Source organism: Phragmites australis, chromosome 22 (genome assembly GCF_958298935.1).
Source record: "Phragmites australis chromosome 22, lpPhrAust1.1, whole genome shotgun sequence".
NCBI classification, from domain to species: domain Eukaryota; kingdom Viridiplantae; phylum Streptophyta; class Magnoliopsida; order Poales; family Poaceae; genus Phragmites; species Phragmites australis.
Genome location: NC_084942.1, coordinates 21,855,340 through 21,925,533, shown reverse-complemented (window position 1 = coordinate 21,925,533; position 70,194 = coordinate 21,855,340). Strand labels below are relative to the sequence as shown.

The 70,194-nt window shown below is 42.4% G+C and overlaps 5 protein-coding genes and 1 long non-coding RNA gene across 8 annotated transcripts in view; 2 read left to right on the top strand and 4 right to left on the bottom strand.

Annotated features, from left to right (window-relative positions):
* Window positions 1–11,081: 11,081 nt before the first annotated feature.
* LOC133905478 (auxin-responsive protein IAA30-like) lies at window positions 11,082–15,457 on the top strand. Its single transcript, XM_062347283.1, has 5 exons — window positions 11,082–11,611; window positions 13,531–13,775; window positions 14,550–14,682; window positions 14,780–14,841; window positions 14,961–15,457. Exons 1-5 carry the CDS (start codon window positions 11,283–11,285, stop codon window positions 14,996–14,998), a joined length of 807 nt encoding a protein of 268 aa, XP_062203267.1. The 5' UTR covers window positions 11,082–11,282; the 3' UTR covers window positions 14,999–15,457.
* Window positions 15,458–16,962: 1,505 nt separating this feature from the next.
* LOC133904612 (ATP-dependent kinase-like protein notR') lies at window positions 16,963–22,061 on the bottom strand. The gene is made up of 7 exons (XM_062346086.1): window positions 21,986–22,061; window positions 20,908–21,008; window positions 20,745–20,818; window positions 20,174–20,262; window positions 19,947–20,006; window positions 19,405–19,433; window positions 16,963–17,055 (listed from the first exon to the last, which is right to left on the bottom strand). Exons 1-7 carry the CDS (start codon window positions 22,059–22,061, stop codon window positions 16,963–16,965), a joined length of 522 nt encoding a protein of 173 aa, XP_062202070.1.
* Window positions 22,062–23,938: 1,877 nt separating this feature from the next.
* Window positions 23,939–28,513, bottom strand: LOC133904350 (F-box/LRR-repeat protein 17-like). The gene is made up of 11 exons (XM_062345818.1): window positions 27,707–28,513; window positions 26,503–26,604; window positions 26,002–26,146; window positions 25,732–25,916; window positions 25,484–25,588; window positions 25,272–25,369; window positions 24,924–25,162; window positions 24,761–24,827; window positions 24,568–24,653; window positions 24,328–24,426; window positions 23,939–24,219 (listed from the first exon to the last, which is right to left on the bottom strand). Exons 1-11 carry the CDS (start codon window positions 28,333–28,335, stop codon window positions 24,157–24,159), a joined length of 1,818 nt encoding a protein of 605 aa, XP_062201802.1. The 5' UTR covers window positions 28,336–28,513; the 3' UTR covers window positions 23,939–24,156.
* Window positions 28,514–34,121: 5,608 nt separating this feature from the next.
* Window positions 34,122–39,055, bottom strand: LOC133905310 (uncharacterized). The gene is made up of 2 exons (XR_009907601.1): window positions 38,802–39,055; window positions 34,122–34,778 (listed from the first exon to the last, which is right to left on the bottom strand). It is a non-coding gene; the product is annotated as an uncharacterized LOC133905310 (long non-coding RNA).
* Window positions 39,056–56,729: 17,674 nt separating this feature from the next.
* LOC133904880 (uncharacterized) lies at window positions 56,730–58,851 on the top strand. Its single transcript, XM_062346508.1, has 3 exons — window positions 56,730–56,912; window positions 57,453–57,698; window positions 57,789–58,851. The coding sequence occupies exons 2-3, from the start codon at window positions 57,513–57,515 to the stop codon at window positions 58,128–58,130; spliced, it is 528 nt and encodes a 175-aa protein (XP_062202492.1). The 5' UTR covers window positions 56,730–56,912; window positions 57,453–57,512; the 3' UTR covers window positions 58,131–58,851.
* Window positions 58,852–62,622: 3,771 nt separating this feature from the next.
* The window catches only part of LOC133904734 (pyridoxal kinase), an 8,618-nt gene continuing 1,046 nt past the window's right edge, over window positions 62,623–70,194 (bottom strand). For all 3 annotated transcript variants that reach the window (XM_062346247.1, XM_062346249.1, XM_062346248.1), the window contains exons 3-13: window positions 69,985–70,078; window positions 69,794–69,898; window positions 69,542–69,625; window positions 69,332–69,405; window positions 68,812–68,876; window positions 68,630–68,693; window positions 68,384–68,449; window positions 67,204–67,260; window positions 63,761–63,805; window positions 63,610–63,663; window positions 62,623–63,104 (exon numbers count right to left, since the gene is read on the bottom strand). In XM_062346247.1, the coding sequence (XP_062202231.1) occupies window positions 62,964–63,104; window positions 63,610–63,663; window positions 63,761–63,805; window positions 67,204–67,260; window positions 68,384–68,449; window positions 68,630–68,693; window positions 68,812–68,876; window positions 69,332–69,405; window positions 69,542–69,625; window positions 69,794–69,898; window positions 69,985–70,078 (849 nt within the window). In that variant the 3' untranslated portion in view covers window positions 62,623–62,963. The remainder of the gene's footprint in view (window positions 63,105–63,609; window positions 63,664–63,760; window positions 63,806–67,203; window positions 67,261–68,383; window positions 68,450–68,629; window positions 68,694–68,811; window positions 68,877–69,331; window positions 69,406–69,541; window positions 69,626–69,793; window positions 69,899–69,984; window positions 70,079–70,194) is intronic.

Below are 70,194 nucleotides of genomic sequence, written 5' to 3'. Positions count from 1 at the left end.
AAAACAAGTGTTGTGCTTGATATGTTTAAAATACATGTAGGTAGCTCAGCTTGGTTTGAGTTTGATCAGCCTGCCTCTCGAATTAAACCAAAAATATTCGATAAAGTACTGTCTATGTCGCCCACTGATCGATCATGAAGTTTCTTGGATTCCGGAAGGAACTAGGAAGCAGAGAGCATGAAAAGATGCACATTGATTAGCAGTGGTTAAGTACAATGAATTGGGGTTTTAAATTGGCTTTGGTGGCCAGAATCTTTTTGATCGAATTTTGAGCCGGGGAATTAGGGCGGTGCAGCATATTTGACTGTTTGTTGCTGCGTGCATGCTTGCTTGACCTGATGCACAGATTTGCATGCATGATCGACTGCACCGACTAAATGCCGCATGTTCAGCGATGTTGGTGCAGCAGGTACATCGAAATGATGTGTTGCTAGATATAGATTAGTTCCTGTAGGCCTAGTGATCAATTATTTTGTTGCCGGGTTTGCTCTATTTTGGAGATGCTTTGTGTTGTAACAACCCCCTACATCAGGAGCTAGCATTTTGATTATTAGTATTTCACTAGCTTGCTCATATGTAAGTTATATAGCTAGCAAATTACTAGTTTGTTCTTGAAACAGATTCCGTACTAATTTACGGTGAGACCATATCATTAGCATTGAACATGCATAGTGGAACCTGTTATATTGTTCATCCCAGCTGCCCCCTGTTTTCTTTATATCCAGTTGGCTAGACATACATATATTAGACACATGCATGCACATATTTTTCAACGTAGGGGTACTGAAGCTTCTTCCATGTTATATATGTTCATGTACTAATTAACCTCTAGCTATATATAGCTAACTGCTGATTTACCAAACTAAATAAGGCTAAAGAGCAAGCTTGTTCTTATTCTCTTTTTGTTTTGCGAAGAAAAAGAGCAAGCTTGTTCATACTTCAAACTTTTTTCTATGCAAAACTTATTATTGGTTAATTTGTGAGTGTGTTTATATATCAAGGAAGCATCCCCAGACTAATTGGTAAAGCAATAATACCACTGCTCAGACAGACTTTGGACCGGTGGGCATGTTGAGCAGTGGCTTGAAAGATACAGATCGATGAACCCATAGTTACATTGCATTGCATGCCCACTCCATTGACGAACAGGTGAAGATGGGCGTGCGCCATGGATAAGTACGTGCAACAACGATGCATGCGATCGTGTGATCCATACGTGGATAGTGACACTGGTGAATTCAGCGACAAGCTGCAAGCGAGACGTCGCAAGAATGTAGGGTTAGCTAGCTGCAACGATGCATGGGTTGCAGCTACCTTTTGCATGCGTCTATGTCGTGTAATTAAGCTTCAGTACCGGCCGGTCGATATGGACGGAGTGCTGGACTGCTAGCTAGGTAAGCTCGGTACACGTGTCAGCGTCAATGGCGCACGATTGCACGTAAGCATCGCATGCAATTACTGGTAATTAGAAGCAGCGGCTAAGATAGAGACGTTATATTGATCGAGCGTGTGCATGCATGCATGTCCACACCGTAGCTGTCGGTGGACAGAAACTTTGATCACGTCCCAGCACGAATTGGCCTGGAACCAACCATACAGAGAAGATTAGTAGTAGTAATTAGCCTGGCCCGTGCAAGGATGGCAAGCACGAATAATCGAGGAATATAAGGCGGATTTTTTTTTTCAGACGCCTGAAATCACGCTTTGTTTCAGTCGACAAGCCTCAGCCGCATGTTTCTGATCGAACGGACGATAGATCATCTTCTTCCTCTGGACACCTCCCAAAGCCAGCTCATCCCGATACATCCCGACGTTCCCGCTCCCCCACCTCCCGTCAACCTCTGCCCATCTTCGGCTACGGCCCCACCACTAGATCAGTGACTGCCGCTCTCCCTCACTAATTTCTCGTTTTCACACTCCCTCACCCCACTCTAGCCCACTGGCCGTCCTTCGTCGCCCCGCCCTCACGCCCACATCTTTTGCCAGGCCGGCCTGCCTCCCTCGAAATCTCTTCTAAAACTGGTGACGAAGACCCCCAAATCAAACTCTATTAGGAATTTCATCGGCACCCGCTGTTCACGGCATGTTTACACGGACGCTGAAATCTACGAGGAAGCTGGGAATACAATGGTCCATGCATGTTTTATCATGCCATTCAGTCCAAAGATTAACGGAGGACACGTGGCCCTCTCACTACGTAGTAGAAACGCCAAGGCTGCTGCAGGCTAGATTATTAACAATGCACACGCGTGCGTGCAGGGAGGAGACGTGCGCGTGCATTAGCTTTTTTCCATTATGACATAACGGAATCCTTAGTGGCGTGCATTAGCTTTTTGGCGCACATTTATATATGTGGTTGCAGTCTCCAGAGACGGATCACTACTAGTAGATCGAGATATATATATATATATATATATATATATATATATATATATATATATATATATATATAGAGAGAGAGAGAGAGAGAGAGAGAGAGAGAGAGAGAGAGAGAGAGAGAGAGAGAGAAACTAGATGCAGTGTACCTCTCGTTGCATTGCATGCATGCGTATGAATCGATCGCTAGCGGCTTCTTGCCGTGTCGCAGGGTAACAGATTCAAACACCATCTAAACAAATTGAAGGCCGAATTAATAATCATCACTGTGTACTCCTACCTAGCTCGTGCCACGCATCGATCGACGATGGTTCATCGCACTTGGCCAGGCCCGTTCACGCATCCACCGCTAAAAAATGGTAAACCCAGTCGGATTCAAAACTGTCGTCAGAGTTGGTTTTGAAAAATTAACCGTAGAAAGAGTTATCACAATCGATTCTAGTGATAAAGATTTTCAGTGTTGGTTGCAAAATCGATTATGATAATAGCTGATTTTTACAGTCGATCGACTGCCATTGGCTTCTGTGTGGTAGTGATCGATCGACGTGCACGTACGCGCGTGTGTGAACGAGAGTGTAAGCAGGAGTACAGTCAGCATGCTCAATGCATAAGGCCGGACCGGCACTGGTAGCTGCTAGTACGTGTCTGAGTTCTTGGACCTGTTATTAGGATGCTTATGAGTTATGATCCCTTTCTTTAGCAGTAATTGCGAGGGGTAGCTTTTGATCAATTTCAAAAGGCAAAAAAATCTCTACTATATAATCTTGTCACAGGCGGCCATCCAGATAATATTCAAAGCTGTGTAGAACAACTGCATGCTAATTATATGCAAGTAAACAACGGAATAATGTACAGGTTCTAGGAGGAAGGAATGGATCTATTTGGTTCCGGCAGCGAGTAAACCTATGCATGCAATTCCTAGTATTATTTTCGTTGAAAATATTTCCGGTTGCGATAATTATGAAAAGTTATGGATGGTTTCAGTAAATCTTTTTCTCTTGTGGTTATTGCTCCATCATAGTTCATTCACGAGATTCATCAACTTCTTCTTATATATTTATATAGATAGATAGATAAGTAACCTTTTCCAAATCTTATCCGAACCAGAGAGATATGGGACGCAACAATGCAAGTGGCATCAGAGCTTACCAGATTCTAGAAGGATGGGCATTTCATGGGCTAGCATGCATGCACGGATCGACAGGTCGTTCTCATTCCGTGACAAGGTCAGCGGCGGACACTGGCGCTTCACTGACATGGATGCATGGCCGTATACGTGCTTGGTAGATGCATGCATGCATTCACTTGGGCCCGCTTGGATATGATGTATTTCTTATTAGCTAAGAAAGTGACTATAACTATTAAATTTTGTTTATTAATTTTTATAATAAATCTTTAGCTTCTCAGCACACTTAAAAGTTAAAAAAGACATTCAAAATCTACTCTTATTTTTTAATTCATTTCAGTCACAATCATTTCCTCAGTCAATCAAAAGCCACCGAAAAATCAAGAGAAAAAACTAGCCGTTTGAATAAGTTCTAACTTTTTTAGAAAAAAATAAAAAAACTAATCAAATGGGGAAAGACGTACACAGCTTCGAGGCCATTTTCATGCATGGTCACCTAGCTGGCTGCTCTGAGCTTCTGGTCACTGCTCAAATGTTGAACCTAGCATGCATACATCCATTACTTGAAAAAAAAACCTCTTCAAATACGGTCTATAAAGTGTTTTACGGCCGATTTTAGAGCCGACAGTGGGTAACAGGCAGTGATAGTTTCTGACTATTGCTGCTGATTCAGGGATTACTGGCAGTGAAGGGGTTATCACTGCCGGCTGAGACCTTCAACCGGCAGTGATAGTCGAGCGCCAAATCGACCTTTTGGGGTTGGAAAAATTGAAATATATATATATATATATATGGCAGAGAAATGGTGCGGAGGTCCTTGTCATGATCCGTGCGACAAACCTATGGCAGAGGGTGGTTAGACTTTGGTCACCGGCACTCTTTTCTCTTGGCGGTGAGGAGCTCGATAAGGTGGTGGCCGGACTCTGGGAAGACATAGTTGGGATGAGAATGGGAATCGAGATCCCCTTTCGTAAATGAGCTAATCCAGACCCATCTATCAACCGTAGGCCAGCGCCTAGTCCCAGAGTGATAAGGACAATTTAGTCATTTTGGAAAAAAAAATTAACGGTTCATATTGACGGTGGTAACGACCATGACATAAAAGATACCAAATTCGCAACCCAGTTACATATAACAGATTAAAGGTTTTGTGATAAAAAATAACAGAACCGAGCAAATTACAATAGCATACAAAGAATTATCCCTTTGTTAAAACCGCGATCCATATGAACTTGCCACCATACAAGACTACAAGAGTAGCTAGCTGTGCTTCAGTCCTCAGTCGTCGTAACACACAGGTCGCTAGCTTAGCTTGCCAGCTCAGGTCGCAACGTTAACAGACAAACAGTTCAGTATATGTGACGCATAACGACATATTATATATATACGACGAGACTACTACAAGCATATTTTGTTACGATTCGAAAAATTATAAGTTACAACTTATTAGATAGACTAGTTATAACTACGTGTCTATAAGTATATAATTACAATCTTAGATAAGCATGCGCACTATACATTTAGGAAATTTTTTATTGATTCTAATAGTTAAAATGTAATCTTTTTAGAATCACATATCTGATTTTGTATCCGTTTTAAGTATGTTACTGTTTAACAAAATAAGATCTATAAAGACTATATTTTGATAAAATTTTAGGATTATAATATAGTTATATCCATGTAAATCACCTAGTTGTATTTTATGCTATATTATAGTTATAACTTAGGTTATTAGTTGTAATTCAGAAACAGTCGAGTTATAATATGCTAAATAATATAGTTATAATATAATAGACACTCTAGTTATGATAATATAGTTATAATATGATAGACACTCTAGTTACGATAATGTATTATTGAGTGAGCACTAATTATAATATAATACACTCTAGTTACAATATGGTAGACAATCTAATTATGACATGTATTATTGAGTGTGGATTAATTACAATATGATAGATATTTTAGTTACAATATGCCGAATAATATAGTTACAACATTACCGATTGTAACATGATCGCAATTAGTTACAACTAATTAACCTAGATAGGTAAGTTACAATCTCGCTATATATATAGTTATAACATATAGATGTAATTACTCTATGTTTATAGTTGTAATTTCTCTATATAACATAATTATAACTGGTTACAATCGTTGTTTATAAGATAGGAACGAGCTCAGTCATCCAGTAGACCCATGAGATAGTAGGATGGTGGGATTTCTTTAACCATACATGGGTTGTAGGAGTTGGCTCAGCGGGTACCGTTGGTTAACAGAGGCATATACGCAGCTTACACAACCAATATGCCTACCGGCAAAATAGGTATACGATGTGCATGCATATATATATAGTCATAGAAAATTAAAAAAATGTTTTGAACGGGAAAAGAATTCAGATGCATAGTTAAATAGGGTTGTAGTTGGGTAGCTCGCTCGACAGGCGGTCGTGGAGTATGGCGCAAGACCGGGAAACGCCACTGTAGTGCATTGAGTAAGAGCAGCCAAGCTTAGCTGGCAGCTTGCCAAGCTTATGTATTTAGTACCGTACGAGTAAATTTTGTAAAACTAAATATGTTTTAATAAAATTATTACAAAATTACAGATTATAAAGTAATAATTTTACAAAACTACAGATTTAGTGTTAATTTTATCGTAAAACTACGTATAATTTGTTAAAATTATCGCAAAACTACAGATTTAGGCAAAAATTTTATAAACTATAAATTTAGTGTTGATTTTATCGTAAAATTATAGATACTTTGATAAAATTATCGTAAAACTATAGATTTAGCGTCAATTTTATTGCAAAACTACAGATTCTAGAGGAGTTATTCCCAGTCCCGTTACCATGATGATCGGGTCCTGCTTGCAGTCTCACAGCAGCTGTCAGCTCATGAAACGGACCGTCCAGAAAACTAATACTTTAGCAAAATTATCGCAAATCGCAAAATTACAGATTTAAGTAGTAGTTTCATAAAACTACAAATTTAACGCCAATTTTATCGTAAAACTATAGATTCTATCGTAAACCTGTTAACCTGACGAACAGGTTTTGCTTGCAGTCATATGAACTCCCGAACGATCCATTTCATAATTTGCTATTTCTCTTTTCCTTCATTGATGGTATGCTTTGGATCTTGCATATTCCTCCATTGTGTTGAAGAGTTCCAGTATACTTCCCTGCCTCTTGCATGCTAGCTTCATCGCTAGCAACCCTCCTCTGATGTCTTGGATAGCGGCATCGATGATTGTGTCCTCACTCACGCCCTTCGCTTGAAAGCGCACATATACAAAACGATGCATATAGTCTTTGAGTGGCTCTGTCGGCTGCTGCTTGAGTGCAAAGAGGTCACCGATCGTGACTTTTTCTACACGACTACCTTGGAAATGATGGAAAATGGCATTGCACAATTGCTTCTAGGAATATATCAAGATCTTTCTATTCCTTTTACTGCCAACACGAAAGCCTTCTATAGTGTCGTGTCATCTCCACTAGCAGATTTAATTGCTGCCTCGAAGCTCATGACAAATTCTCTTGTATCTGATTCTCCATCAAACATCACCACTCTCGACATTTTAAAACCCAAAGGCCAAGACTGGTTCTACAAGCCAGAGGAGAATAGGGAGTCTGGGTCACCTGCATGTTCCTTAGACGCAGTCCATGCTGCAAACACTGACGAAGGGGTGATGGTGTGCCGTGCCTCCTCACCATCGTGCTGCAGCACATTGATTTGGCCTTGCAACTATTCTAGCATTCTTCTGGCTTCGTCAGCTTGACGATGGTATTTAGCCCTCTTCCGACTCACTATAAAGCTTCCTAGCATATGCTTCTTTTCTGCTATCAGCCATTCTAGGCCTTCAGCTTCTAGCCATGCAGTTCTTTCTGCTTCTGTTTCTTCTTCGTCGTCTTCATAGTCTTGAAAATGATCGAATTCATCATGCTCTTCGAGACGAGGGGCCTTTTCCTTCACTATTGCTGAAGCTTCGAAATGAGCACTAAGGCTAGCCTTTACCCTTCGCATTGAAGCATTTGCATCTTCCTAATGAGTTGGCTCTTCATGAACTCAAGCACCCTCAATGGCCAGCATGGCCATATCATCTTGTTCTTGTTGGTCCTCTTTGACTGCCTCAATCGAAGCGGTGATCAGTTTTGCCACGGCCAGAGGGGTAGTCGTAATTCCCCCTGCAAAAGCTGTTATCTCTGTTTTATTGCTAATGTATCAACAGCCTTCAGCTTCTTTTTGGGTGGCATGACTTCAAAATGTTGGTGAACTAGCATCGCCAATAGAGTGATAGGCCTTCTGACCCCAGAGTGAACCGAATACTATAGGGAATAGTGTACAAAGTGGGGAAGCCATTTTACTGTATCAATGTCACATGTTATGTTAATTATAGTGACACCTTATTTATAGACCATACTCAACCACTCCATGTCACAGTTTATAAGATTACCCCTCCAACTGCCACATGCTCATATATTCGAGAATATTACGCTACTTTTCTAAGTACATCCAAATTATTAACAATCTTGCCCTTCATGGTCTTCGGTCGCTACCAACGGCCTCCCCTTCGACCATGCCTTCGCCATCTACTCCATCTTTGCGTAAGACTTGGGTCACCCTTCGCGCAGGACTTCCGAAAGTCCTTGCTCAGCCGCACCTTCGGCGTCCCTTCAGGCAAATCCCTCGCAGCATCGGGCAAAGCCATTCAGCTAAGCTTCGAAGGCCCAACGAAGGCTTCGCTCGTCCTTGCTATCGGAGCCGTTCCTTTGGCGCAGAGGGTTTGAAGGGTTCCTTCGACTATCTAAAGGGTTCCTGCAGCACAATAGATCCACGGTAACTGTAAGTTGTTAGTTTGCGGTATCCTCAGAGGTCTTCGACCTGAAGTCCGAAGGGGCCTGTGAGACCCATTCCTCAACACCCCTCTTTTTTTTTTGCAAGAGAAAGAAGAGGGAAATGAAGTGGAGGAGAAGGGAAAAAAGAGTAGCCCTCTAACTGCCTCCACCACTGTACATACACTGATGAATTTCAAAGATCATTTTACAAAGTAAGCGCGTTGAGAACCATGACACCAATATATATATATATGATCAATTTGGAATATGAGATCCCTTCCATTATGCTAGTGAGGGACACCCCGCTTTTCCGTTATTCCATGACGTCGTCTCCTCTGCTCTCGTCGCGCCGCCCTGCGCCCTCCGGCTCCATCCCTCCACCTACAGTGATAGGCGATGTACACGTCGACAGGGAGACGTATGCGGTGACTTCATTAATCTTCAAATTTCACATCTTTAATTTTTAGTAGACGTTATGTGAGTACATGCGTATAACAATGATGCATATGTCTACTAGTTTTACACGTGTTTCTGAAAATAATTGAAATACAAGAATTACTAAAAAAAGCTGGCTCGAAATTACCGTGTTGGGAGGTATAATGTCATTTGGGACCGACAGGGAAAAAATGGACCCACCCCCGGTACGTATGGCCCCACCGCAAGGTCATTTTCGCACGTGTGCGGTCGCCAAGTTCTCTTCACTTCCAGCTGCACTGGAATGGACTGCACACACCCTTTTCATGTCTTCTCGCGGCTATGGACCAAAACTACACACGTCCCTCTCACGACTGAATAGCCAATTGTTTGGTGCAAAAATAAAACTGTGGACTGATTGAGCAAAAAAAATCGCCCTTGAATTATATATGGTTGCATAAATCATCATTGTTTGGTTACTTGGTAGTTGGTACCTGCACTAAGAAAGTGCTTTCCGTGAAATTGCCAATGTGTTTTAGTGACTAAATGCTAGCGTTCAAATTTGATGTAGCACAAATTTTGTAAAATTTTGGCTACGAGTGGATCAAGCATATATAGAAGAATAAATAGGTTGGTGTTGAAAACTCAAAAGTGTTGTATGCCTATAAAGAAATGGATTGCCAAATGTGGATGCATGTTCTCTCTAGCTCTAGAAACAAATTTAGTTTCTCTTTGTGTGTATGTTGGCACTAAGAAAAGGAAATAGATTCAAATTGAAACTTTTGTCGACATGACTATATTAGCAGCTTAATACGTTCGAGAAAAGTCAAGACAAATTAACAAATATATCGGTAAGTTAAGGATATACAAAAGAAAAGGTAAGTAGAATTGTTTGGTCCGAATTGGCAGCCATCATGTTTTTTTCTTAAAAGAGAGAACAACTAAAAAATGTTTGGAAAATTGTAAAGGGCAACCGCTACTGCTCTTGTTTTACAAAGTGGTCCAATGCTCAAAAGCTAAACAGATGCATGCGGTAATCTAAACAAGCCACCCCAGCAAACCACTCTCGATAGAGTGCCAAGTGGTAGTCATTAGAGTATGACTCTTCCTATTAAGATTTAAATCCTAATGTCCACCTTCAACACTAAAGCGCATCATGCTTGTGCTGCATGAGGTTCTACTTACCTTTTCTCTTGGCCACACCCAGTGGTGTGGATGTGATTTCCTTATGCGTGTACAGTGGTCTACACGGGTACGTGTCTTCTTGTAACTACAAGCAGGAGCGGTCCTAAATTTTTGGCGTGGCTCCGAGTAAAACTAAAACAGGGGCCTCTACTGAATATAAACATCAAAATGTTTATATATCAATTACAAATATAATATTCTAGGTAAAGTCTCCTTCCTGTGACTCTATCAACTTGTTTCTTTTTTCTTTCCTTTTTTCGCTGCTAGATATATGCTTTCTAGATACCATATTATCACACAATGATAATTAGAAATTAAAATAAAAAAGTCATCAACTATTGACAACTAGTGCAAAGCTATAAAAGAATTAAATCAAATAAACAAAATCACCCGGTTGAGGATTAGCCCTTGATTCAATTGAGCATGGGGGCTATGCTTGCTCACGAGCAGATGAAAAGAAGGGAAGGGAATGGGCGAACAATAGTTTATCGCGATCGAGGTTAGGGATTAGGCCCTAGTTAATTTTGGACGATCGATCTTAAGCTTCGGGTGGAGGAGGATCAGGTGAGTTGATGCAGACACGTCGATTTGGACGGAGGCACGGAGAGGTCAAGAGGAGGGGAGGGGAACGAGCGAAGATCGTGATCGCTGCTGCTGCTGGAAATTGGGATCGGTTTGACTGGGGTCAATGATGGCATGACTACACTACCGTACAATAGGCTTGCACACGATGCTTCGTTAATTTGGAAACGATCCATCATCTATGGTTTGGCTAGATTAGTTTACTAGGTAACGTAACAATGAGCCTTAAGCTATTTGTAGATTTGAAGACTCATTTGAGCTTGGTTGCTACTTGTTATCATGCTGTGCAACGTACAAGCTTAGACTAGATTGGTAGGTAGCAAGACAAACTAATACATATGCATACCTGATTGGAGTCCCCTAGATTTCGAGGGCCAGGGCGGTAGCCTCGCCCGCCCTGTCCGAGGGCCGGCCCTGACCGCAAGAAGGAAAAAGAAAAAGACGAGCCACCCTAAGTATATGAAAAAAAATGTTTTTTGCGGGGTGGCATGCGCATAATTGGCCGGCCATGCATTATCATGGCCCTATTATTCTACACGCCCACACCCTGCATGCTGGCATTATTACTCCTGGCCCCTTGCTTTTCTTTATCTATTCCCCTTCCATTGCATTGCAAGGCCAAGCCAAGCCTCCCTAAGTCTCAAAGCAACCAAGCCAGCAGAACCAAACAAGAAGCCAACCAAGAAGAAGAGCAGAGGAAAGCAAGCGAGCAAGGAGGAGGAGGTAGCTTGGCGAGAGGTGATCGAAGAGGTGGCTGCAGCAATGGCGGCTGACCTGGGGTTCGAGGAGACCGAGCTCCGGCTGGGCCTGCCCGGCGGCGGCGGCAGCGGCGGCGGAGAGGGAGAGGCGAGGAGCTCCTCCGGGAAGAGGGGCTTCGCCGAGACCATCGACCTCAAGCTGAAGCTGGAGCCGGCGGCCGCGGCCGTCGACGTGAAGGACGAGGAGGCGGCGGCCGAGGAGGGCTCGGTCGTGGCCGCAGCGACGGAGGAGTCGCCGGCCGGGAAGATGAAGAGGTCGCCGAGCCAGAGCAGCGTCGTCACCGCCGCCGCAGCGCAGCAGCCCGACCCCGCCGAGAAGCCGCGCGCGCCCAAGTACGTGTCCACTCGCTCCTCGAGCACTCGGTTTAATTCTAGCTTCCTTCCCCCAATCGTTCTCCGTACGTGCATACCTCCATGAATGCAATTAACCAGCTTAATCTCTTTGTTCATATAGGATTAATTCTGTTGCAAACTCCGAATCTAACCTACCATGATGTAGAGAAAAGTAACCCTCATTAGTCATTAACCAATATTGTAATAATAACAGTGGCTGGACGCTGTCATGCTGAAGACTGAGATAATCTATTCTATTATCTGAAAAATTAACCAACGTCTCTCATGCATCACAACAAGCTCTCTACGTCGTCTTAATCACTGCATTATCTCACGATTATTTTGTCTATACCATCATTGTCATGTCCATGCTATATCGTAAACATAAGTACTAGTTTACATGCCTATTTTTCATATCGAGTTGCAAGAAATTGCCACAGCCCTTACAAGAAAAAGATAATATCGTCTTCTTAAAAAGAAGACTGTGCCGGTTGCCCCTACAGTCTGCTATTCCCACTTGCCTAAACTTTTTTATTAGCTTTTAATAAAAACAAGTTAATCTCTTTTTTTTTTTAAAAAAAAGAAGATTGTTGTGTCGTGCAATCAAACTTCAGAAACAGATATACATAGACATATATAACTTCTAGAGATCTACAAATAACTTGCAAATAACCTAATGATGCTTAACCATCAAGAGCAAAGATGCAAAGTAAAAACACACACTTTTCATGGCATGCAAATTCATAAGCAAAAATTGCTGGATCTAGGCCAGATTTACTATTCATCGAGCGACGCACCGATCGAACATGTACAAGAAGGGGAGGGACAGCAGCATGTTACGTGTGGGGCACCGGGAGACAGCGCCTAGTGCCGACACGATAAAAGAAAGCCACACCTGCCTTTTCTTTTCTTTCTCTCTCTCTCTTTTCTGGCACAGTGTCATTTTTTGTCCACATCGACATCATTTTCCATATCACTTGCCTGTTGATCTTGATCGATCGATCGATGCTAGAATGGATGGCATGGTAGAAATAACAAATGTTATTGCCCATACTGTCCCTGCCTGTTCTTCTGAGTTAGGCCTAGCTCAATTATTTAAGTGGTGGATGTACGTTTAGACCATTTAAGTTTAAATTTTTTTAGACATAAATCTGAATATCTATTTTTTTTAAATAATTGTGTGCATCATAAACGTCTGGTTGATATGGACATCGGAAGTTATACTTCCATTATATAAAAACTACTGCCCTAGGACTAACACACATTCATGAGCCCCCCCCCCCCCCGTTTTTTTTTCCTATTACCAGTTTGCAAATGGGTATGCAGTGGCGGAGCCAGCGGAGGCTCGAGGGGGGTGCTGATCTCCTTCATCCAAAAAAAGTTTCAAACAAGGGGTGCTGATCCTCTCCTTCTTCTTCCATCTTCTCTTACATCATCTTCTCTCTAAAGAAGCTATATGAGAAGTTGTAAGCTGGCAGGGGGTGCTGCAGCACTCCCAGCACCCCTCCTGGATCCGCCCCTGTGGGTATGGATGGATGAGAAAGAAATGTTGTGAGAAGTGTTGTGAAATATAGATGTAGAATACAAATTTTACATGAATGATACAAATTTTACATGAATGCGTGAAAGATGAAAGGATAAAAGGTAGAAAATTAGAAGCTAGAATAGTTCATGTGTGCCACCACAAAAGGTTCCTCCATTTCCATGAAAAAATGTATACCTCTCCTCCCGACCCAAAGTAGGAGTAGAAAACAAATGGTGTAAAAAAACAAAAGGGATAATATTTAAGTTGCATAAAATTCACACTAAAATAATTAGAAATCTAGTGCATGTCAGTGTGTGTTTTAATCTGCAAAATAATGTTGTTCAGTGTCGTTTTGACGACAGAAAATAAATGTTTGCAATAAATTTATCTGCAGGGCGCAGGTGGTTGGATGGCCGCCGGTGCGGTCGTTCCGGAAGAACATCATGTCCGTGCAGGCCGAGAAGGGCGCCGGCGGCAAGGACGTCGACAAGTCCTCGTCGGCCGCAGGAGCCGGCGCCGCGTTTGTGAAGGTGAGCATGGACGGCGCGCCGTACCTGCGCAAGGTGGACCTGAAGATGCACAAGAGCTACCAGGAGCTGTCAAAGGCGCTTGAGAAGATGTTCAGCTCCTTCACCATTGGTACAGATTACACCATATATTCATATATATCGTGTGCATACGTTTTAGAACTCACCAAAACTCTCAAACTAAAGTAGTGCTTTAATTTTTAACTTTAGTTTTCATGCAAAGTGTTGAAGCATATATATTGTCCGTCTTTTCTCAACGACTTGTTTCTGGTGAACTAGTTGGTGCATGAAACTCGAAACAGAGTAGACTTACTAGCTGGTTAATCTGTAGCTAGTTGGTACATGCATGCACTGGATTGGAACTTGGACATATGCATTGCCATTTGCATGTGTGGTGGTGGTCACCATGTGGTTTTGCCAATAGTGCACTCCATGATTTGCATCCTTGGTAGATGTCTGTCCTGGCTAGCATAATGCCGTTGTCCCTCCAACACACAGATCGAGCATCTCGATCCTCTGCCTGTAGATGTAGCTCATGATCATGTATGCACGCTTCAGTTAGCTCAGCTGGTTCATCGATCATTGCCATGTTCTGGTCCTCTACCTCAATGTCTAAACTAATCCACGTGTTGATCGGCGTGCATCTTAGGAAAATGGTATTGTATTCGTACCATTGTTCATTAACAACCATGGATACTTTTATTTACCATGATTAGAAACCATTGGATATGTGTTTAGTGGATTTGGTATTGAGCTTTGACACTTTCTTTCAGTTCATACCGAACCTGAAATGCAAAGACATTTTCAGAATACTCATCAGTTAATTGCACTTGCAGAGTACCTTTACTTGGTTAGCTTTCCGATAATTTTTCTGATAATGATTCAGGAAGCTGTGGGTCTCAAGGGATGAACGGCATGAACGAGAGCAAGCTGGTGGATCTGCTGAACGGCTCCGAGTACGTGCCGACCTACGAGGACAAGGACGGCGACTGGATGCTCGTCGGCGACGTCCCATGGGAGTGAGCACTTCTCCATGCATTCTCTACTCTGAAATATATGATGTGTTCGTCTCGTTTAACTTCCTTATTCATTTTGGATATGGAAATTTCATTTCAGGATGTTCGTCGAGTCGTGCAAGCGCCTTCGTATCATGAAAGGATCAGAAGCCATTGGCCTCGGTAAGTCCATATATAATCTCAAAAGTTTCAGATGAGCAGAAGGAATATTTTCTAGTAAATCTGGAAGCAGACATAACACATAACAGTGAAACTCATTTGGTCTCAAATTTTTTTTTCAGCACCAAGGACCATGGAGAAATGCAAGAACAAAAGCTGAGGAGAAGATGGACACATGCATCTGAACACATGGGTTTCATCAGATGCAAGAACCAGTCCAGTCTCTATAGCTTTGCAGCTTTGCTCGTTTCTGTATCATACTCCCTGTTCTCCAAGCCTGTACCTCCTGATCAGCGAAGTCATTTTGGTGTGTCAACTGTCCTATCTGTTCCATTGAGTCAGTCAGTCAGCCAGTCAGTGTTCAAGTCTCATCTTGTCATGTACAAAAGAGAGAAGCCATGAACATGTGTACTACCTGTCCCATAACAATGTCCTTTTGCTCTACCTCTACCTCTTCTTTTTCCCCCTCTTCTTGGCACAAAATGCAAAGGCATCCTGCTCCTAATCAAGGGGCCTTGTTGCATCTTGTGCATCAAAAGTTGTTTTATTATTATTATCACCATGGTGTGTCAATGGAACAAATAATTATAATTATTGCAAGGTGTTAAATTGTGTTGTATGAGCCTATCTTTTTCTTCTTATTTCATCCTGGTGTTAACTGTTCTATGGAATGGAATCACAAGAGGATCATTTCCATGATGAGAATAGATAGGTGCTTTGTTTTGTGGCGCATAGACATTGCACTACTGTGTCTACCTGGTTGTGTGTGTTTTTATATGCGGAGCCAACTTGGAGACAGAAGCATGCCATGTGCATAGTGATGGGGCACTGGCGTTTTATATCCGTCAACCATTGCAATTTCCTCAGCTTCTCACTAGTATTATGATGCATCACACTTTGCTGCATCTTTTGCTGTCTGCTGCTGCTATTCTATTCTATGCATGCCAGTGTTTGGTACATTGTGCCCCATGCCATGAATGATAAAGGATGCAAGGTTGTCTGCTGCCCAAAGTTGAGGTGTTCTTTTCTTTGTTTTCTAGAGAGAGAGAGAGGAGGCAGAAAAACCTTGAAATGCTGGAAGTTGTTGCCATGATTTTTGGGAACTTTCAGCTGCACCTTCCTTCCTAGCAATTGAGTATCTCCTCCCGACTAAAGGAGCTTTTGCATGCGTTAAAATAAGCAAAACATATTTTGCCTTTGGAGATCATGTCGCTTTACAATGATGGCAGCTTTGAGTCTTTTCAAGTGCCCTTTGTCCAGCTTTGAAGACAATCTGTGCTGCTTCTATCAAGAAATTGTCCACTAAACACATGTTTGCTGTGGATAATTTTTTCTTCTTTTCCCAACGACGCAGCATCTTTTTGATGAACTACTGGGTAACTTGTCTCTGGCTGTGTTAACTGGATATCTGTGTCCAAAAAAATTTTGCCGAGTCAAACACTAGTGCACCTGTGTCGGATTCCGACACCCGTGTCAGATTTCAAGTAGTATTTGGCGTGTCCCAAATTTTTCTACCGAATCGGATGCCCTGACACGAGTCAGACTCCGACACCGGCACCCGTGTCCGTGTAACACAGGTCTCTGGAGGTCACAAAATGTTTGATCCATGAAGCATCTACAATGTAAGACTGAAAGAACTTAACTTCAGACTCATGACCATTTGTAAACCAAATTTTTGAGGAATATTTTTGCCGCATTTTCAAGGGAACACAGATCTTTACAAGTATTTTTGTTTGTTGGTGAAATATAAGAACTGTACAAACAGGAATGTTGAAATAGCAGAACGAGTGACTGACTTGGGCCTTCAGTGCAGAAGAAGAGCCACTACTAATTTCTTTGTATAAAAAAATGGCATTGGACACATACATGAATAGTAGTATTTTTATTAGAAGAATGCCAATAATTATTGAATAATACTTCGACTGTACATCAGGAACAAATTGATGAAGGAATATCTTATTACATGCACATAATCACCATGGAAATAAGCTAGAAACAAGCATCTAGCTTATTATATGTACAAGGATCTCCATGGAAACAACCATTATTAGTGTTTCAAACCATTATTAGTGTATCAACATTATTAGGGCCAAAATCTCTTTTTTTTCATCAAAGAAATGGATTCTAGCTTGAGAACTCCACCGATCTGATTACAAGATCAGCATTCTTTCTTGATTCCATGATGAGCTCCGCATTTGGCCGGTCATTGTACCAGATCTGGTTCACAAAGACAATAAGAACTTGCAATATTCAGAAACTGTGCGATGTGGAAAATGGCAGTGTATCAGTGTCTACAGCTGAACATGATTAGCCAGCAAAAATCCACAGGAAAAGCTATCCATGCAGGTTTTTTCATGGAAAAGGAAAATTAATATGATCGGACAATCCTATAAGGCCAAGGGGAGGGGGGGCACCATTTTGGTGCAAATGGTTTGTAACACCCTACTTTATAACTAAGCATATTTATTTGAAAATATAAAATTTTGGCAGCACTTCCTCTATAGGGCGGTATAACTGACCACGATAGAAAGAAACCACAGGCAGACAATATATGATATAACCAACATATATAGAAATTTTCACAACGCTACCAGCGTCTTACCACAACATATACAAAACAAACGACAGACCAACAAAAACACAACTTCTAAACACCGGTTGAGTTATCAACATTGTGATGAGGTAGTGTGTGCAACTACCAAGATCCATCCCTAAAATGCACGTCAACATTCTAAACATACCTGTAAAAGATTTAACAGAGGGTGAGACGAGCTCAGCAAGTAACAGCTATGAATATAAACACATCTCACTCCATTCAAAAGTATTTGGGAATTGAACATTCTTCTCACAACATAGAAAAAAATATATATGGTTTTAAAGAGAATATCTTTTTAGAGTATTTGTCGAGAAAGTAACGACAGACTCCAACCCGGTCTCCCACAAAATATGGTATTTAACTCCAAGGATTTTGTATTCTTCAGATATCATAAAAATATATGAATGCCATGATGCAACTCCATTTGAGAGCTGGACGATGCCAACTTCTCATGCAACTCCATGTACCGGTACGAATCATGCACGATGGCAGTGATCGGCCTTTATCACCATATGAAGTGCATAAATGCATATGTATGCATGTGAATTGACGTCAATTCTTAATTTCTTCTTGATGACTCGTGATAAAAAAAACACCAAACTGATTCATGATGACAGAGGTACAATCCAAATCAATAAGAAAAATATGGATTTAAATAATCAAATGCAATATCATCCATGATTTGAATGAATTAGAAAAAGCCATATACTTCAATTTTATTTGCAAAAGAAGTAAGACATGAATATAAACATAGCACTGAATCACACCCCCACGTTACTTGACTTTTACCAAAAGCGACGAAGAAATTTTGATCAAGAACGTCCGGAAGTAGTACCACCTATACAGGTATATTATTAGCACTAAAACACATTTAAAACACATAAAATATGAAGCGTCAATCCTACACCTGAAAACGTCGCATATACGCCTATATTTCAGAAAACTGTATCACATGAAATGATACATTATTTCCAATTCAAAGTCGAATCAAAGTTCCCACTAATGAGACTTTGCTCCGTTGAAGGAAATGAATGTTTCGACTCGGATGTCGTATCTTCGAATTAATAACGATTATCGAAACGAATCGAACTATTGATCACATGAAATGATACGATAGGAATTGATTAATTTGATCTAATCATAAACGTCTAAAAATTACTGAAGAATCACCTTCGAAGGATTGACGACGAATCCGACAAAATTACGAAATTTTCAACTTTTCCCTTTTTCTTCTTTTTTTTCTCTCTTTCTTTTTTTTCTTCTCCTCTTCTTTTCTCTTCTCCTGTTTTTCTTCTTCCTGGCTTTTCTCCTGCGCTGGTTTGCTTGCTTCTTCTCTGTCTCTCGGTCAGTACACAGGGAGAGAGGGAGACCACGGCGGCCGGCGTGCACGGCGGCGGCGCGCAACACGCGGCGCGGCGGTACAAGCAGGACGGCCGGCGAGCAGCAGATGGACGGCGGCGAGCAGACGGTGGCGCCAACGACACGCGGCAGCAGCGACTGCGCACGACGGCGGCGCGATGCTCAGGCGCGCAGCGCACAGGAGCTCGGTGCGACGGAGAGAGAGAACGCGGGCGTATGCGAGAAGAGTCTGGATGGATCGGGATTTATCTTTTTTTTTTTAACACCAGTCTAAATTTATTGGACTTGCTACGAGTCACAAAGTGCCCGGAACGGATATATGAATAGCAAAATGGGTTCGTCTCGACGAGATAAACACAACCACGATCTCCAATCGTCCATACGAGCAACGGATCAAAAGGTCAATTTTTAGTCAAAATCTTCTCTTTTTTCCTCTCAAAAAAATTCGGTATTACATGGTTACATTCAATTTGGAATTCAAAAAAAACAAGGAGTAGGGTTATTGTTAACGTAAGACGGCCTTCTTCAAACAAAACATTAGTGATGTTTTATCTAAATGCAAGTGTTCACTTGTCCGCTTGGAATGAAGAGGATAGGTGGAAGATAATTACCCGCCATGCTGCTACATCTGGCTCTTTTCCTGGCAAGTGAAAAAGAAAATGTACTTGGAGCGGCAGTCTTGTGCTGGTCGATATGGCAGAACGACTTTATTTTTAATAACAAAGAACCTTCTTTTTTTTTCATGTTATTTTTACATGTATGTATTAGCTCTGTACCTAGTATGTATTGCTTCAACTAGAATCTCGACATATAGCTACTACGACATGCTGTCAACTGGAGCAAACGGTCAGATTCTTCGCCAGCCTTGGTTGGGGATCTAAGACTTCGCATCCAGAATGCTTAAATTCAGGGATGACAAACACAGCTGCCTGCTATAATCCCGGTGTTTAGTGTCATTTTTTTTCTTTCCGATTTTGTGCATCTTTGATATGCAGAGGTCAGAAGCATGTTCTATTAGTTGTAATTTCTGTTATAACAATATGAGTCAATAAAGCTTCCCTTCTCGGAAAAAAGTGAAAAAGAAAAGAAAATGGATAAGATACATAAACAATAATGCAATCCTAAAGGGGGAACCATGAACAATAGGGCAAACCTGTGGCAATATGTCTCTTGAGCACTCTTTGCATGGAGACATCAATGTCAATGTACCAGACAGAGTAATTTTTTTTCCATTAGAAACCCTTCTTCTCCCATTCAAGATTAATAAGCAACTAAATTTTACTGCTCCAAAGTCAAAACAATGGTTTATTTTTTCATATGACATAGGAGCTCCACAAGACTTGTATTACTATGAATTATGATTGCAAAGCCTGTATACTCACCATTTCTCATCGAGCAATGCTCTAACTTCTCTCCAAACGTCTTCTTCCAGTAATCGATAATTTCCTTCAACGATCACTATTTTGTGCCTGCAAAAATCATGGTAATTAGCAACCAGCGTGTGTCACACCTGTACTTATGGTAAACTGGTGCATTTAAGAAATACTGTTTATGAAGGCATGCAGCCACTACACAAGAAAAAAGTTACAAGGCGGGAAGGGTAGAATCTGATACGAAGATAGAAAAAAATCAAAACAAGACATATTCTCATGAGGATGTCTGTTTGCTGCCACTTCCATACCGGAACAGGGGGAGAAAATTACAAGTAACTCGGAATTGACAAAACTATTCATGAGAAAAACTGGTTAAGCAGCATAGCTCTTGCATAAAACTCCAGTGTTGAGAGATGCTAAAATTGAGTTGATCCAAAAGATTTTATGAAGACCAGTGTGTTCAGCACCTTTGGCTAACTCTATGACCAACTCAGGCATGGTGCACCCCTGCATCTAGTATAACTAAAAAACTGCTCCTAGCATCTAAGTATTTTCTGCAATCTGCAAAGTTAACTTACTGTGGCTTTACAAATATGTCATTCTCAATTGGGTCGCCAACACCATGATCAAATGATGGAGCATAAACTGAACCAAACAAACCAAGATGTTTAAAGCATCAGACCAAATGCAATTCACAACTCAAGAACTCACATTGCAGAACGTTGGTAAATACCTTCGTGGCTCTGTTCTTAGGGTCTGTAGACATTTCAGAAGAAGTGATGGATTGAATGTACACGTGAAGATTGCCAATTGAAACAGATCAAGCGGAGAACAGATGGGAGCTTCTCAGCGCGGTCGGCCTACAATGTTCTCCACCAAGGCACCGAAAGGATTTGGAACACATGGGTGCCTCTGAAGGTTAAGTTCTTCATCTGGCTTGTGTCTCGATAGCGCATTTGGACGGCGGACAGGCATCTAAAATACAGTCTCAATGCACATTCCTCTTGCTGGCTTTGACCAGAACCTTGAGAGTGCAGATCACATCTTGGTCAAGTGCTCCTTCGTCAGGTCCATCCGGTGGGAGTGTCTCTCATGGGCTCGGCGTTCATGCACTTTCCTCCAAGGATCATTGTTGCAAGATTGGTGGACTCACGTCACCTCCCTGTAGCCGGCGGCGATGCAATAAGGCACCAACTCCATCATCATGCTTGTTGCTTGGCACCTATGGAAGGAGCGCAACGCCAGACTCTTCAATCGTCGATCGTCAACGATGGCACAGGTTATCAAGCAGATCAAGGTGGACGCGGGCCTTTAGATCGTGGCAGGCGCACGTCAATTAGGTCATTTACTTTGAGAGTAATTTTTTTTTTTTGCGGCTTCTATTGCCGCAAAGCAGGTCTGTCCCCTCGCGTCGTGTCTGTATTCGAACTATTTCTTTCTCTTAATACAATGATACGTAGTCCTCCTATGTATTCGTGAAAAAAAAATTATAATACGTATAAATGTCCTGATCCTAGGTTGCATTCCCAACTTACTTGCAAAATCATCTTTCTTCTTTCTATTTGGCAGACCAGAGGGTGATATAAGGCATTGGTCCAAGTTCCCATCATGTACTCCTCTTCTGGTAATTGGTTACCTAACTTGGTGTTGTCAATCATCATGAATCTTTTGAAGATTATGTTCTCATTGCACTCTTCCTGCAAAGTCAGATTGAGACAGATGGTGGCAAGTCTTTGGACCTTAGCAATTATCCTCATATATTTATGGTATTGCACTACTCGATATGTTCATTTGTTCATGTGTAGACATTATTAATTACCATTTCTCTGATTGTACATGCAGAGATGGAAATAGCTGTACTTTGTCAGTGTTGGAGTTGATTGTGGGTTAACCATCGTTGGTTTCTACTATGTCTGTTTTTCTTCTAGCGGTGGCTCTATTACTGGTTTTTATTACGATCCAAATAGCAGGTAATAAATATTTTTTCTGCCATTTGTTTCTTGCATTACAGTGGGATGGGATGGAATTCATTAATGTAGAAGTTGTGCTGATGTAAACATTTTGTTCTCTTTTTGTGCAGTCCATTTCAGAAGCTTGAACTGAAGTGTACCAATGAGAAACATTCCGGATTCACATTTTCTTCATATGAGCTACACTGACAGGCACAATGCATTCTATGCGCCAACTTTCTGCATGTCCAATGTTAACAAATACAGTGTGTGCACTGAACTCATAGTTCCTAATGTTGTCCCATCACAGAGATGAGATGACGTGTATGTAGCATTAGTTTCCAGTAAAACTAAGCAACTACTATGCAATTTGCCCCTTTGTAATCTGAAAAGACGCAGTTGACTTTTCTTGTGTAAAATGTACATTTGTGGATTCTGTTTGTGTTGATAATGATACGTTGTGCCCGAACTCAAGTTTGACATGCATATGAGGGACAAATGCCGCCCAGGTGCACGCCGTCGCCGTGCCCTCCATGCCCTTGTAAGACGTAAATTTAGAGATGATTTCCTTGTTTATGAATTTTAGACCTGGGAACACTGAAATAGTGATGTGGTTTCATATTCATAGTGCTCGGTCACTACCACACAACTCTTATCCTTTTTTGAGGAAATGCATAGCTCTTGTAACAATTGAAATTTTGTATTCAGGCTGGTATTTCTTTCTGCTCATATAATTGCAGGCAAAGTCAATATGACCATAAACTTCATATTTCTGATTGATTGAATATGGAGGAAAAAATGTTGAAAAAATTAGACATTTGGCAGGGAGGGCTGATGTCTATTGGAGGGAGACTTACCCTTATTAATGCCTGCCTTTCCAGTGTCCCAATATACCATGTCTATATGTACCTAATGCCTAAAATAGTGATAAAAAGAATTGATCAGGTTAGAAGAAGATTCTTTTGGCAGAGGGTGGTGCAAAAAAGAAATATCGCCTAGTCTAGTGGACTAAGATCTGCAAACCAAAGAAAAAAGGGGTTTAGGTATTAAGGATCTTTGGAATATGATTATTGCCCTCTTTCGTAAATAGTGGTGGAGACTTGAAAGGGGTGAGGGTATGTGGCAAGAAATTGTCAAAAAGAAATACCTCCACAATTCTTCTATTACCTGTGTTCAGCATAAATTTAATGATTCTCCATATTGGTCTGATTTGCTTAAGGTCAAATCTATGTACCTCCAGGGAAGAAAACTTATAGTGGGTAATGGCTAGGAACAGAGCCTGTTTTGATATAAAGAGAGAGAGAGAGAGAGAGAGAGAGAGAGAGAGAGAGAGAGAGAGAGAGAGAGAGAGAGAGAGAGAGAGAGAGAGAGAAGCTGATTCATGATCCTAGTACCATTATTTTTCATGCTTGCTCCTTTCTAAACTTCTGGGCAGATCTGCTTAAACATGAGTAAAGAGGATTGTTGGGTCATTGGAAAGCTAGGAACATAGCCTGTTTTGATAAAAAGTTGATTCGTGATCCTAGTATCTTTATTTTTCATGCTTGTTCCTTTCTAAGCTTCTGGACAGATTTGCTTAAATAGGATTTGTTGTGCGGTGCTTAAGGTTTGTTGCATTCAGTGACCCATTTGATGATCTTGTTATTTTGGCTTCTTCGGTATTATGTCGTTTGGGTGTTCAAACCTTTGTCAAGTTAGTTTCGCAGGTGATCTATCTCATCTTTCAGTTCTGCTTCCTGAACTCCATTCTATGCTAGTGTAAGATTTGGATGTAAAAACTATATTTTGTTACTTTGTAATAAAAATGGGGTATCCCCGTGTTAAAAAAACAATTATTATCCTGAATGAATTGGCAATGGTTTCAGATCATACAATTATTGTTCTACAGACTCCATAGGTTAGAAATACAAGGAAGTAGATATCATGAATGACGGTACAACACACCCAATGGCACATACAGAAAGCCTTGCGTTATGCAGCTTCTTGACGACGACGACGACGACCGCCACTTCGCCGGCCAGCTCAACGCCGCTAGCCTAGCCTAGTTGAGGTGAACGTTGCACTGGCTCCGCCGCGACCCGCCCCATTTCTCCGCCTCCTCCAACTGCTCAGTGGCATAACCGATCACGCAGGTGAGAAGACAGTGATGACGAAACTTCTAGCTGCAGGTTCGATCAGATCAGGAGTTCTCGCAAGTGGTGGTGATTCTTACCTGTTCCAGCATGAAGTGTGGGACTTGCACCCGCTTCGATCCGTCCGCGAGCCGCTTGCAGGGCAGCCGGGGCTCCACTGCCGCGAACTCGTTCAGAACCTGGCAGATAGAAGACCAACCAAAGACAATGGCTCCGGCTCAGAGATGTATTACAGACTACAGAGGTCCCTTGCTGATTTGTAGCAAAGGCCAAGGAAATTCGTCATTGCGTCTCCAACAGGTTCGAGGAAGTGGCAGTACCTGGTTCCTGATCGCTCCGATCAGCATGTCGCGGCAACCAGAGACATGTACATCTTTCAGATTCGGACACTGAAGGAGCAACCGTTCTGAAACAAAGTTTCTTAAGCTGTTACTACTTGGTGGTACTGATAAGAGCTTATCAACAACCTGCATTTCATAAAACTGCAAGAATGAAGGGGGCGTTGCATCGCACCTGGATGAAGGTTCGTGCAAGAGTTGAGGTTCAGATCAACCAGCTCCGGACAATTTACATACAGGGCCTGTCACGCACGACAGCAGCAATGAGTACACAGCTTTACTATTTCGGTGAACCAGAACACCGATTGACTAAACGATCATGAATTTGGGACACTTACATCGATTGCTGAACAGCCCCAAAGGCTGAGTTTCTTCAGATTATTGTGCTTTATGATCATCTTTTGGTAAGTGGGCTGCTGCTTTTTCTGGGTTGCTAGTTTAGAGCAGAATCTGATCCCTCCAGTGATGTCACCGAGGTATGATCTCCCAGCTTCAGGCCGCAGGTTAGCACATAAGCTCTTGCCACAGTCCATGAGTCGAAGGAGTGGCAACTGTGATGTAGCCGCCTGAACCCCGCCTTGAAATCGCATGAATAGAACACGTTTAGCATATTTTGCAGGTATGGACAATGATATCTTTTCGAATAAGTGGAACAAAGGGGCACCACTGTGAATGCTGAGGCTTACATGAGGTGATATTTGGGCACAAAGCAAGGAGGAAACGAGTTAGAGTATGTGGGAATGCCTTGCAGATCATCCCAAGCCCATTGTCAGTAATACTCGATCTGGAGATGTAAGCATGTGAAAATCAGATACTATTTCGAATTAACTGTCCAATGGAACAAAACTAGCAAGTTTGGTCATATCCAAATATTTAGACCTCATAATATGGCACTTACCCGCTTAGATCAAGCAACTCCAAGCTCGCATAAGAACGAACAATAGATGCAACAGCTGCATCTGTTATTTTTGAACCTAGAATCAAGGATAGCATGCACAGGCCCCTGGTGAAAAAAAATACAAAAGATAAAATAAGTGGTTGAAATCAAAATAAATTAGAGTCATAGCAAGATTCATCCAGCATAGTTCCAGAAAACTGAGTAACATTCCATAAGGGTCATGGCAAGATGTGAAGAACTGAATATACCTGAGATTAGCACTCTCTAGAGCAAACACGGCTTCATTGCATAAGTGAATTGATGAGATGTGCATGTTTCTCAAGTTTGGGCAGGTACGGCCCAGACCATCCATTAGAGCAACCAGATCAGTAGAATCATTATCTTGTTTGGGAAAGTCCAGTGAGAGCTCATTCAAATTGGGGCAGTTTATGACCTAAAAGAAGTGAATAGCCCAATCAATTCATGCAAAATACCAGATCAATGTCACAGCAAATAATTGCAAGAGTGTGTCAACTTACCACTTTTGTAAGGGAACAAAGACCTGATAGCCAAAGGGTTGAAAGGCTTGAACAGCTAATATTGAGAAAACCAAGACTACTACAGCCATCTAGTTTAAGAACTGAGAGATATCGCTTCTCTGAAACAAACCTATTTATCTCATCCCTGTGTAGAAGACAACATGTCAGTTAAAAGATTCACCTAAATTTAAACTGCTAATTTAAATCTATTTATAATACTGAGATGCAGGGTTTTTTAGATGACATGTATGGTGACAATAAACTGCAAAGACACTTAAATCAGCATGAAACAACACTCTGAATGAAATACATCTTCAGGCAATAGCACTAACAGTTTGGGACTGCACATTTGCAAAAGGGTGTGTACTAGATATTGATCATAAACTCATGTGGTCCAATTCAACATTTAGCAGCACAAATCATACAGAATTAGGTGTGGGGACAAAATGTATGGAAAGACGAATCTCATAATAGATTTAGCATTAGGAGTTTTCAGCATACCCAGTTATCCGGTTGACTGCACTATTAGCCATGCTGATATCCAGGGATTGTAAATTAGGACAGGAAAATGCAATGCATGCAAGCATTGTGGCATCAACATCACTGCATCAAATGTAGAAAGAAATCTGGTTAGAACGTCCCTCTCACAATCAAGAGACTGAAACATATAATTTCTAAAGATGTGAATTAAGCACCAGGAGAACTATATATAGATTATCCAGTGCAAGGCCCAAGCAGATTTTACTTTTGCTTGAATTATAATCAAGAAAACAGGCAGACAAGATCTGCATTTCGTTGTCCTTCAGAACAGTAGCACAACCTCATTTCTTTCTATAATTTTAATCCTAACAGAAACAACACTAGATCTGCAAAATGATGCTCCTACTTTGCATAAAGAAACCACAATATCCCCTTAAATCACCAGGTCATGAAAATTGTTCTCCGGAAAGCTAACATAAATTCTGCTTCTGCTGCACAAATTGCAGGGCAACATGAGCCTGACAGGCCATACTATCAGAGATTTATGCCCCTTTTATCATTACTGATTTTTCAGCCTGATCCCCGAGTTGCTCAAAAGGCCAAGTAGCATATCACTCTCTAACATCAAGCACGCACTGATTCTGCATCGAATCTACACGGGATACCAGATCTATGCTTCCTACTGTCGGATCCAACCAGGCACCGATCAAAGATCCACACACTGATCTCATGGCACCACGACTAGAACTTCCCTACCAAGAATCCAAATCCATATAGGCAGACCAATCAGATCAACACTCAGATTTCAACCTGCAAGCGTTGATCATTCTCCATATAAACTTTTTCTTTCCTTTGACGACGTGTTGGTGCTGCACAATGTGTATTAAGAATCCAACCAAGCACCGCTCAAAGATCCACAAGAAGAGAGATCTCACAGTACCAGATCAGATCACACATCTGCACTAAGAAGCCACACCACAAGAACAGTCATATAATCGCACTAGTTCAGCCAGGTTAAGATTAATTCAACGAGAATTCTGATGTTCGTTTGTTAGTCCCCTCCCATTTCGATCGAGCAAGGTTAAAGCATCGAGCTCCATGTCGTCTCACATGCCGATCCATGAACGCGAGCACCGCGCAGAGATCGACTCATCGATCTCGCGGCGCCGCTGGACGGATCCGTCGTATCAGGTTGTGTATGGTAGTTCTTGTTTCGTGTCCTCACCTGTCCATGCGGAGCACGAGCCTTGCCAGCGCGGGGCACCGCGTCAGCAGCGCGCCGACGGGGCGAACGCCGGAGGTGCGGAGGCGGACCTCCTCTGCCGCCCGCCACACCCGGCGCGCGCACTCGCGCCACCCGCGGCTGACCCCCGCCGACGCCGCCACGGCCCTCGGCGCCAGCCGCCGCAACACCTCCACCACCACCTCCCCGGGCACCCGCCGCCCCGCGCCCACCTCGACCCACCCCTCACTCACCTCCTCCCCCTCGTCGTCGTCCACCACCACCTCCACCCTCGCCTTCGTCTTCCCCGGCGGCCGCGGCGCCGTCTCCTCCACGTCCACCACCTCTACCCTGGCCTTCTTCTCCGGCGGCCGGTGCGGCGCCGCCACCGACAGCGGCACCGCCGCCTCCGCCAGACCCTCCGACACCACATCATCAAAGTGCAGCGCGCGCCGGGGCTTGAGCTCCCCCGGCGCCGCGCCGCCAGCCCCACCCTCGCCCCCGCCTTTGGCGGCGGGGCCGGGGATGGAGCAGACGTGGCCCTTCTTGGGGAGCCCGCACCGGCCGCAGTTGTAGCTGCCGCGTTTCTTGGGCACGGGCAGCGCGGCGGGGACGGAGCCTGAGGAGGCCATGGGAGATCTACCGACCTGGGGCTGGGGCTGGGGCTTGGGGACAGAGAGGTAGCTGAGCTAGGGTCGGATGGATGGAGATGGAGTGGAGGACGGGGTGGGGAAATAGAGGGAGAAGAGGCGGGAGCTTGGCGCGAGCTTGGCGCCATTTTCCGTGCGCGCGAGTTTCTTTCCTTTTTTTTTCTTTTGGGGTTTTTCGGGTTCGCGCCGGCGCCGCGGACGCGGGCTTCGTTTCGTTTCGTTTGCATGACGGACGACGAGTCAATGGGATCTCGGGCAGCTGCACGGGCTGCCCGTGGACTCGGTCCTTCGTTGCATGCTGTGCTCAGGGGAGGGCAGCACGAAAATCCTCTGCCGTTGTTAGTGTAATGGCACAGGCTTGCCGTTCGTAATCACAGCCAATTCTTTGCATCAGGACGGCTAGGATCTATGGTCCTTCAAGCAAGAAGTGAGCTCGTGAACAAGTGCAGACTTGGACAAGGTTGTGCCATCGTTGTTGGGATGCAAAAGATCTCATCATCCATTCCCCATTCTCCCAATCTCTAATTTCCCAATTTCATCCTCGATTCCCCAACCAAGTGACCAACCAGCTCAGCTGCGCAACGCAAGCACACGCAGGTGGACGAATCACGAGTGGGCAGACAACGCATTCAGGCGAGTGGGTGGTGCGACGCGCACCACGTAGGAAGATGGGCAGGAGCGCAGCTGCGTAGCCACTTATAAGGTATAAAAATACTCACACCGATAACCCTCGCAAGCTGTAACACCCTGGGGACCAAAACAAGTTCGAAAGGTCACTTAGATCAACCTACAAATCTGTCGAAAGCTAAGAGAAAAATTTCAGCAGTATCTCCCCTGAAAGTGGAGGTATAACAGGCAACAACAAACTAGACAGAATAGATATAGAATATCACACTAGCAAAAAATAAGATCCTAGCAAACGAGATACGAGCCTCGACCAAACCACTGAACCACCATCAAACTCACTGTATATACATTACAGGGCAAAAGACAATATCTGACAGGGCATCAATTTTAGCCCAAAAAAAGGGGAACGTTCAGGCGACGTGTAACTACCCATCCCGCAAGCGTTTGACACCTCAAAAGGAACCTGGAAAGAAAGCACGGGTGAGATTTGAAAATCTCAGCAAGTGAAAGGTACTTTAACAAAAAAGCTATTTAGCCACAGTTGAATGTGCTAACAATTCTAAATAGAAACTAGTAATGAGACAGACCGCCAACACTAGGAGAAACAATTATGACTAAGCAAGTCCAACGATAATATTAAATATTTTAACATTCGGTTGGTATAAGCCTTCAGAGCCGCATATATATCTATATACAAGCTAACTAAAGGAAATAAGATTTGATGCGAATGATTCATTGAATTTCATAAGAAGACATAACCATGCACATGACATGCTCTCCTCACCCTTACCCCTTCTCGGGTAACGTAAGGGTGTGCACCGTAACCCTCCTCGGGTGACATACGGTATTGTACCTGTCGGTGTATTAGGAACCAGGGGTCCCTGAGTCCCGAGATCGGACCGGGCATCCACCACATGTCACCATCCCGCGGGGTCCACCCTGCCGGGTAAGAAGAAACTAAGTCCCGGGGGAAGGTGCTCTGGGCCGTAGCCTCTAAGATTCCCGAGCACCCCAGTTCCCCGATGATCCGCAGAGTCCAAGTACCGGGAAGGAAGTGCTCGGAAGGGTTCTCACTTACCCCCGAGTACTGTAGTCCCCCGATGATCCAAACACCGAAGTGCTCGGGAGAGAGTGCTCGGGGCTGCACGTGGCAACCCCCGAGGACTCGGTTCCCCGAAGGTCTCACCCAAGTACTCGGGAGAGAGTGCTCGGGGCTGCACGTGGCAGCCCCCGAGGACTCGGTTCCCCGAAGGTCTCACCCAAGTACTCGGGAGAGAGTGCTCGGGGCTGCACGTGGCAGCCCCCGAGGACTCGGTTCCCCGAAGGTCTCACCCAAGTACTCGGGAGAGAGTGCTCGGGGCTGCACGTGGCAGCTCCCGAGGACTCGGTTCCCCGAAAGTCTCACCCAAGTACTCGGAAAAGAGTGCTCGGGGCTGCACGTGGCAGCCCCCGAGGACTCAGTTCCCCGAAGGTTCGCGCAAGATCGTCCAACGACTCGAAGGGTCCCATCGTCGGGGTGTCAGCCAGTCAAAGGCCCAATGCCGCATTTAATAGGCACGCGCGGCCTGACATCCTGACATCCTGACATTCTCAGCTGCCCACGCCCCAGTGTCAGACCCTGCCATGCACAGGCAGGGGGGCGTGGGTCCATTAAATGCACGGGTCCCGTCCCGTTTCATCCGGGTGCCTCGGGATAACATTGCCAGAATCGAAGCGCTCCGCCTGCCACCCTACCCTGGCAGGAGAACAAGACAGGGTGGGCGCACCGGGCACCTCTGAGGCTGCCCGGTGGGCCCCCTTTATGGCGCCCGAGGGCTTCCACAGTGGCGGGTGGTCGGATGCGTGCCGCATTTCTCCACCGCCCCTGTCACTTCGCCAAGACGAAATGATGACGCCTTTCTCCATGGCACCTTGGCACTCGCACCCCCTCTTTCCCATTCAGGATATGTCGAGGTCGGCGCGCCTATAAAAGGAAAGGATGAAGAACACGTAAGAAGAAAGAGAGAAGAAGCTCTCGGGAGACAGACCGAAAGTGTGTGGAAAAAGAAAGAGGACGCAGACGCTCGAACCCATTCAAGCCAAGCTAGAACACGAGAGCCTCAAACTCTCTGTAAGCAGCTCTCTCTTGTAACCAGATACATCCTTGAAGAATTCCCTTCGAGGATAGATTTAGCACTCACACGGGAGTAGGGTGTTACGCCCCCGTGCGGTCCGAACCTGTCTAAACCCCGGTGCACCCATCTTTCTCGCACTAGGACGATCATCTCCCACCAGCCACCGCATTTATTTCCGTTTCCCGCTTATTTCCCAAACAAGCTCGCTCAGGATCATCCCCCCGGCCGAATCTCTAAAAAGGGGGTCTCTCGGGATCCCTGCGACAGGAGTTCATCCTCCGACAGTACCGGTACGGTCGTGGCCAGAAGACGACGACAAACTTCCAATGCATGAGATGTATATGTATGACGTGCTTCAAGCATAACCAACATAACTCCCGAAAAATGCTTGAGACTAAAAAAACATTGCATAAAACAATAATGAACAACTGCAGAATGGCATATCGTACTTACTGCACTTCATAAATCAATCATCGAGTAAACTTCTGGAAAAGTAAATAACATAGTAACCAGCTCATAATCAGTTATTCAGATTAGATGAATGCATTGTAATTAAAGAATGTAGGCAACTCAATAATAGGTTAAAGCGTAGTTATATAATACATTCACTTGCCTTTACCAACGATGAAGCCGGGCGCTAGTCGTGACGTGAGGTCACACCACCTGAACAAACACACCATTAGCACAACGACGCCGCAACGACGAAATAAAAGAGGATGCACGCTAATACGCCAAAACCCAGCGTTCGACAACCGAAGGCTTCAAAGATATTTACCAACTAGCTTGCTAGACGCCGAGTAAGACCCCCCTCTAGCTTAGACAAAGAGCGAAGAATAAGCCACAACGACGGCTAAACCTCGGCGGACACCGATTCCAAATAGCCAAAAGCACATAACCCAATTACCGAAAAAGAATAACGTCCACACCATCGGTACACCTATATTTCGGAAAACTAAATAGAAAACTATATCACATGAAATGATACACTATTTCTAATTCAGAGTCGAACTAGAATTCTCATTAATTAGACTTTACTCCGATGAACGAAAAGAATACTTCGACTCAGATGTCGTATCTTCGAATCAATAACGATTATCGAAACAAAACAGACCATTGATCACATAAAATAATATGACAGGAATTGATTGATTTGATTTAATCAAACCACAATCGTCCAGAAATTACCGAGAAATCGCCTTCGAAAGATTGACGACGAATCCGACGAAATTCCAAAATTTCCAACTTTTCCCTTTCTCTTCTTCTTCCCTTTTTTTTCTCTTTTCTTCTCTTTTTCCTTTTTTTCTCTCTTTTCTTTTCTTTTCTCTTTCCTCCTTTTCTTTTCTTCCTTCTTCTTCCTGGCTTCCTTCTCCCGGCGCTGTTGCTTCAGCCTGCTGGGCTCTGGATAGCGCGGCGGAACACCGAGAGAGAGAGAGAGGTGGCTGGCAGCGGCGGCCGGTGGCGGCATGCGGCGCAGCGGCGGCGCGGCAGGCACAGGCGCGCGGCTCAGCGGCGGCGTGTGCATGGCGGCGGTGCCCGGCGCAGAGCGGCGCACGGCGGGTGCTGCGGCGGCGCCCGGCAGCAGCACACGGCGGCGCCCGGCGCTCGTCGAGCAGGGGCGGTGCGGCAACGGCGGCGGCGCAACGCAGGAGAGAGACGCGAGAGAGAGAAACGCGTGCGAGAGAGAGAGAGAAACGCGCGCGAGAGAGAACGCAGTAGAGACGTCTGGATGGTCCAGTACTTATCTCTTCTTCTTCTTCTTTTTTTTCTTTTTTTTTTAAAAAAAATGAACGGTCTAAATTTATTGGGCTCGCTACGGATCTCAAAGTGCCCAGAACGGACGTATGAATAGCAAAATGGGTTCGTCTCGACGAGATGAACGCAACCATGGTCTCCGATCGTCGATACGAGCCACGGATCAAAAAGTCAAAATTTGGTCAACATCTTCTCTCTTTTCTTTTTCTTAAAATTCAGTATTACACAAGCCCTCCTACTTAGCTTGCGTATGGTCAGAACTCCGATGAGGAATAGAGGACCAAATGAAGAACACCGAGTAAGACGAAGCTGTGCTGGTTGGGGAAGAGATCGTCTCGGCCAACTATCTTGCTTTCTCTTTCCTAAATCCTAACCAACAAGCCTAGCCCATTTCACATGATGTTTGAATTCTTATCCTTTATTCCCTAATCTCTCGATCCCTAGTTTTCCAATTTCATCCCTGATTTCCCAAACAAGTGACCAACAAGCGAAGGCACACGCACGCAAGCGAGCCACGAGTGGGTAGCCAGGTTGGTTCCACAAGGCACAACGCTACACATACAGAAGCTTGATCTACAAGTGCAATCTCCTGGACTCGAGGCCGAAGTGGCGCATTGTGAATGATGTCGGCGACCGGACACTGTTCGTGTCGAAGCATTTCATTGACAGCTTCAGTGGAAAAAGCGTCTCCAAATACAAGAGGAACAAAATCTACTTCTCAGAGCCTTTGTATGAGGATGAATATGACTTGTCCTATCATTTGGAGACCGTTGATATTGCCATAGTCACATCTGAAGTGACACCTTTACATAGAAGTTGCAAGGTTCCCAGACTCAAGGTTGGTTTCTACTAAATCTCTGGCGGCGCGGTGCCACGAAGGTTGAAGCTCTTTCGTCGGCAACTTTTGTGACCATATGAAACTCGTCACCGCCATTGAACCACCAAACTATCTTTTGAATCTAGCATTTCATTGTTTTTTTTTTCTTTCAAGTGTGTTAGTTTTATTTGGTACTAAGTGTATTACTCTGGTCACCAAATTTTCTTTACAAATTTGTGATGTCATATTTGAACCTGTACTTAATCTAGCATTACTTTCTTTATCGTTCCTTGTTTTATCCTTGATGTCATAAAAAAGATCTCAGAATATGTTATCATTTTCATTTTTTGCCCTTGAATAACTACACATGCACAGCTACTAGTGTTGGCTAATTTCTGAGTTACTTTTTACATGTATCGAAAATGCTTGTCATAATCAGAGAACTTGCTTGGATGGAATATATAAAAATGCATGGTTATCATATATTATCGAACTATTTGTAGTCAGTTTAACATTGGTAGACTTTGAGTTGCTTTTTACAGGTACCAGAAATGCTTGTCATATTCAGAGAACTTGCTTGGATGGAATATATAAAAATGCCTAGTTATCAAGAAAAAGAAAATGTAGCAGACCTAGTCCAAATTGAGCTTGGACTTCCAGCTTGCATCATTGTCCTTAAGAGTAAGCCATTTGTAAGTGAGTAGCTTGTGAATGTTTGGCACGTGTTCTTCATTGAATAAAGGTAGCACACGCCCATTCCAGTGCTCAAAGTACATCAGCATATGAAATCCACAATCCTTGTTGTATACACATAAAAAATGTGAGGATATATGTAGCTTAGTTCGCAGGAGAAAAAATGGAGAAAACTAACAAAGGTACATCTATTTGCTTACCTGTTACTCTACAATAGAACTATCTTCTTGCTTGTGTCAGGATAATAAGCATCCTATAATTCCTTGATTGCAGTTATCTTTACATTGCAGCAATTCATGAGGCCTCATTGAGTCCAAGACTTTGAAACATCCAGCACGCAAGTTTAGAAGCAACAGAAAATAGTGACCTACTTTTTCGTCTAGACCTTGAACTTTTCGTGTTTGAAGTACAGAGAACATAACCTGTTTTGTTTGACGTTGTATAAAAATGATAAGTACAAAAGCATATATTACATGATATGAGTAAAAAACTGACCCACTCATGTTGCTATCAAAATTGACAAATACGATATGATTAAAACTACATAGTTGATATCAAATTTGATGTAAAAAATGCTTGACATCTGTACATTAAAATGCTTAAGAAAAGGGAAGGCACTGAAAACTTAAAGCATTTTCCATTTGGGCATATGAAATGCACAAGTTTATGCATTGTAAAACTAAAAAAGTGCTACAGCTACAAAAATGTATGTTTTATATGCCCGTAGTTTGTACATGATCAAATGAATTCAGTCCTACTGCCACTACCGGATTTCGTTACTGGGCACACGGCAAAGGCTTAAAAACACTCGGCAAAGGGTTTGCCGAGTGTAACACTCGGCAAACAGCGGTCGGCATACACAGTGCCGGCAAACAGCTGTTTGCCGAGTGTTTTCTATCGCGCACTCGGCAAACTCTTTGCCGAGAGTCAAATCCGACACTCGGCAAAAAAAAAAAGCGACTAAACGGCAGCAGGACGTATCGGAGGTTTGCCGAGTGTCGAAGGAATACACTCGGCAAAACAGGATGGTTTGCCGAGTGTATTTGTCAGGCACTCGGCAAACTTGCGCAGTTATATTAAAAAAAAACACTACGCACGAGATTTTGGCGGCCCGCGTTTTGGTGCGTTTTGGCGGGCGCGCTTCGTTTTGGCGTTTTGGCGGGGCGGCAAAATTCCGCCGCCTTGCCCTCCACCCACCGCCGTCGATGACCTAGCCTGGATCGACATCTGGGAGATGGAGAGATGCGCACGGGGGCTTCCCGGAGGGCTAAGCGCCTCCCCCGCCACGAGCCGCCCTCACGGAAGCTGCGGCGCTGCCGCGCGCCGACTCGGCGGCGCCGGCGAGCTCCCTCCCGCCGTACCCGAGCCTCCAGCGGTAGGTCCGAGCCGGACTGGTGACGACGCGCGCACCACCCCTCTGGCGCTGACGAACAACCCGAAGGCTCGCAGGCCACCACCGCACAACAGCCCGGCAGCTCGCAGGTCACCACCCACGCACAAATACGCCACGGCCGCCACCACACTGCCCGGCATCCACCCTCCGCCACTCGCCTCACTTCACCGCCGGCGGTTCGGCATCTCCTCGGCTTGGATCTGCGGCGGCGCCCTCCGGCGCCCTTCGGTCGACATGGCCGCAGCGCCCTCCGGCGTCCTCCAGCGACTCGGCACACGGCGGCTCGGCTCCTCGGTTTGGCGCAGCAGCGCACTCCGGCGCCCTGCGGCACACGGCGCCGCAGCACCCGCGGCCATAGCAAAGGGCGGCGGCGGCTGCAAAAGCAAGGGGCGGTTAGGGTTTGCAGCGGGCCATCCTCTTTATATGGCAAGGGGATGATGGGGAGCCCGATGTGGGCTTGGGCCAAAAGGCCAATAAGGCTCAAGCCCAGGTTGTTTCGGCCCGCTGGCCGAAAATAGCTATTATAATTGGCTATTTCCATAAAACCCCTCAGGTTTTATATTAATCCTGTATTTATTATTTGCAGTACTGTACAATTGGCTATTATAGTTGGTGGTCGTGTGTTGCCACCCAGATGTTACAAATTTCTTTTCATTTCTTGGGAAAGGCCTAAAAGTAGACTCAACAATATGAATATGATTTTTCTACCCATTTTTTTCCATTATTTCATGCACTTGCAGTACAAATTTGACTTATATCCATTAAAAGCCTAAAAATGCACTTAATGAATTAAAAATAGCAAATGGACCCCGAAAAATACCAAATTTTAACATGGAATATGCTATGTTGTATGTTGAGTGTAGAAAAAGTTTAAAGGTCAAACGATAATTCAACCGTCACTTCGGCTTCAAATCTGATCTGTTCCGTCTCGAAACCACGATTCTTCCTCGGAGATGCTTCGGTTTCTAAGCATCGTACGTGACAACTTTTGCGAAACCTTCTCAAATTTTTACCACAGCCTCTACGTATCATATCATGACACCATGGCAAGTCTCATATTTTTCAGACTTCGTTTGCTTTTTTTAGAATTAAAAATCCAATAAACTACATGTTGGTGGTCGTGTGTTGCCACCCAGATGTTTCAAAAATGTTCCATTTCTTGGGAAAGGCCTAAAAGTAGACTCAACAATATGAATATGATTTTTCTACCCATTTTTTTCCATTATTTCATGCACTTGCAGTACAAATTTGACCTATATCCATTAAAAGCCTAAAAATACACTTAATGAATTAAAAATAGCAAACGGACCCCAAAAATACCAAATTTTAACATGGAATATGCTATGTTGTATGTTGAGTGTAGAAAAAGTTTAAAGGTCAAAAGATAATTCAACCGTCATTTCGGTTTCAAACCTGATACGTTCCGTCTCGAAACCACAATTCTTTCTCGGAGATGCTTCGGTTTCTAAGCATCGTGCGTGACAACTTTTGCGAAACCTTCTCAAATTTTTACCACAGCATCTACGTATCATATCATGACACCATGGCAAGTCTCATGTTTTTCAGACTTCGTTTGCTTTTTTTAGAATTAAAAATCCAATAAGCTACATGTTGGTGGTCGTGTGTTGCCACCCAGATGTTTCAAAAATGTTCCATTTCTTGGGAAAGGCCTAAAAGTAGACTCAACAATATGAATATGATTTTTCTACCCATTTTTTCCATTATTTCATGCACTTGCAGTACAAATTTGACTTATATCCATTAAAAGCCTAAAAATGCACTTAATGAATTAAAAATAGCAAACAGACCCAAAAAATACCAAATTTCAACATGGAATATGCTATATTGTATGTTGAGTGTAGAAAAAGTTTCAAGATCAAACGATGATTCAATCGTCACTTCGGCTTCAAACCTGATCCGCTCCGTCTCGAAACCACAATTCTTCCTCGGAGATGCTTCGGTTTCTAAGCATCGTACGTGACAACTTTTGCGAAACCTTCTCAAATTTTTACCACAACCTCTACGTATCATATCATGACACCATGGCAAGTCTCATGTTTTTCAGACTTCGTTTGCTTTTTTTAGAATTAAAAATCCAATAAGCTACATGTTGGTGGTCGTGTGTTGCCACCCAGATGTTACAAATTTCTTTTCATTTCTTGGGGAATGCCTAAAAGTAGACTCAAAAATATGAATATGATTTTTCTACCCATTTTTTCCCATTATTTCATGCACTTGCAGTACAAATTTGACTTATATCCATTAAAAACCTAGAAATGCACTTAATGAATTAAAAATAGCAAACGGATCCAGAAAAATACCAAATTTTAACATGGAAAGAGAGGGGGAAAGAAAAGAAAAGAAAAAGAAAATAAAAGAGAAAAACAAAATAAAAATATTTGCCGAGTGTCCGTTAGACGACACTCGGCAAAGGACGGACGTGCCGTCAGAGTCCGTGAGGAGGGACATGTGGCGCGGTTTTCGCCGAGTGCCTGACTTTGCCGAGTTTATTTTCTCGAGTTTGCCGAGTGCCTGACTTTGCCGAGTGTATTTTCCGGGTTTGCCGAGTGTCTACTTGTTTGCCGAGTGCTTTATTTCAGCACTCGGCATATGGGGTGGTTTGCCGAGTGCGCGATAAAATGCACTCGGCAAAGTCAGGCACACTCGGCAAACATGGGGATTCCGGTAGTGTGCTGTGAACATAATCTCAAGTGGCCTATTAAAAATATTTCTCCTTACCAACAAATGAGTTCCCAATTGCAACTATATTTACTACCTCAGTTCCAAATACTCTAGACCGTGCAAAATCCGCAATCAGCATGCTAATTTCATATACTCTACACTGTGCAAATTTGTTTTAGTTTATAAATCAAATCATATGATCTCAGATATCAAAATCCACATAGTTTTTTTCAGGCAAAATCCACTGATTTGGGAAAAGCAAATTGTATCATATATGTGAGCAAAGTCCTAACAATTTGAAGAAGAAAAAAGTATGAAATCAAATCACATAAGTAAAAAATGGCAGCGACAATGAAAACTCTCTCCATACCATCTCCTTTATCCGCCTCTCCTCGTGAAAACACCACTCCGGGAAGCTAGCAGTCGTCTCCACGGTGGAGCTCGACATCTGTAAGCCCCGACGGCCATAGATCTGAATGTCCACAGTGGAGCTCGACGTCGTCCTTCTTCGACCATCTCGATGATTGCTTCTCCCCTTCCTCCTCTTCGTCCTTCTGCTCCGTGTCGGGTGGAGGGGTGAAATACATGAGGTGGACGAGCACATACCCAAGCCGTCGATAACACGCGCCACACTAGCGCCGCTCTGGGAAGCACCCTCGCCCGCAGAGCCGCCCTCCCTTCCCCAGATGTGGTGTGAGCTCGAGCTTCACTGCACCAACACATGTGTCGTGACACCATATTCTCCTATGGAGGAGAGGGCACAAGGAAGCGGCACAGGGATGGGGAGCACGACACCAGGAGGGAGAGCGTGGGAGTATGGAGGCGACGCAGAAGTGGCAGGGCACGGAGGAGAAAGGTGTGACTGGATCTAGCAGCGGCGGCAGAGTGAGAGAGAAAAACGGGAGGGGAGGAAAGTTTTGGAGATTTGAGTTATGAGAATGATGACAACCTTATCCCCATATCGCCATCACATTCATTCGTTTTGCATCCTACGGTTATAGACCGCATGCATGCCAAAGCGCAAGAGCATGCACGCTCGGAATTTAGATTTTACCAATAAAAAATGGATGCACATGTTTTTCAAAAATTGAAAATAAAAATATATAAATAAAAAAATTGAGGAATTTGTACCGTCCAATAGAAGTAAAAAATGGGCACACTTGTTTTTTTTTCAAAATTCGGAAATAAAAATATATAAATAAAATATTTCAAAGACTAAAGGAGTAAATCCCTCCTCGTTTCGGGAGAAGGGAATGGGCCCATCTAGTTTAACGAGCCTTCACATCTTAAGGAGCAAATGCAAGGAGGCCTCATTGTGTCACGTTCCCGCTTGAGCACACAACCAATTCAATCACAGAACACTCAATCCACTCGACCGAATGTCTGTATTGCAAACTCCAACCAGTTCCACAAGTGCATAGATACAAATTGAGGGCGAATTAGAGCATAGAGAGACGCAGCACTCTAGACTGGATACAGAGAGGGAAGGGAGACTGGGAAGAGAAGCTACAGCAGGGGGAAGAAGAACCGAGGCTGAAGAGTAGGGAGAGTGCTCGAGGAAGAAGAAGGTAGTCCTAATGTCTGTTCGTCCTCCCCTTCTGCCGTTCTGCTCGCGAAGCCTCTTATGCACACATTGCCATCCAGCCGAGGCCTCCTGTCAGCCCAGGCCGTGACACATTGGGGGCCCACTCCCATCCCAATACATGACGAACTGGGCTGATCCGAAGACACAATGCTGTTACGGCCCAATACTTGACGAACTGGGCATCATGTTGGTGAATAGCGGAGTTGCCGACGGCCCAACGCAATCTGAGCCTTGGATGCCTCAAGCACGGTCCAAGCCCAACCCAGTTTAGCAAGTGATGCATCGAGGGTATGCAACCGTACGAAGCTTCCTGTCAAATTTTGAAAATCTGCATCTGCCACACAGGAAACCCAACCAATTTGAGTTTATTTATTTGTTCGAATCAAGCGGTCTGCGAGCTGCAACTGTAACATGACATGTTGAGCTGCATCTGACGAGAACAAACATAGGAGGATCTGAGCGCCCGTGGGGTTGAGATGTGTGCCAGCTAGTGACGCTTAATTAATTAGGCGCCGGCAGATGCTTAATTATTTATAGTTCAGTGATGCTCGATTGTTTTGTCATAATCAATGCAGTTTCTCTCGATCAGTTGTGTTTGCAAGTTGCAATTAGGTCAGCCCCAACGGATTCCTTTCAAGGACCAAAATCTCGTCGTGAAGGAATTTTTATTCTCTTCAGCGCTCTAACGGTTTTCCTTCACGGTTCCTTTCACGACGGGATTCCCAAGGTCATTCCCTTCAGGACGGGATTCTCTCTCCTTTCCCTTCGCTATTCCCCTCGAAGGAAAACTGTTGAAGATGAGAGAAAATAAAGGGAATGAGAACGAGAAAGTAATCGGGAAGAGAACGAAATTAAGGAAATATGGTTGGGGATGGTCTTATACCTCGATTAACTCTTCACTCACCGTAAAAAAAAACACCTAGATGACAAACCGATAATTTTGACTGATTTTGCGATATGGAATGCTTGTCAAGGTCACTTCCAATAGTACACTCTAACTCAGTTGGTCGAGCATGTAGATGTACATCTAGACTATCCAAGTTTGAGTCTTTTTAACGTGAATTTGAATGTATATTTTTTTTTAAAAATGGCGCACCCTCGAAGGATGATGGCACACCCGGGTTCCCTATGCCCACTAGCATTATTCATCTTCTCTCTGAACTGAACCGTACCACCATCGGCCGGCGTCAGACCTCCCAAGTCGCACAATGTCGTGGTAGGAATATGGCGCGTGAGATATGAGAATAGGGTTTCTGTTATCGATCGAAAAGCTCCTCTAACCCTTCCGGTGCCTGATAGAAAACTGCATGCGGCCTGACCAGTTTCTCAAAATTTGATGTGCTGACACATTGAAGACAGAGCCGCTTCGACCAAATTCAACCTTCTCATGGTCCCAGGCTAAGTTACATTGGGTCAGGCCCAAACCAAAGGATCCAACATAGACAAGACCGATCGGTTTCCTACCATTGCATGCCTAAAGATAACATGCACTTAATGTTTCGTATGATGGGGCGAAGCTTAGCGTTTGCGTTTTCAGTTCTTGTTATGCTCACGGTTAACTTGTGGTCAGATATTAACATCCTCCTCTTTAGTTAAGTTTTCAATGTCAGTGTAGCACTGAAAAACCTTTTTCATGTGCATGTAACTAATTTCTTTGAATACGAAAGATTTATACTTGTTATGCAGTTTCTCAGCATCAGCTACTGAGGAACATGACATAACAAATCTCCATTATGAAGCACAACAACTTTAAATTCTCCTAAGTTAATGTCACGTCCCAAAATCCGTAATTACATAATTAAGCATAAATATGCTTCTTAAGCATTATGTTTAATTTTATGTGATTTTGTTTTGCAACTATAAAGCAATTTGTTTAAAATTATTTGGATGAGAGAAAGAAATTTGGGAGAGAAAATAATAGAGATCGTATTGAAAATACATCTTTTCTCCAACACGTGGGCCCCACGAGTGGCCCCACCACCCCAACCACATGCCCTTATGAGAAATGTAAGAACATAGAAGTTGGCATATGTCTGAATAGGTAAGAGTGTTGGTATGTGTTGTGTGTGTTCGACCAACATGTATATACAATAAAAGCTCATGCTTTTTAGTTTTTTTAGTACAAGACACCATTTTCATATTTTGAATGGGAATTATGAAAATATAGCAGCAGATTAATGTTCCATATCACCACACGGCGGTGTGAAGTCACCTACACCGTGTTTAACAAAACTTTAGAAAATTATACATGAGTTCATATCTCTCCTTTTAATATAGTAACTTGGTGAGCTAGCTATTCCCATTTTTATCCCTAAATACGGATTGCTTCAAGATACCTAGAATAGAGCAATTTGGAGAAAGAGTCAACTCCATGATGTTGTCTAGACCATGAATATGACCAGACGGCTGTGTGAAGTCACCTCCAACGTGTTCAACAAAACTTTAGACAGTTGTACGTGAGTTCCTAATGAAACCAAAATACGTACTTGGGTGACCTAAGGATTCCCATTTTTATCTCTAATCATGGATTGCACACAACTTCTATATGACAGCAGATAAGAATTCATTGTACCTGGCCATTGAATAGGGGAATGTGTTGCCTAAGTACTGGTCATGATGCTTTCTTGGCTTTGATATGGTATATGAACTTCTTGCCTATGGTACGTATTATTTCTCCGTAGCCAATTAGTACTCTCGCCAGGAAACATATTTTTCTGTATGTTGTGTGTCGCTCTGAAATTGTTGACTCCACGCCAACATTGAGGATGCCTACAAACACAGTGAACAACAAAAAATTTGAGGCCTACAGACACAACATGTAATATAGTGATTTGTGAGGACGCAACACCTTTTGCACTTGGCGTGTATCCTAGTTTGGGGAGTGCGGATTGCCATGATCCTATTTGATCATTCGGAAGAGTATCTGATTGATAGTGTTCTACATTTACAAGGGCTGATGCAGCTTTCTTTTGCTAACGGGCTTCACGACACTTTTTTAGTATTTCATCTTTTTGCTGCGCATATCGGTCTCTCTCCTTTTGCCTCTTACGTTCTCTAGGATCTAGGAGTGATGGTTGTGCATTGGATGTCATGGATCCACCAACATTACTATTGTTTAGCCCATCTAAAAAGATACAACATGTATTTAGTTATAGAGTATGAGACATGACCATAGTTTAGACAGTAGTTGATCAACATTACTTGTGTCGTGGTGTTGGTTAGGTCTTTGCATGGAGCAAGTCCCCATCTTATTCCGAAGACGCCATCTGCGAGAAAGACAACCAATGTCTGGTCAACTTTATATTATAACTAACAAACATGGTATGCAAACTGAACATCATATCAACGATATCAAGAAAAGCATCAAAGTGTTGAAATGTTAATAAGCAAGACGTACTAACACAATGATAAGAAAAGCAAATGAACACAGATTCAACTTATGGTTCATTGTTACTCTTTTTAGTTTTCTATAACGCCGAGCAATATATAAAAAAAATAACAAAATCTGAACAATTACGAAATTGTTGTACAGACCAATATACTTTTTGTCAGGCATCGATATTTTATATTAGTCAGTTACATTCGGGTAACATTCACCACAACACACCATGGTCCGAGGGTGGGATCCAAAAGTTGATAGTTATGCTAACATTCAGTGTGCCAACATAGATTAGTATTGGCAACTACTACAACATATATTACCATGAGAATGGCATCTGGAGTGAAGTGACACTGATAACTGCTCATATTTTGTTCTCTGGATCTGGGATTTTGGGCACACATTCTAAACAACTGAACATTTCTATGAATAAGATGCCTCTGTAATTTCAGAGTCCTAGATGATCTCATGGTAACAATACATTAATGAACTTAGATTTGAGTTATTTATCTGACAATGAAATGATGATAGTAAGATGCGCTCAAATGTTGAAACGCTTTGATAATGTGCTCATCTGATCTGTCTCGAATGTCTTGTCTGAATATATAAGATACACAAGTCAACTAAGAACATGAGTATTGACCAGGTAAACAACGGTTTGGGACGTGCATACAAACTAAAATGCAGACAACTAAACTACAAAGGGCATACTGAGAATGGGGGGATAAGAATCATGAGTACAACAACAGAGGAAAGAACTTCAAAGAATTGACATTGCAGTTAGTTCCATAGTGGAAAAAATCACAAACCTTGTGGCCGCAGGGGAGGGGTCGTTCTCGCGCTCCTGGTGGGTGTCCACGGCAACCCAACGCCAGCGGCAGAAGGGCTTGCTTCAGCGTTGGTGATCGAGGTTGGCGCTGTTGCATGAGGTCAGCGATCGAGGTTGGCGTGGGTGCGCGAGGTCGACGGTGGAGGGACTGGCATCGGCGTCAGCGATCGAGGTTGGCTTGGATGCACAAGGTTGGTCTCAAAGCCATCGTGGGATTCAGTTTTTAAGTAGTGGAGATATCATAAAAGAATTCAGTTTTACTACCTGAGCATCATCCCAGCAAGAGACATAGTTCATAGACTAAACAAAATGCCAGGCTAAGACCACAATCAAAAGAACTAACAATGCACCACCAACGAATATTAAAGACAGGTCTATCAAAAGCAACATAAGAACTAACAAAACATGCAACTGATTGAAGAGACACCTTCGCCATAGCTAGACTCTGGATAGGACTAACCACAACGTTAATGCCCACAAATATCAACAAGCCGAGACCTACCCGTGAACGGACGCAACCCTTGCCTGCGGGGCACCAAGGTGGTAGGGCCACTAGCGGACGCGATGGTTGGTCGTGGGCCATCCAAGCGTCAGAACCAAATGTCGGGTGGCCTAAAAAATAATGAAGATGGCGACGTTCCATAGGAAACCAATTGGAATCCATCACTTGCTAAATTCCGAAGGGCATCATCAAGTCGCGGTGAAAACGAAGAGACAGGTAACCTACATCATAAAACCGCATTTTTTCTCCCTAAACGACCGCCCCCACCGTCACCGTGCAAACCTCATTCCACTTACCTTCGCTCATCACATGGCACAACAACCCTCACAGGTTAACCGTTGACTGTGAAGACGCCCATGCACTAATTAAAAAAAACGTATAAGCCACCCATATAAGCGGTAGTGATAATCGAGTATTATCACTGTCAAGTTCACAACTGCCACTGAAACCATTTCTAAGGAACAAGAAAAAAGGAAATCGAGTCAACCTCTGCATCAAGCCAGAGTTGTTCTAGCCCCCATTGAGCTGGACCCGCTCAATCCTCCAACAACCCGTCTCTTCGCAGCGGCAACGGGCTTGGTGTTGACAACGGTGTGGCGGATCGTCCCCCTTCTGTGGTCAGACAGGGAAGAGAACACGCCACCCATAGCCGAGGAGCTCGCCCCTTCGTCTGGCCCTGCCTCGCCCAATCAAGCGCACCGCCTCCTCTGGCCACTAACGCAAATGGAACAGCCACCGCGAGCCCGCCGCCCACGAAGAAGGATGTGCCTCCACCACCAACAAAAGAAGAGGTCGGGGTTAAGGTTAGCGTCCGGATCCCGTCTTGGATCCCGCTCGGCCACCGCACTCCTCTAGCCGCACCGCCGACCCCATCTTTGCCTCATCTCCTCCCTCTTCGCCTAGGGATGAGGGGGGGGGGAGAGAGAGAGAGAGAGAGAGAGAGAGAGAGAGAGGAGGAGGAGGAGGAGGGTGGCGGCTAGCCACTGGACCCCCCCCCCCCACACCACTCCATGGATCTTACAATCCAGTTTGAGAGAGAGAGGAGGAGGGGATCGATCGGAAGAGATAAGGTGGAGAGAGAGATAAGGTGAGGGCGAACACGTGGGGAACTTAGTAAAAATCAGCGGACGGACCCTGCTAAGCCATGAGCAGATGTTAGGGTGAGCCAAAAGCCGATTCAATGAAAATATCATATCCGGTGCTCTCATCACTGTCGATTCGAATTAAAAACTGACAGTGGTAGTATCACTGTCGGTTTTTAGTATGAATCCGCAATGATAAGTTATTATCGCTGCTAGTTGTTTTTTTTAAAAATGACAGTGATACTAATTTTCTTACGAACTGGCAATGACACGACATGGATGACCAATTTTGTTGTAGTGATGGATTGGCCAACCTCCCATGGTACATCCTTGAGGCCGTCTCATGTCATCTCTCAGACCCGAAGGACTTTGTCCACATTCGGGTGGTATGGCCCCAATGGCGAAGCAACATCACCCACGAAGCACACCCCCACTTCACGTGCATGGATCCTGAAGAGCAACAAGGTCCATGACTCCGGTGACGTGGTTTTCTACTTGGCATCTGACAACTTTTTCAGACTCCACACCCTGGCTTTGAAGGGAAGATGGACCAGGGTGGCAAACTTCAGAGGGGGCCGCCTCTTAGCCATAGATTGGATCGATGACCTCTCCGCGATGGTGTTGAACCCCCTGATGGGAACCACCATACCACTAGCATGTTTACCGGAGTGGTGCCATAGCAGCCGTCTCGCAAGTTTCGTCATTAACCCACGGCCATCAGGAAACGAGGGGCCCATGGTCGTGCTCTATGAGTATTGTGCCCCCTACCTTGCGAAAGGGGAACGGATAGAAGAGGCTTCATGGTGGAGTCTCGGCGATGACAACGGGTGGACGTCCCAACCGCCCGAAGTCCTGTGGGCAAAAATACGCCTGCTCAACACCGAAGACAAACGATTTTTGGTCCATGCAAGCCAAGTGTTCTTGTTCCACCACAAAGATCGTTGGGTTTTGCCACCCCAAGCGTCGATGACGTTCGCAGAACAAGATGTGTTAAGAGACATCTCAACGATCATCCACTAGAGCGAAATACCGGAGCTACACAGCAACATCATACTGTAGAGTTGGGATAGTACATGTTACATCATCCCGAGAGACGAAGATCAGGGTAACCTTCGCAGCAACTACATCCATTTCCTAGGGTGGCAAAGTGTAGCATCTAGGCCCCTAGGTAAGAGGTAAGAGTTTTGGTGATTAATGGCAACCGTATCATTGTGACTAACGTATGTGCTTTGAACAGTATAAAAGAAAAAGAAAAACTTATTTGACAATGATGTCTTGATACTCTTGCCCGTTAAAGAGCTTATATGGACGATCAAAGGACCGGTACATGAAGGATAAGGATCTTCTAGTTATAAGTGTCACAAGGAGATGAAGGACACTTAGAGTAGTATAGGTTCTATTTCTTTTTAGTCTTTTGACCGTACTATAAAGAGGGGTTAAGAGTTGTAGCTTGACCTAGGTGAGTCTAGACATAGTCGATGCACACTTGTGACTTTCTATTGCTAGGTTGGTCATAAAAGCTTTTGGTTCAGTATCCAAGAAGTTAGAACTCAAGACGGCTTTGAAATAGATACATTCAGCGAAAATTCATCTCACCGGATGATCCTCTGTATAAAGAGTGATCTCACCGGAGCAAATTCCTAAGAGTTCTGACTTGAAAATTTGTTGAAGACCACGCCGGATAGTCCGGCGTTCGAGTGGTGAGATCACCGGAGAAATATTCGCAATGAAGTCTCGGATTGAGTCTACATACCGGATGGTCTGACGTAGCAAAGAGTAATCACCGGATGATTTTATACAGAGAGGTTGCAAACTATCATCTGGCCGGTTTCAATGCGCCGGATGGTCCGGCGTAGAATAGAGTAATCACCGGATGAATTTACACAGAGAGGTTGCAAACTATCATCTGGCCCGTTTCAATGCGCTGGATGATCCGGCGTAAGTCCTGATTAAACGCCGGAGCTTTAACGGCTAATGGAACAGTTAACGGCTATTTTGTTAGGGGTATTATCACCGGATATTCCGATGTGAAGTGAGTTATCCACACCGGAACTTCCGGCGTTAAGAAAAATTCTGGGTTGTTAGGTAACGGCTAATTCTTGATCCTTAGCCTATAAATACCCACCTATTTGGACCTCTCAGCATCTCTTGCGACCCTGTAGCAGCTCATATACTTGGTGTGTCATTTAGAAGCAAGAGATATCACTTGTGTCAATTCTAAGTTCTTAGTTGAAGATTAGGGACTTCTTTAAGTGCTTGAAGAGTAACAAGTGTGCATCTAGCTGTTGTCTAGGTTTGGTCTTTGTCAAGTGAAGTTTGATGCTTGTTACTCTTGGTGGTTGGCAACACCTAGACGGTCTTGGTGATCGGAGGTTTTCTCGGTGAGTTCTTGGAGGATTTGTGGGAGCCCCGGGAAGAGATGATGTACTTGGTTTGATGCCCGCCAATCCGGAGATGGAGAAGGGGCAATCAAAAGGGAGCACTTGAGTCTTGGTGACTCAAGGGGGAGCTACATCCTTGGTGGATGCTCCAACGAGGACTAGGGGGAAGTGCCAACTTCTCAAAACCTCGGAAAAAAATCGGTGTTCTCTTCTCCAACTATTTACTTTCCCGCATTTTACTTTGAGTATCTTTGCTATTGCGAGTCCTTCTTTACAATTCTCTCTCTTGGCTATCTTGCTTGTTTAGTTGCCTTGTCCTAGTTTAAATCACGTAGTCGCATTCTTTTTTATCTAGGTTAAGGTTTTATTTGTTTAAGCGGTAGAAGTTTTAATTAGCGCACAATTTACCCCACCCTCTCTTGGACCATTCGATCCTTTCACAAAACCACCTCGGAGAAACCTTTGGAGGTGGCACATCTCAGCGCGCTTGGGGACCATCATCAAGCGAATCTGGGGGACCGCAGTGTGCACCAGGGAGATGGTTTCTCCCAAGCTTCAAGTAGGATGGTTACCCGTAGCAAGGAACTGCCATTTGTACATGACCAGACGCAAATGAAGTATTTTAGTTTCATAGTGGAAAAATTAAATGTATTTTGCGAGTAACACCTTACGTTTCCTCTAAAATGAATGTAATCATACTCTTGCGTTGATTTCGAACGACCAAAGGGGGAGGGGACAAAGAGTAGATATATATCATCCCACAATCTAAAGCCTCTCGGCTTCGGACCCCTAAAGTCGAACCAAAATCACAAAGAGACCATTGTTGATGAAATGTTACCACCAGCCCCTTTTGTTGACTTTGCCTAGTTAGTCAACCCAGACCTGACGCCAGCATTAACACAATGTCAAACGACGAAAGGCTCTAGGATTCCTCCTTTTGGCATGCAAAGGGTGCCCAGGCCGAAGGAAGGCCCCCGGGCCCCCATGATCGAAGGACGTTTGGGCTCCGCGAAAGGAACGTCTAGACGAGGCGGCAGCCGAAGGCCTTTGATCGAGAACTAGCTAGCAATCCCAATAACGGCCGAGGCCTGATCAAAGGGAGGCCGTACCAAAGCAGGGTGACACTATCTGAAAGGATACGGAATGCACAAACAATTAAACGAGCCAATACTCACCTTTAGCATGCTACTCCTAATATATCAACGAACACCTTTAGCATGTTTATGGAAAACATGCATGCCATAAAGATGCATGCATACCCCCACCTACCCATGCTGTACTCATGCAAAGTAAAGTAAAAGTCAGGTTTATTTGAGTTAGATTAGGGAGATGTAATAAGGTATTTTAATTGGTTGTATGTGCTTAGTCTGACTGAGTAGAGATTGTGTTTTATTGTTCATATGAGTATATGTTATATTATAAATAAACTTATTTTTCATCAAATAATCTAGGTTGAAAACATTTTTATAAATTAGCACATCATGTGATAATAATATTAGTGAATTTTTCTTAATTTTTAGAAATTTATTTGAGTATCAAAAATTGCTAGAAGTTATAAAAATATATTTGTTTGGAGAATTTTAATTAAATATTGGTTTAGTATTTTTAGATTAAACTTGGATTGCTAGTAAGTACTATTTTGTTCATAAAAATATTTTAAAAAATAAATTATTTTTATACTCCCAGATAAAATCAAGAGTTGAATAAAAAAAACACACACGCATACACATTTACGAGCGACTTGCATCCACTCGGTTTGCCTCGGGAGAAACATAATCGATTCGCGTTCCAACGGGCTTGACTCGACCGCTCAACCTACACGCGCGGAGGCAACCGAACAGGCGGAGCTGCAGTTCGGGCAGCGAACCAAACATGCCCTAAGTAACAAAGCCGTTGGAGGCGACAAGCACGAGGCCACAGCCATGAAGACCGCACACCAGCTGAAACCTAAACCCATTAAAGACCTCAGCCTGACTGATGAATCTGAAGCTCGGCTCAGAAGCTGGAGCTGGACCACGCATGGCCATCCCAAACGAAACGAGCGATCAGTGGCTGAGCCGGAAACGGCACAAGACGAGCATGGATCCGATCGACCGATGCATGCATTCAGGCTCTCGGGCCGGCACATCACGTGGTGGTTTATTCCGTGCGTGCCGACTATTTTAGGTTAGTTGTATATCTGTACGAGTCTGGATGGGACGATCCCATCCAGGACGCACAGTGCCATCCGCTGTTTGGTTGCTGCACTGGATGAGCTTACACGCGATAAGTTGGTTCAGATGGTAAGGACCACTAGTTTTTTTCCGTGCTTTGCACACGGCGGGAAACGTGACGGGACGCGGGAAGCTATGGGGCGCTGCGCGTGCGGGAGGGTATGGGAGCACGCGTGGAGGCACGGGACGGACGGATGGCAGACCACGCACGACGATAGAAAATTAGTAAACGACGATAGAAAATTAGTAAACATTTTAAGTATGAGAGATTCTCTCATATGATGTACCGATTAGTTCGGCAGATTTGTTGAACGCAGCCATTCAAGATCGATCGTCCCAGTGTAAACAGTATTAAAAAATTCCTAAAAATCATAGATTTTTTAATATGTTCATAATCTATGTGCAATATATTTTACTTGGATTCTCATAAAAATATATATATAATTGAAACTGAAATTCTCAAAAAATATACTTTTATAGCTTCTAACAATTGTTAGGGGCTTAAATAAATTCCTAAAAATCTAAAAAAATCACTAATAATCTTCTTATGTGATAAACTAATTTCTAAAATTATTTCCAGCCCTAGATTATATGATAAAAAAGTAAGTTCCTCTATAATAATCTATTTATTTATATTTTTACCATCCTATACATCCCATTTATAATCAACTCATTAAGCAAACAAACAGATTGTTATATCAATATATCTAACAAAACAAACTACTTATAACATCTCATCCATAACCATCTCATTCAATATAATCCAATCTAAATTTGTGTATCGATCCGTTTTGAAAGTAAAACAACTGGAACCATGACGTTGCAGCTCAAATATCTTATCTAGACAAATCAAAACCACTACCTAGGCGAGTTACGTACTATGTATCTTGGATATGTCTTTTCTATTTCATTGAATTAGGTTTCGGAAATTGTTTCTAGGTTTTAAGAAACGTTGAAGTGAACCTCGAAAGATAAAGGACTCGGTTTGGTTGGTATTCATATTCTGTAAGAAATATTTTGATTTTGGATTTTTTTTCTAAAAATATTTCTCTAGTAAATTAAAATCACATCTAGAAATCGTTTGTTTGGCTGGCTGTATTCAGTTTCTTGAAAGGTAGTATGGTGGTGCAATTGACCATTTATCCTTTTTTTTTCAACAACAACATTAACACAAATAACATTTATTTGACTTTTTTTAACATTATCTCTCTCTCCCTCCCTCTTATCTCTCTCGATAGAGCAGCCAGCGGCTCCTACTAGAGAGCAGCGGCGACGACGGCGGCACGGGTGGCCACAACTACGGTTCAGTGGGAGGTGTGGGCGATGCGGCGGCGAGGGCAAGGTAGGCAAACCGCTCTCAAAATCGGCTGAAATGCCTCCCATCCCGTTTCAGCGGTTCACCTTGTTTCTTCGAAATGTTTCTCTCAAAATTGATTGGCGTCACCATGTTTGGCAACCGATTCTTCCAAATCTCCGGCGAGAATCGGAACCAATCCTGTGTGCAAGACGGGGCCAAATATAAAGAGGGCCCATTTGGATGCGAGAAATGTTTTAGATTATAACTAGAATAAGTGAAATCCCTATTAAACGGTGTTTTTGCCAAGTGATTTGAATCTGAAATAAGAGAAACATTTCTCTTTTTACACCGCAAGGAAGAAAAAGACAAAAGTTGATCTCTTCCGTTTTTGAATCAGTTCATTCTCATTTACAACTGTCATCCTCTCTTGAAAATCAAAATCCATACAACAAGCTAAAAGATTACACAATCCTCTCTCGAAAATCAAAATCTATATAACAAGCCAAAAGATTACACAAATTAATTCTGATTCATCAAAGAAACATTCTCAAAATAAAACTAAAAGCAAAACGTTTTTAGAATAATGCAGAACCTTACCAAATGGGCTGGTATGTATATGACTAATGGTTAAACATTTAGTCTCTCTCATCTATTTGTTTATTAGTCCTAATAGGATGTGTTGATGCCGTTGATTGCTCGGCCATGATCTCCGAAAGCTACTATATACAGTAGTAAACGAGGCTGGGCCGGTTGTCGATGGCCTCACATGGCCACTAGCATGTTTGGTCTCACTCACCCGTGTGTGCCAGGAAGATGCCATTTTCCTCCAAATTATATACTATTTTTCTCTTGATTTCTCTAACGATTATTTAAATTGTTTGGGGCCAGCTCACACATGGCTTGATATTCTCTTGGCTCGTTCGTTGGGGTTTGCACAATTCGTGGTCAAACTTACATATGATATTAATCGAGGCCTACGTGCAAAGCATTGCTAGATTATTGTTAATCAATATAGATTTGTTTAATTTTTTAGAGATATTTGGTGTCGTTTGTTTTAACTTAATTTGCCGATGAAGCTCATGGCATCTAGGGTTTAGAAATTGGGAGGTTTAGGTCATAATCTGCTAGCACGTGTAAGCCGCGCATAGTACGTGTTGGTGTGCATATTTGGCTCGTTGGGAAGAGCCATAGCAGAAGGAAACGAAGAGATATTTATGCAAGTGTTTTCAGTTCATATCTAACCATGGAAGCCTTGTGATGGATTAGGATTAGTCATAGGCTCACTGCTAAACCCTTTGTCTGGAGATATTGGCTTAGCAAACTTTAAATATATATAATTCATGACACGAGAAAAGATCCTAGCCTTTGATTATTGATAGTTTATTTAGCCCAAAAATATATTAACTCCTACCGTTAATACATCACAACAAAAAAGGCAACTAACACTATTAAAGAAATTATTTTCACAGTATGTTCACAACTGTTTTCACAATCGATTCGATAATTGGCTGCAATAAAGTGACGATAAAAATCGACAACTGGTTTCAAAAACCTATTATAATAATATTTTATTACAATCGATTCGTACTAGAAACTTACTGTAATAATGCACTTTTTTAAAAAATAGATAATTTTACACCAATTATTACCACTAAATGATCATATCAATTAAACAGAGTTATATGTATAAAATTGTATACATGTACATGTAGATTAAAGTATTTCTTTATTAGAGTTATATGTACATAAGTGCATAATCGTTATAAAAGAAATTAATCAAATACAAGTACTATCACCTAAGCATTCAATTCAACACCTCACTTACTTGTCATTTCTGTGCGACGATGGTGGTACCCATGGAGCCCTCAATGGTGGGTGGAGCAGATCCACTATGAAAAACCTCAAAGTCCCCCTCTTCCTCTACATCAAACGCATCGCTACACGTTCGATGACAGATCTGTCTCTCAACTATCGCATAGAGTCACCACAACATGGTTCCTTTGTTGCACCTTCACACATGGCTCTACTTGTTCACTCATATATTTATAAAAAAAAAACAAATCTAATCTAAGAACCGACCACGCATGCGAGATTTGGATGAGGAGGGGCACTTGCATATACCTTCTCGGAGGGTGAACATCACGCATCGTAGTCACACACAAGGCACGCTACAGTTCTTTATTAAAAAACCAATCCGATTTAAGAACCAACCATGTCACGAGATTTAGGTGGGGCACCTGCATGTACCTTCTAGGAGGGTGAGTAGTGCACGCGGGTTGTAGTCGTACACAGGACACGCAACATATCTGTATCAAAAACAAATCCGATCTAAGAAATGGCCACACCGTAAGATCTAGGTGGGGAGAAGCACATGCACGCACCTTTTTGGAGGGTGAGCAGCGGGCGCGCGTCGAATGAGGCCGACGAGTTTCCCTCAGCATAAATACAGGCGACGTTGTCGCGCTCTCTTCCATGTAAGCGCAAGGCATGACGAGAGGGAGAGAAGAGAATCAGGGGAGGTGGAGGCGTCAGGAGTTGAGTGTGGGGATCAAACTCTTGGACTGTGTATGCGGTTTGTGAGAGTAGAGCTCACAACCACTCACCTTGTGTAAAGGTTTCTTATTATCTCATCTATCACTGGATTGCTATATATTTTCCTTTTGATCCTAATTGTCTAAAACTTCTATTGATTATTTGGGCACCAAGATAACTTCAAATGAAAATATTGTCAACTAGAAAGTTGTAGATTTCGTCAAGTGGTACAATTTTTATATAATTTTTTTTCATTTGACTCTATGAATACTTTATGAATTTCCAAATATCTCTCTAAAAACATGTAAATGATGTATTTCAATAGATTCTTATTTAGAACCGATTGTATGAGTCTAATTATTATAGTTTGGTTATGATCTAAATTGACTGTAATGTATTACAATCAGTTTTTACTATAAAATGACTATAATATATTATAATCGATTCTTACTATAAAATGATTGTAATATACCATCGTTATGGTCGGTTCTTGGCTCGATGAATAATTTCAGTGGGTTGAGCTATGGAATCGACTATAACGTTTTTATTGCAGTCGGTGCCAAAAGTCCTATTGTAATCCGCTTTCTGAAAAAATCATTTATGTAGTACAATATACTTCCTAACTTAATGCACGCTATCGAGCAGAATCGAGGGGAGATCGAGATGCTAAATAGGAAATGCTGCCTGCATGGCTACGAAATCATCAAAGATTTGCTTTAAAATATATGATAAAAGGGGTAAAGTTCCATTGTATTCAAATTAAACCTAAAATGTATCAAAATAGGTTTTATACTTGAAACTAGAAATACATGAATGATTTTGGAATAGCCATTAACTGAAAGTGAAAAAACAAATTTATCTTCTTTAGAGTATGAATATTAAAAAGTTATTTCCAAGTTTTAATGTTTACAAGCAAATGGTTTATCTCTTGTTATATTAGTGCATAAGGAAACAATATTCTTTCTTTTGACAGTACAATAATTGATATTAATATACTTAAAATAGCTGTAGATGACCTCTTACGCACTATAATATACTAGCAACCGCAAACATATTTCACACACGCGAAATCAATTCAGGATATAGTAATTCGAAGAAGTAAAAAAAATATAGTACGATAAAAGAAGGTCTATGTGCAAATATATAGTAGTTAGAGGATCCATAGCTAGAGGGTCTATGGGCAAATGGTGGACGAATAAATTGTGATTTTTCATATTATATGAGAGGGAAGGGGATGAGAGACGAACTTTGATAGTAAACTGTTCGATCATGTAATATAGAGATTGTTTGAATCTGTTACAATCCATATATTTTATAGAAATATATATGAGGCAAATAGGAATATAAACCATTTGATCAATACGCGATGAACCATCCATACTAAGTGGGATTATCTTAAAAAACTCAAGTTGTACCATATGATTGTCAACGATGTGAAACCCAAATATTTTAAATCAAAAATACAGAAGGATAAGACTACTGTACAAGAGCATTGTTTCTACATGCAGTACAAATAATTTCGAAATCATTGGCAACAGCTTGAACTCCAGAACAGTGCACAAGAAACAAAGAACGGTGGAGTGGAGTACAAATTCTTCAAAATTTAAATATTAGCACTATCTCATGACCAGATCCTCTAATAGTTTTTATTTTTGGAAAAGAAAAAGGCTACTATGACCAAGCCAGGATGAAAAGGACCCCTTTGTTAATCTCTTCAATTATGACACCAGTTTTGCTGTGCAGGCCGAAATTATTTCCTCCTGTCGTATCCCTCACCAGCTTTTGTGCAGTCTGTTTCCCATATGTAGTGCTCGCCAAGTGAACCCGACGGGTTGGTTGGGCACGGGTACGGCTGGACAAGGTCTGGACGAGAATTTGTTTAGAACTTTTAGTGTTTTAATAGTTTCTTTTTACAGTTTTTGTTATGAAAAAGAATGAGATTTTCTTTTTTTTATTTTTATGAATTCATTCGAAAAGAAGCTGTCAGAGATAAAAAAAAAATAAAAGAAATAGAAACGAGAAGAGACATGAGAAAAAAAAATAAAATATAAAATATTGTTAAGATGCTCTTAGAACAGGACTCAGTGTGTTGGTGGCTTGACCTACCGTATGACCATGAGGTATCGTACCGTGTTAGTCTGGGTATGGTGGGAGCAACAGCACTGTAGGGCATTGCATCGATCGGTGAGGCGGCGCCGCAGCGGGACGACAGCCGAACTGGGCCGTGCCGAGGTATCAACTTAGGCACGATCCGACCCGCTGATTCTTAGTGCCGTGTCTAGACTAAGTCAAAATCATCATACCTGGTGCCAGTCCAATTAGATAGCTCTACCCATATGCAACATCAATTATATTTTCCTATTTTTTACTAAAAAATTGCTTATTTTTTCACTTTTGGAAAATAAATAATAGTACATTGTGGGTAAGCTGTCTCCTGCTACTAGTATTTTTTTTTGTTTGTGGTGCCCATCATTTTCTGTCTATTTAAGAACTCCATTCCCCTCCATTCCCTTCCTTCCTCCTCATCCAGCTCCACGCAAAGCTTGAGCTTTTCTTTTTCTTGTTTTGGTTTTCTTTCTTGGTAGGAGTATCAATAGTTCCTGGTTCTCCTCTTCCTCCTCTCTCTCTCTCTCTCTCTCTAGATCTATCTAGGAGAGAGAAATCCAGAGGCAAAGCTTCAGGTAAACATCTCTCTCTCTCTCTCGTGTTCTCTCTACCCTCCCTCTTAGTAGTTCAGTATTTCTTTCGTGTTCTCCTCGGAGTAGGTGAGCAGTGTTCTTGCATCTGGGAATGTTTGGTTTTCTGATTCTAGTTCTCATGATGGTAAGCCTTGGTTTGTAAATCCACGCAGAAGGGTTTGTTTTTCTGAGGCAAATCCTCACAAATCTCTCCAAAGCACCATTTCATCTTTGCTGCAAATCTCTGAAAAGATTTGATTTTTGTGGGGCCACTGGACACAAATCTTCCATCGACTGGTGTCATCTGCAAAGAACACACTTTCTTGCACAAATCTGTGTGAAGTTTCATTTTTTGTGAGGAAAACTCTCACGAATCCTTACGAAAGCTTCGCCTAAGCAAATATTTCTCAAAGATTTTCAACCTTCTGCTGATTTCCCCTTCCAGACTCGGATCTGCCGCATCTGTTCCTGAAATATCTTTCCTTTTTTCCGCCACTCAGCTGAGGTAACTAACGATCTTTTGTGCTGTTCTTGTTCTTGCAGGGTTTGTTAATTTTGGATCTAATCAACTAACCAGAAAAGCCAAAAGAAAAGCAAGAAACCATGAGCCACTTCGCCGCCATGACGAGCCCTCTGCCCGTCGCCGCCTCCGCCCTCGCCGGCGACGCCAAGAGCCCGCTCTTCTGCCCCAAGCCACGACGCCCCGTGGCGCCCCTCCGGTGCCACCAGAGCGGCGGCTACACTGACGCCGGCGCCGGCATGGATCTGCTCGACCTCCTCCTCGCAAAGGTGGGATCTCTTTGCTTCATCTTCAGATCCACGGTTTTTCTGCAAGCATTTGTTACATGATGCTGATGATTCGTGTCCGGTTCTTGGCAGGGAGAGGAGAGCAGTCTCTCGGCTGCGTCCCCGCAGTCGCCGTTGTTCTGCGGCTCGCCGCCGCGGCGAGCGTCGAACCCGGTGGTCCACGACAGCCGGTTCGGCATGGACTGCCCGCTCATGCCCATGCCCATGCCCATGCCGGCGCTGCCAGTGGCCGCGCCGGTGGCGGTACCCCGGCCCACCCCACGCTCGGCGGCGCCATCCATGTCGCCACGCAGCGCGGCCGGGTGCGCCCGCGCCCGGTTCGCGCTCCAGCCCGCAGCGGTGCGCGTTGAGGGTTTTGACTGCCTCGACCGCAGCCGCGGCGGCCGTGGCCATGGTATCACCGCCATGGCCTAGATGCACATACAACACCAAGTAACCCTGAGACCCTCCCCTCCATGGTGCAAGGCCTTCTTTAGCACCACTAGCACTAGAGGGGAGGTGAGAGAGAATTGAGAGGAGCAATTTAAGCCCTAAATTTAACCCCTAAAAACTATATAATCCATCCATCCATCAAATCCATTCCGCAATTATAACGAGTTTAGGTAATTTTACCACAGATCTTTTTGTATGTAAATAAAGTTCAAGTTCAGGTTCAGGTTCCTCGTGTAAATTTGGGAGCAATAGTTGGGGAGGAAAATTGGGTAGAAATTGAGGGAGGAGCAGGGACAGGGCGTCAGAAAAAGAAGAGCCCTCTTGCATTAATAAAAAATCTCATCTGTCCCTGCCTTCTCTTTGGGAGGATTAGTCATTGGATTTGGTGGGAGGGAGTTTGGGATTAGTTAGGTAATCTGTCCTAGTTCATCTTCTATCTACGATGCTTATTTTTGGTTTTTGATGGAATTGTTTTTGTCCATGCAACCAAGAAATTCCAAGGCCATGCAGATCTGTACAAAAGAGTGAGTGGCTACAAGAAGAGTGAGAGAGCAGGTAGGTTAAGTCAGTCAGTCAATGAGCTGAGTGTGTGTGAGAGAGAGACATGATGTATTATTTGTGATCTTTTCTCTTTGTATATTGTACTATCCTTTTGGATTTCCAATGAAGCAATCTGTATAATATAATGCTATGATTATCATCACCATCGCCACCCTGGATTTCAGATTTCTGTTTCCTCCCCCTTTCGATTATGGTAGTTGAATTGTCCATCAGGACACATGGTTTTCATGTGCTCAAGCATCATGGAAGTGATAATGATGGCGACGTGTCTTTGAATGGTACTAATACTAATAAGCAATTAGCTTGTCGGCTTCGTGTGGTTGATCTGCAGCTGACTCATGGAGATTAATCAGCATACTACTGACCTTTGGTTTCTTTTCTGATGTCATTTTCTTTTGAGATTTTGAGGCTCACTGATTTGGCTTGAGCTGAAATTCCTCTCTCGGTTTTCTTGGGTTAGTCTGTCGGTTGCCATGGCTGCCTGCTTTCAAAGTTCAAAGTTGAAATAGTGAGAAGATAAAAAAAGGCGACCTGGTGATGCAGTGATCTTTCTATCTCTTACGGTCTTACCTCACCTAAAAAGGAGTCAACCCGAGAAAGGAAAGGACGTAAAAAGATGCAAGCGACGCCGCAACGGATTGCCATACGTCCATCATGAGCCAGCAACTTGAGCACGGATTCAAACGTGCCACGTACTCATGAGTTTCTTTTTTTTCTCTCGCAGTGGCACGTACTTATACAACCCTGCTAAAATTGAAAATGCAAAACTGTAAGAGGGATAAAATTAATCGTCTTCCTGTTAATAGAAACGTCGTCTGTTACTAAAAAAAATTCTATTCTGATAAGATATTTATAATAACCACCCAAATTAGCCTTGATTCTCACCTAGTTTCGAGTTCACTTGAATTCAAACTCTTTCTCGCAGCGGAGCGGTAGGAGAAAATGAAAATCTTGGTGTTCCAAACGAGGACCTAGATGAGAATATGTGAAACTTGTAAGGTGCCTCTCGAAGAATCCAGATCCGGACACCGCACTCCCAACTAATCGTCAGCCACTCGTTAATGGCGGGAGCGGTGCTCAGGCGGGCTCCGCAGGTGGTGGGGCCCACGTACCCGGTACCAGCAGCGACGCGTGGGGCCCACGCGTGACTAGATCACATCTCATCCCATGCGGCTCTCCTCTGGGTGCGCGTGTGAAGGCAGGCAGAATAAATTAGCGTTCACGCACGGCAGGGGCAGCGGCAGGGCCGTCAATCGAAAACCGTACGGCCACGCCGATGGGGGATAGATTCTCCGTCTAGTGGTACTAGTACAGTATTAAGGTGCGCTGATTCTTGCAAGAAACAAGATAATTTATATGGAACTGGTGGTTGGTTTTTGACTGGTCCTGCCTCCATTTTCATTTATTTGTCATCAGTTTTTTATTATAATAATTTTGATTTTGTGTTTTTTTAAAAAATATTTACAAATATTTAAAATTATATAATACTAATTAAGTATATTTCACAACGAATCTAATGATACGAAAGTTTTAGATATCTATAAACTTTTCGAAAATAAAGGTAAGGTTAAAATTGATATGGTAAAAAGCTGATGATAAGTAAATAAAAATGAAGATAATAACAAATTAAGAGGAACGACTAGGAAATGATATCGTGTGAGTCCCCGTTCGTTGATCGGTCATAATTGTCAAATCTAAAAACCAAAATAGAAAGGCTAACGTAAGGTAGGGAAGATTCCCTTTATATTCAGTAGGAATTAGACAGGTGCAAAAAAGCCTGAAGGACGAAAGTTCCAACGAAGCCTTGCAACAAAGCACAAAGGACATAGAGTGTAGCGAAGCTTTAAGGCCGAAGGGATGCGATGAAACCAGAAGGACGAAAGGTCTAATGAAGCCTTAAAGCTGAGGGAAGGCAGCGCGAGGACCTTCGGTGATAAAGTGAAGACTAACTTAAAGAGGGACCTGCAAGTTAGCTGGAACCTGATAATGAAATGATTCAAGGGAGATCTCTAGCAGCCTTGACGAAGGGTCTAGTGTGGTCCCCAAGACATGTCTAGATTTGGTTGCTTAGCACAATATAGGTAGACAATAAATATAACACCCTGAGATGTTTTAAAATATTTTCTAGTGTTAGCAGAAATATTACTGTGTATAAGGGGTAAAGATGTAATGATAACAGAAGTGGTTAATATATACCTATAAATACGCTCACTCACCCGATATATAAGAGGAGATAAACAATTATTACATCAACATTTATTGCAATGTTAACTATGTTGCAATCACGATCACAATAAGAACGTTTCTGTTTTTTTTTTAATTTTGTAATAGCAGGATAATCACTTAAAATTGTGTTTCTCACTCAAATCACCCCCTCAAAACGTTTGACTATTTTGTAATAGCAGGATAATCACTTAAAATTGTATTTTGTAATAGCAGGATAATCACTTAAAATCGTTTGAATAATAGGATAATCTTCAGGGATCCGAATATACTAAACTAGTCAAACGATTGTACAAATTGATTCTTATTCACTTCAAAACGTTTCTAGAGAGAAACCGAATCCAAAACCATGCCATATGAGGCCTTATTTTCTTTGTATTGCTTTCCAAAATAGAAATTTATGAAGATCCAAGTTTTCTTCTAATAAAAGTCCAGGTCGGTTTGGAAGAGAAGAATTGGTCTAGCAATTTTTTAGCATTTGATTTAAATTTACGTTAAATTATAAGGATTTGGATCTCAAAACTATCTTTCCAAACAGATCCTTAGACTAAGCCAAGGGATTCACTTCACGGCGCAGATTCTCGTTGTGAAGGGATTTTCGTTCCCTTCAGCGTTCCAACGATTTCCCTTCACGGTTCTCGTTACGAAGGGATTCCCAAGGTCATTCCCTCCATAACAGGATTCTCTCTCTTTCCTTCGTGATTCCCCTCGAAGAGAAGCTGTTGGAGATGAGAGAAAATAAAGGGAATAAGAATAGAAACGGGAAAAGGAATCGGGAAAAGAACGAAATGAAGAGAATATGGTTAAAGATAGTCTTACTAGTCGGTCAGATAGTGTGTATGGGATGGAGACTCAACTCCACCAGAAGAACTTTAAGATCTCCCGACGTCACTCTGAGTTTGATTTCTTCCCATGTAGTAAGATGAAATGAGGCGTCGATGGAAAAAATCAAACCCAAATTACTTCTAGATACGGGTTTTCGTAATTTTTCCCAGGACTAAGAGAACAGTGGAAATTATCAATCTACATGTCATTTGAAATTCTCGTGTTATTCTAAATCCCCGTGTTCCAAACATGACAGTATCTATGAAATTCTATGCTAGGATTGTTTACATCTTTCAGCCACAAAGCCTGGCAAGTCCTATACTAACGATACTATCATCTTAATAATATGGCAACACAGTTGACAATCTGCCCTCAGAGGCTGAGAGGAAGGAAGCAACTTTATTTTTTCATATTTATTTTCTGTTATTCTGTCCTTCGTTCGTGTGAATAAAGCTGTCTCCACGTTGGTTAGATCCCAAGGAAATATATTCCAAATGAAAAAAGAAGAAGAGAGAATTCCAGCCGTGTTGAGTGCAGATCGCACATGATCTTCTCCCTATTCCATATGGCAGGCAACTTGATAGATGTATCATGTTTGCAGCAGCCCTACTACTTTGTGGATTTTGCTACTCCGGATAAAACCATCGTATCATATAAAGACATGTTTAAGCTACAAAATCCTGGAAATTACTTTTTTTAGAAAAAATATTGTTCAGAAGCTGATCTGAGCTTCCGACAACACAATTTCCGAAACACAATGAACAAAAGCACAGGTCAACCAAGACACCACAAAAACTAAGCCTGGAGTTCATCGACTAAGTTACAGAACAAATCAACACAATTCGTTGCCGCCGCAGCCACCACCACAACAACAATTGTTGTTTATTCATTGGAACTTCAAAGATGCATATACCATTTGTACAATCTCTATCTCATGCCCATGGCATTCTGACAAATTGTTACAAAAGCAGCCTGCTCATTATTCATTGTTTCTGATATTTGATTCTTTGTGATTTTGGAACCATGGTATAACAAAAACAGTATGCCAAAACTGAAGTCATGAAAGTTGGGGCAGAGGAACTTGTTGGAGATCCTGGCATACTTGCGGAAGACCAAAATTGGTTTAAGAACACTTCCAGGAGCTACAACAGCTTTCATCCCCCACTTTTGTAATTATTGATGATGCTTCCCACGATTACTATGGATTCAGCTATACTTCACGGCCTTGCATGTAACTGCTGGGTTTCGAATGTCATCCTGGCTTTGAATCAACCGGATCTCTAAGCTGCTAGTTGATGGGTCAAAGCCAGCCCTTTTATAATCTTCCACAGTTTTTCTTAGGAGTGCCTACGGAAGTAGTAATGTATTGTACATATAACAGTGTCAGTGTCACAAAGTAACATAGTCCTAGCAAGCAAACTGGATTGTAATTCCTAAAAAAGTTCCAAATTATTGTCCAGGTGCGACAATTAGCTGGTCAAACTTGTCATTTTACATTTTACACAACATGGAAGCCTTCTACAAAGAAAATGCACATGAGCTTAAATTACCACCTGAACCAAACCAGGTACTGCAACAATTTAGCACATGGCATGAGTGATATATAGGAGAAAGGGTAGGCGAGAAACAGAAAGCTAGCAGGAGGCTATCAGTAACTAACCAGTAAGAACTGTGCCCAACCAGTGAACTGAGTTTCCTCTCTTAGTTGTAACTATACGCGGCGAAAATCAATGAAATACATAACCAGAAATCAGGACTGCTAATGCATCATGCTGCCAAGTTCAGCATACATAAGACATGACAAACAGCCCTAAAATTTAGATCATTGTAAAGAGTAGCATGGCTGAGATACCTGCAAACTGGATACTGCCAGTTCTGCTGCTGTCTCGAGGTTATTAGGATATTTCTGCGTACATCAGAAGTGAAGCAACCATGTGTTAGAAACAGGAAACCATGACAAGATAGATTCAACAGGGCAATAGTGAACCTTCCCCGGGACTCACATTACTCCATCCTAGTAGAAGAGCAGTTGTTAAATCTCCAGTTCCCTGCGCAAAATGGAGCCGGGAGAAATTTTATAAAACCGATGCATTATTCAATGAACTATTCACCAGTAATGCTACAAACACCAAGCTAGCAATGCAGAATATGTTAAAGGTCCCCGTCACTCCTTTTTCTCTACCACTATCAACTCAAAATCGCTTGATCAACTTCTCCTATAATTACAAGATATTTCACAAGCACGCAACTGAAATCTAAAATCATATACCTGAGATTTCAGTTCTACGGTCTAATTTCTAATCAGCGAAAGGATATTAGTCAACACACTGATAAATTCATCTTTTCAATTGTTTAAAAATGTAGGTGTTTGAATAGGGAAGATTTTAGACTTCACAGCTAAAATTATTGAAGTTCCAGATGCACCATGTATTAATACATCTTGTTCCTCAAAGATGCAGATTTACTGCTTGAGTGTTTCGATAAGGTTAACCTGGGATAGAAACATAGTGTCACCATTTCTATTTTCTTAAGCAAAAAAATGGTGGGCTAAACAAAAAATGTACCATTAAAAGAAGAAGAAAAATGCTTTTCCTGGGATTTGAGCACAGCATTTATTGAATATAATGTAAGATCGTTATCTACATGTCTGTCTGTACTAATAAAAGTGCCAGTTTCAAATTTGCTATGTTCACACTTTCACGCTTGGCACTTTTCATCTCAGCCGTTCATGCACTTGATCATGTGGTTGTCTCTCTGCCATCCTTAATGCCAATAATAAGCTTATGCCTTATATTTAAAGCTTGTAGCTTATCTTGTGTGCTAATACAATTGTATTTTGTAATTTCCTTTTGCTGACATGGATTTCACATGCTCACTCCACACTCCAATCTAGACATCAGCTATGCCACTCTGTTCCCTACACAGCAATCTAGAAGATGATGATAAAAAAAACTAGAGATATTGAAAGTGCATCTAGCCTCTAAGTATGATTTTAATAATTAATGACAATACCTATAGACTAACAATGTTGTTGAGAATTGTTAGTAGGTTGTTCTATAAATGATGCATGGAGAAGAGATATGCATCAAGATAAATGAAACTCTATGTGATGCTCAGGTAAGTGGTGACAATACCTATGAACTAACAATTATATTAAGAATTGTTATTAGGTTATTCCATATAAGATATATATGAAATAAAACATGGATTCATTGAAGAATGACATGAGATCAAAAGAAATGCATCGTAGTCATTGAGCTCTTAGTGATGCTCATGAGAAGAAGGAGAAGCTCAAGAAGATCGACGATATACGTGAAGGCTAAGTCACTTATGGAGACTAAGTGCCTAAAGGTATAAGATTGTCAATTATGTTTTATGGACTAACCCGTATTCTTTGTGCTTGAGAGTGAGTTAGGGTTATGATCTATAAGAAGACACGAGTTGAATTGAGATATTCAATATGCCAAGAGTGAAGAACAAAGATTTGACTCCATATATGATAAACTGAATTCAAGAAGCCGGATACAGAGTGATTTTCTATGACAAGACGGTGAAGAGCAAGTGATGCTCGGCTGCGATGGACCATCCGGTAGTGAAGGGCAAGCAAAGGGCTTGGCGCTGAAGAATCAATGCGGTGGTGAAGGGCGAGTGAAGGTTTTGCACCAATGGACCGTGCGAGGCTATGGGAAGCTATGGATTCGAAGATAATCAAGAAGAGATGGAGTGAAGATTATATGAACGTTGGCAACCCTCAAGTTTTGAAAGAAAGAAGCGATACTTGAAAGTATTCAAAGGTTCAAAGTGGTTCAAACTAGTTTTATATTTGAATTTGAGTATAAGTATGCCGCACTATTAAGAGGAATGCAACGTAGAAGAACTTGACGTGTCTCAGTGCTCAAGAGTATCTAACCTACCCAAAACTAAGAGACACAAAACACCCACAAACACCGAGAACCTGTTTTCAACTTGGGTTTTTGTTGAGAATTCGCTTTAGGAGTCCGGTGCCGAAAGTGTGGAAGTGTTCGAATCGGGTTTCGGAGTGTTACTAGTTTTGATCCAATGTGTTTAAGATCATGTTTTTTGGTGGGATAGGTAGCTCTCTGAATAAGCTTTCCGTAGAGCCCAAAATCATCAAAATCGAACATCAGGATCAAAAGTTATCGCCGTTTTTCAGAGGGTCAGCTGTGCTAATTCCGGAAGTTCCGAATGACATCCGGTTTGGGGTTCTCTATCGTGTTTTGAAATTTCAATCCAAAAGTTCCGAATTGAACCCGGAAGTTCCGGATTCTAGGTCAGTTTGGAGGTTCCGAACTTGATCCGGACAGGGATCCTCGGGTGGGTCTAACTCGTGTAATCCGGAAGTTTCGGATTGTACTGTCTGTTGGCTATAACGGCTAGTTTTTGGGGGTTGGGTATAAATACACCCTCACCCCCTCTTTGTTGTGCTACTAATGTCTCCACGAAAATACTCAAAACCAAAGCCATTAGAGCTCTCCCCTCCCCGATTTAGTGTGATATTTGAGAAGAAAAGTGAGTTGGGTTGAGAGATTGAAAGATTGAGGACAAGTAAACTAAACTCCATTCTTGAGCGCTCAAATTGACCGGCAAGAAGTTCGTCGTCGCGTTTGTTACTCTTAGAGCTTGGAGCTCCTAGGCGGCTAGGTGTCGCCGGCGAGCACCCAAGATTGTGGTGTGCCGCGGGAAGTTTGTGAAGGCTTGTATTTCGCCTCCGCAAGGGATGAAATCAAGAGTGAAAGCCCAAGCTCAAGTGTAACCAAGCTTGGTGAGGAAAATGGTTAAAGGAGGCTCGGCTCAAGTGTGACCGAGTTCCTCAAAGGAGACGTAGGAACCTCAAATGGAGGTATCCGAACTTCGGGAAACAAATTAACACATCTCCTCTCTTGGTTTGCTTGTTCTTTGTGTTTTTGAGCTCATTAACCTTCATATTTGGTTTTGCTCAATCTATGTGCTCGTACTTGTTTGAATGCAGGTGATCCGTGGAATAGCAGGAAAATATTTCTTGGAACCTATGGCGATTTTTTATTTAAGCTAAAACTCATTAGGTGTAGCTAGATCTCATTTTGTTGCTTTGTATAGTCGGAAGTTTCAGATTGAACCTGGAACTTCCGGTGAACAATAATTTCAGCACTTTTGATTAGAGTTTTGTTTCATATCTTGCTAGATTTGAATAATCTTTCACACCCTAGGGTTGTAAGTTTCACACTTATTTATGATGATTGTGTACTAGTTGAGCATAACATATTTAGGATTTTTACTTATGAAAAATTCATTAGTTTATTTTTCACTGCAAGTTTAGCCGAATGGTTAAAGTGGACAATTTTTTTTTTGTAAAAACGCCTATTCACCCCCCTCTAGGTGACATCATTGTCCTTTCAGATATACCAATATATAAAAAGTTCATCTATTATCACCGCGAAGCACATACCGTGAAATATGCAGGTATCTTCGGTATCTCAATCTTAAATTGTTCTGGCGGTTGTTCCTGAAAGAAAAAGAAAAGGTAAATTTCCTGTACACGTGATATTAACATAGCAACAAGACACAGACATTTGGAACCAACTCAAAACCAGTTCCACTGTGTCTATCTAAACAAGTAAAACATAACTTATAAAATTGTGTATTCATGTCAGCTTTATCAATTATCAGATGCTGATAACATGATCGATGCTATAAACAAATTGGCTCAGGTTCAGGAAATTGATCCAGAATTCCTAATGACTAAACTCAGCCAGTAAAACAGGGCAGGAAGCCTCCATCAATTTGGGTTGCCTGAACTTGTTGCATCCGGGGATCAGAGTGTAACAAATTAAAAGCAGGATATTTTTGGCAAGGAATAAGGGGAATCTGGCCAATATACATGTTCATGATTTGTCCGTGAATCACCTATTTAATTATTAAAAATTATGATTTACTCAAAGTCAAACAAAATTTACCCAAACCTATACGGTTATTCCGGCACCCAGTAGAAGTCAAGAAGTTTGATCAGTTATTGCGATAAAAGGCAAGTTACCACCAAAAACATGTACATTTCCTGAATCAAGAATAGACCAAATTGCCCATACAGGTTTGGTGATGTTACATGACACAACTGTAAAACACAAAATATCACTTGTAAATCTTAATCAATGCTAACCTAACTTCCTCAATGTCAATGTGACAACACTACAACATTGGCCTAAATCTATAGCAGATCTGTAATTGTGAGCGACACAAACTAGACCTTCAAACTGACAAGAGACCACTGTTCAATAGTGTGTGCCTGGCCTATTTGACAACTATTCCACAAGAATATACCAAAGACCCGAGACATCCTACTGTATGGACCGATCAATAGTTCATAGCCAGCCAAAAACATCCGAGTACACAACCTGGATTACTTATGTACATGCAGGTGCTGTTGGCTCTGGAATTTGCGTGTGTAAGCGTATCGATGTGTTCTGCTTGCAAGACTCACGTGGATATTTAGGTCAGATCAATACTTTTTGTAACCTTCATACTTTTGATGAATAACTTTACTTAACAAACATTTTTTTCATTTGCAACTTTAGTACATTGATAGTAGCATGTAGATAGATGTCAACTGCATAATTTTGTTAAAAGTTTACCTCTGTTTTTTTGTGACTTCCAATAAGGAGCAGCTTGCCTTCAATAAGTGCACTAGTTATCACCACCTGAAAGATGAAAGCAATCAAACACATGGATACACAAGTAACTGCACTAGCAGGCGTTTTATGAAGAATTGAAGATAGAAACAAGGAACAAAGGAAGTGAATCATAGAGGCCATAAGTAATTCTATGTAGCCCATAAAATACTTTTATAGGCTTATTTATCAGTTAGACAAGGGGCAAACCTTCTGTGGTCCAGCACTGTGGAGCGTATTGCAAGCTGTCAAACCATCTTGTTCGGAGGTGATCCTGTAAGTATATATTCAATCAAGAATGCATGGAATTTGATACTATGATAGGTATGGCAATATATCAAAATAAATGGAATTACTCTTTTTTCTTTTTTTTCAAAGAATGTCATGGCTACCTCAATCCAGTAAGTAGTTCAACTTCAAATTGATTAGGTGTAAGCATCGAAGCAACTGGGACAACCTATAGATGATTTCATGGGAATGAATCAATTAGGATGGCATATATGGGGCCTGTAAAGCAATATGAGCATGCCATGAAGAATGATAGCTCATAAATAGCATATTTGAAATGAGAGGCCCTACTTCTATATTTTCACTCAATAGCTCAATTAACAGAAGGGAACACAAGCTAACAATACCAAGTTCTGAATAAAAGGTAGTAAGACACATAACTGGCTCTAATCACTTCTACAAGAAATATATTATAAATATATTGTTGTATAACAAAAGGTAACAGTTCAGTGTAAGGAAGGGACTTGCTTATAAAATCCGCGAGCACTGCATGTTGGCATACAGTCAAAGCTTGTATTTGCTACAAATGGCAGCATTCATATGCTAAAAAACCTAAGAATGGGCAATTTCCAGCATTTGACATCAAATGAGATAAGATTAGAAGGTCATAATGGATTAAATCACCTTCTGTTGATAAACAGATATTAAGTCCTCAGGGACATATAATTTTCCTTCATCGCCAAGAACTGGGTCGCAAACTGCAGCATGTTTGCAATTAGCAAACATATATTAACCATTTCTAGTCAGTCTTTAGTAATGGCACAATTGTCCCTATAAATTTGGTAAAGAAGAAACAAATATGCAGATAGATAATGAAAGGTGAGAAAAGATTACCATATACAAGATCAGGATTGACAGAACGTAATTTGTCGACAACTTGTAGCACGGTATTTAAAAAGGAAACAGAGCCTATATAACCTGAGAACCATAAAGCATGTTACTTTGTGCATAGTGAACCATATTTGGTAGTAAACAAACATGAATATTGGCCTGACATATTGATGAAATATCAGCAAATCAAATTGCTCTTTCTTTGGCATGAGCGATTGGTAACTCTAAGTTGAAGAAGTCGTAACAGTCATTCACCTGTCAATAAATGGGTATAGTGCAATAAATCATTTTCCTCCAGCCCTTCAATAAGATCCCACAGCTGATTGCCATTGAGAACCTGTCCTCTAAATGTTGGGTATCCTGAGATAACACATAATGTGAATTCTTTAGGTGTGCCAAGCAAATTGTACACGACATGCTGTATGAAGCACCCCATCTACCTGTACCTGTATGATTAGAAAACTGTACAGAGTTTATCGGATCCACATCAAAGCCAAGGAGTTGCAGGGGAAAGACTGCTGATTTATTGCCAACGTACCCCTGAATTAAAGCAACGCAGCCTGAGCGGAGCATACATCTCAAATCAAAAAGTGAAATGTGTAATGATCTCCTACTTTTGAACAAGAACCATGGAGCTTGTTTTGGCTAACAAATCC

Coding starts and splice junctions, on each gene's coding strand:
- LOC133905478 (XM_062347283.1), top strand. CDS start 11,283: ATGGCGGCTGACCTGGGGTTCGAGGAGACCGAGCTCCGGCTGGGCCTG. Junction 13,776..14,549: donor GTTCAGCTCCTTCACCATTG/GTACAGATTACA, acceptor ATAATGATTCAG/GAAGCTGTGGGTCTCAAGGG. Junction 14,683..14,779: donor GTCGGCGACGTCCCATGGGA/GTGAGCACTTCT, acceptor ATTTCATTTCAG/GATGTTCGTCGAGTCGTGCA.
- LOC133904612 (XM_062346086.1), bottom strand. CDS start 22,061: ATGGTTAACCCACAATCAACTCCAACACTGACAAAGTACAGCTATTTC. Junction 20,263..20,744: donor GACATATTTGTAAAGCCACA/GTAAGTTAACTT, acceptor TGATTTTTGCAG/GCACAAAATAGTGATCGTTG. Junction 20,007..20,173: donor ATTGCTCGATGAGAAATGGT/GAGTATACAGGC, acceptor AAAATTACTCTG/TCTGGTACATTGACATTGAT.
- LOC133904350 (XM_062345818.1), bottom strand. CDS start 28,335: ATGGCCTCCTCAGGCTCCGTCCCCGCCGCGCTGCCCGTGCCCAAGAAA. Junction 26,605..27,706: donor CTCGTGCTCCGCATGGACAG/GTGAGGACACGA, acceptor CATTTGATGCAG/TGATGTTGATGCCACAATGC. Junction 26,147..26,502: donor GCAGTCAACCGGATAACTGG/GTATGCTGAAAA, acceptor TCTTCTACACAG/GGATGAGATAAATAGGTTTG.
- LOC133904880 (XM_062346508.1), top strand. CDS start 57,513: ATGAGCCACTTCGCCGCCATGACGAGCCCTCTGCCCGTCGCCGCCTCC. Junction 57,699..57,788: donor TCGACCTCCTCCTCGCAAAG/GTGGGATCTCTT, acceptor GGTTCTTGGCAG/GGAGAGGAGAGCAGTCTCTC.